General features: G+C 40.1%; 1 protein-coding gene across 2 annotated transcripts; it reads left to right on the plus strand.

Annotated features, from left to right (window-relative positions):
- The first annotated feature begins 2,604 nt into the window (after window positions 1-2,604).
- On the plus strand, window positions 2,605-56,462 carry RALB (RAS like proto-oncogene B). 2 transcript variants are annotated; one of them, XM_074594684.1, is made up of 6 exons: window positions 2,605-2,738; window positions 7,242-7,394; window positions 48,037-48,193; window positions 49,343-49,551; window positions 52,358-52,535; window positions 54,547-56,462. In XM_074594684.1, the coding sequence occupies exons 3-6, from the start codon at window positions 48,080-48,082 to the stop codon at window positions 54,664-54,666; spliced, it is 621 nt and encodes a 206-aa protein (XP_074450785.1). In that variant the 5' UTR covers window positions 2,605-2,738; window positions 7,242-7,394; window positions 48,037-48,079; the 3' UTR covers window positions 54,667-56,462. The 2 variants fall into 2 exon arrangements, with proteins under 2 accessions (XP_074450785.1, XP_074450784.1); XM_074594683.1 differs by lacking the exons at window positions 2,605-2,738; window positions 7,242-7,394 and adding an exon at window positions 30,453-30,658.
- The last annotated feature ends 11,112 nt before the right edge of the window (window positions 56,463-67,574 follow it).

A 67,574-nucleotide genomic window follows, 5' to 3' on the forward strand; every position in this document is an offset into this window, starting at 1 on the left:
AGTGTTTGACTTTGCTTTCACCATCACCAGTGTAACTCAAATGTCTTTATTGGTATCATGTCTGTTTGCCATTGCCCAGCATTCACAGTCTGATATTGAAGTGACTGTTCCCCAGCTAGTCTGTAATTATCTAAACCCACATAGTCGTATGGTCCACTCATACCCCAACTAGATTGCAGTCAAATTATGTGCTTTAAATAAATAAGATCTAGTCTGACTGACAAGAAAGACTGTGCCATTTTTCTTCATGAATAGCAAAAAAAGTCTGTAATAACACATGTATATAGAAAGTGCTGCTGGGAATAGTTGGGAATGGAATGAGCCAGTTTACTCTGTGATGCTTTGATTTGTAGCCTATTTTGCTCTATGTCATCTTCATCTGTTCTCTTCAGCCTCACGTGATTTTTGTATTTGCCATATATACACTTTGTCCAAACACAGTTAGGTTTGCTGTGTGTTTGGAATTACTGTGATTTACAGAATCACACCCAGGGGCATGATTCAAAGGAGCAGCATTTATTACAGAAAAACATTGCATGCTGCGAACACAAAAATGCTTCTACACTGCTTGAGTTCCAACTTAGTCCTGCTTGATTAATCATGGATTTTCTCATACCTGGAGCTTTGTGTAGGAACGAGGGACATCTAGTGGCTCAATAGAATATAGCAGATGAAGATAAAATGGTACATTGTTGTGCAAAGTAGACAATTCAGTGAAAAACAGACTAAATTAAAGAACTTCCCAGTGGTTGAAATGCAATTTGAATATATGAAATTACTTTAGATAAGAGTCAAATAACCTGTGATGAATTTTAGTTTTGTGTTTCTATCTTCTGTGAAAAGGTGAGCTGACTTTGGAACTTACACAGGTTAAGATGTATTTGCTACCTATTTTCAGGAGGACATAATATCCTTTTTTGTTAGGAGAAGCTGGGGTACAGGACAGATGGACAAGAAACAGGGACAAACCACACAACACAACCCTATAAATTTTTTTCTTCCTCCAAATGAACACATTTATTTTATGCATGGTAATTCAGGATGTGATTAATTAGACCAGGTGATACATGATAACTTACAATGACTAAGAATAACTGTGAAGAGCAGTTAAATGGAGAACTTTCCTTTCTCTGCAATGTTTCCTATTTTAATATTTGAATAATGAGTTTCTTTAACAAGCAACCCACTCTGAGTCATATTTTCCTCTCTCTTCTTTGTTCTTATCCTAACCAATAACTACATGGCATCCCAATAGCTTTTATTACAAAAGATGAGATGCACGTTGTAGAAATAATAATATATGCATTGAATTGTACACTTTTTTGTATTGTGAGCCTGTGTTTGTATTAGGTTTGCCATTCAGTGTTTTTCTAGTCCGTACAGAAAGTCCAAATGGACTATGTCAGTCTATTGTGCTGCTCAGAACAGGGACAGTGCTTCACCTCTCCTGGAATAACAAAAATTGAGAGACCAACATCAAGCAGTCAAGGGCTGTCATCGCTGAATGTCTCTCACTCCTATCCTAACTCCACAAAGCAACTAATTCAATTTATGCAGATGGAGCTGAAGTATTTTGGCTGGACCATATGACTAAAGAAGGCAGCCTATATATAAAAAGGGAGGCTTCTCTGCAAATAAGAGCAAATCATTGCCAAATATTAAGACAAATACTCTGAAGAGAGCAACAGGAGGCATTCTGTCTCACCTGAGATGCTGATAAAACCTGGAAGCCACAGGAGTGAGATCAGACTGAGAAAAGACATATCACTTGTTATTTTGCAAAGATGTGTAACTCAGGAGGTTTTGTTAAGGGTATGAAGTGATGATAAAGAAAACCCTTTGCTAAAAAAGTGGATTTTTTTCTTCCCTTTTCTCTCTGAATAGGCTAAACTACAAACTTGTAGGCCTTGGTGAAACTAAGAAAACCATGAATACGCAAGCGAAGGCATCCCCCATTCTGACACACCGGTTGCAGGTCCATATCCAATGCTAAGATTCAGAGAGGGATTCTCAGCCTACGTATGTGCTATGAAATGATACAGGAACATTATTTAAACACTGCTGAGATTGCATTAGGAGCTTGGGACACTGAGATTGGGTCCAGTGGTTCAGGCTGATGTTGGAGGGGGTTGAATTTACCATTTATTGTTTCATCAAGGTACACTGGAAGCAGGGACTTAATATTAACATCCTACGATTAATGAATAGTGAACACACTGAGTATACAATAGCCCCTGGATCATCAAGATTATTGAAAGTATTTCTTCAGAGAGAGATGTTAGCAGCCTTTATTTATGTGATAGAGTTTTCAGGTTTTAAACTCCTGAAGCTTTAGGTGCACTAGCATGCACAAATTTATATTGTTGAGGTCCCGTTTATCTCCAGATTTGTTTCAACAACAGTTCAACGTAGAGAGAAGTTACAATGAAGAAAGCTTTCAATGTATTTTTCTATTTGGACCTCTTGTGAAGGCTGCATTTAGGATGTGAACACAGATACACCAAACCCCTGTTGCTGACAACATTCAAACTGCACTTACCAGTATTAGTGAAAAATGAACTGAATGTGTTTTAGCTAGCAAATAATCAAGTCTCTTTATTTCAGACACTTTTGGGAAAGAATGGTAAAGCCAAGGTACATCTCACCATATGAAGTAGCCTGATGCAAGTGTCGTCAACTACCAGAATGAAGAAAAAGAAGCGGGCTGGCATTTTAACGGATGTTTATTAAATGACAAGGTAATGACTTCTTAAATCCCTACTTACCTTTGCTACTACAAGGTTTTGGTTACCATATTACCACTTTACTGATTAATAGAGCAGTACAAAATGAATCTAAAGTTACATGAGCTTTAGACTGAATAATGTCCCTTGTGAAAAGATCTAGGAAAAATCAGCAGTCCTGTACTGACCCAAGATTAGGTGAAAAGAGCGTGTGTTTTGGGGAAGGGCTGGAGTATGCCTTGCACAGATCGTGAGCAGAAAGGGTAAATGAGAGAGCTGAGACTCAGCACCTGACATCCTTCAAGCGTAAGGTCTGTTAAAATGCTGGAAATCAGCCTAGGACTCCTCTGCTCTTACTTCTGTTGATGTTGGAGTGCCAACAGCAAGAAAGCTATGACTACTCAACTCAGGCTTCCACTCCCGCTGCCCTAGTGCTTTGCCCCTGGCCTTATGCAGGGATGGGTACATATTTACTAACTAGTACAGGCAAACACAAATTTCCATTGACTAATCTTCCTCTGGCAAGGTGAGTCATCATATAGAAAAGGTTGTTTCTGCTTGTTCTCTGTTCAGATTATAATCCACTCAGGGCTCCAAAAAAGGCCAGGCCAGTAGCTTCAACACCTATGACCTTCTCTGTTCTCCCATAGTAACAGAGGGAAACTTGGTAGCTACAAGCTTTCTGCTTGCAGAAAGATCTTCCTTGGAAATTACTTTGAAAGAAGCTGGCAAGGATCCTGGTAAGAATTTAGCCTTTTCTGCCCGTGTTTCTCCATCTGTCAAAACAAGGCATAATGCTTCCCTGCTTCACAACGGTATTGTGAGGATTCATCAGTTAACATGTTTACATCATTAAATGTGATTTCCTATTCAAAATCACCTAGACTTTAGTTCTTAGGAACACAAACTCATATAACCCTTCTTAAAGATCTTTTCCCTTTTTTCACACATCCATATTCCTCTTTTCTCTCTGCTGCTGCAAAACACCGTTGCTGCTAGTGTTATTCTCGGACACCTGAGAGCAATTTTAAGTGTCACACTGAATTTTCCTGACCAATTAAATAATCATCAAAGAAAAATAATTCTTCTCCAATTTCTGTTTTCCCTTTTTATTGGTGTTGGAAAATAATTTATACCTCATAGTGCTCACTACTAAAATTTCTCATCACTGCTTCAACTCCTTGGTACTGTCATGAAGAACAACCTTTGCATGTGTTTATAAAGCATCTTTTAGGCCAGAGAATTAATTGTGATCGAAACTGGAGTTATCTATAAAAACAATTCCAGTATATATATCATGTGTTGCCTGTGCTCGTATGCTGCAGGACATACCTCTTTTAATGAAAAGGCAACTTTCTCTGGAATGGAACAGTAGGAGACCAAAATATCTGCACTGTCTTAAATGTGAAGTGTACTATCCAACTGAAATTGCACAGGGAACCGAAGAAAGCAAAATGATCTGCAAGCTCCTGTAATCACCTTCATGCCAGAACTGGCAAGATATTTTTAGCTATGGCACATTGTTGAAGATTTATTTAGGGATGTGAGAGGTATCCAAATCTAGGTGGTGACCATTTTAGTTATGGTCCTTCTGCCTTCTCATCATCCAAGTCATCCTCCCACAAATAACCTTGCCTGACCTGTGAAACAACCCTTTTTTTTCTCCCTCCCTGCCATGATCCCTTTTACTCCTGCTCATCGCCGTCTCTCCTACTGCCTTCTATAAAACTATAAACTTGGATTTTCCTCCTTTCCCCATATTGTAGTTCCCTCCCACCTTTTTCACAGCTCCAAACTACTTTCCCATCCAGGTTTACTACCAGATTCTGTATGTTAACGTGGGGAAACACCCCAACCTTATATATGCACAGAGGAACGTGAGTTACACTTCATATGGACTTCACAGTCAGGGTGGTCAAACCCTTAAACAGGATGCCCATTGAATGTCCACCCTTGGAGATGCTCGCACCTGGACCAGGCAAGGCGCTAAGCAGCCTGACATAAGTTTGAAGATAGCCCTGTTTTTGAGTGGGTAAAGGGCCAGATGATCTCCAGTGATTCCTTCTAATAAAAATTATTTCATGATTCTGTAAGTCTGAAGGAAAATAGGAAAAGGAAGCAACACACAAGAATCTAAGAGAAAGATGATCTTCTGGCAGGAAGAAAAAAGGAATACAACAAACCAAACTGGAGCTGTGCACAATTATTCTGCATTTCATCTTGCTTGCACTGAAGTAATTCAGGATGAAGTCAAATGCATGTTAAAATCAGTAGAGAACCAAAAAGAGAATCAACACGAATGCGCCTGTGGTTAGTCTAGGCTTGCTTCATCTGTCTGGACTCAAGGCCTGGTTACCTAATGTGTGTGTTGTCTTCAGAATATCCCCAACTGGAATATTCCAAGGTACCATCTGTTGTATTTCCTGCAGATTCAGATTAGGAGCACAATGCCGGCAGTACCCCATCTCCTCAGAGCTTGGGCTGAGCAATGACCCAGGTACTGCAGCCAGATGCGTGCTGTAGAGTAACCTAGTCAGAGGGCTGGAGAGGAGTAGGAACAGACCAGAGGTACCCCCGCTCCCTGCAGCAGTTCCAGTTCCCTCATCCTCTAAACACTTAAAAGTATGATTTGCGTTCCAGTGTGTGAATACATGAAACATCCAAATAAAATGTTCTGGAGCTGTGACAAGTCTACTCGGTTGTGGGACATCTTCTCTAATCCAGGTGATCACCTATATAGGTTTTATAGCATTATTAAAAATCAAGGTGAAAGCAGAGAAACAGAAATGTAACTACAAACTGTATCCCAGTTTTTGAGAAGGGACTTCACAAATTCTACAAAAGTGAATGTGTTAGTGATCTTAATTCACACTCCTCAACCTCACAAACAACTTACATTTGCCCAATTTGAGATGTCACTATCCTTTACTAGACAGAACAACTAAAGATCCTTGATTCAGAAGTACAAGTAGTTAAAAAAATCCCTTTATGAAGAAAATGGTTTTGTGTTCCAGTTTATTTTGCTACTACTGCTGGTTTATTTGGGAGACACATCATCACTGGATAAACAAGCATTGATAATACCAGTATCCGTACAATAAATATTATATTATAAAGTATTGTTCTTCCACTATCCTCTTATATAGAATAAGTTCCTGAAATCAAAAGTCCAGTAACAAAGGACACAAATAGAACAAGAAATCTGGCAGAACAATATTCCTTTTTAAACAATAGAGCTGCAAGAGCAACACCCTGTTGTACAACTCAGTAGAAGGATACTGACAAATACTGAAACATAAAATGCCCAATCACCAAACTTCTTTAATATGATAAAGTTGCTCCAAACCCAAGTCATTAAACCAAAAGCCAGTACAGGATCTTGAAAACGATGGTAAACTATAATACAGCACTCATGGGTGGCCTTAATACTGAATCTGGGATGAATTACATGAAAAAAAATCACAGCAAATTTTTAACACAAGAAAGAAATCTGAAAGGCAGGGACAATGACTGCCATAACAGAGAATTTAGCAATTCCAAACACAACATAAAAATGTTGTGTGCTTGAAGGCTGTGCTAATTCTTCCTCAGAGAGTGTTTTATGGGATTATAACAGAAATAAAAATATCCCGACAACTTGAGAGAAAAATGAGTGACTTATTAGACCAATTGGTAAAGCTGGAAAGAACAGACAAGCTTCCAGGCATGCAGGTGCTTCTTTGGATCCGAAATAGAAACAGCAAACTTCAAAGCTAAATCCAGGTTAAGAATAATTGTGCTGAGTTAGGACATCTGCTTTGCTTCAAATGTTCTTTAATTTCTTTTTTAAAGGCTGTAAATGATTACCTGGGAAATAAATTTATAACAATATAGCCTTGTAAATGGATTATTATTTCTAAAGTAGGCTTGCAATTAGAAAGGGATCTAAGGAGTAAAACTTACCTCAGCAAATCTGCACAAAATCACATTGACTTTCCATGAGATTTACAAATCTGTTTGCTTAAATTTCTTTACAAAATATTAATGGGATTCCTAAGTCACTTAAGTGCTTCAGAAGATTTTACTATTGCTGAAAAAGGCAATAAACAAGTCAGGGTACTCACAAGGAATCCCTGTTGCTTACACAAACCCAACTGTGGCTGCAGAGCCAGCTATGCCGAGGACTGGTGTATTTGCCTGAACAGACCCAGTAACAAGCTCAAAGCTTAAGACCTGACATAAGCACAGACAACAGACAGTGCCAGGAAACACTAAGTAATGTTCTGAGGTGGCTTGGCTGTTATATGTCTCTTAGGTTATTCCTAATAATGATGTAAATATTGTTTTCTAAGTTTGTCATTTGTATTTATCAAAACTTTTCCCTGGGGAGGGTAGGGAAGGTGAAGCAGAAAAGTAATTTTCTCTTATTGGCCATTCAGTGATTTTTAAGCTGTTAGTTTTTCAATCATCTACAACAGTTTCCTTGTTTTTAGAATGAGCGCATGATATCATATCCTGAGCCCTTCCCTTTTCTTGCAGCCCTCTGAGGCACTAGGAGGAGTCCAGCTACAGTCATCGGGTGAATTGGTCTGTAAAACTGTAGTGGAGTTGCTTCTGCCATCGTCCGCCTGCCTGCCTTATTCATACTCCTTAAGAAATCGCTGCTCTAGGACGAACAACCCTTTAAGCACAGTGAGTATCAGCTAAGAAAGCAAATAATCTACCTAGCTTGTAAAATTGCAAGAGAGAAAGATTGCTTCTCTATGTATGTACGTGTGTGTGCAGTTAGGGACACAAATAAAAGTGAAAGGAGAACTCGCTGACATTTTCCATCACTGAAATGAGAAGAGAAAAGAGATTCCTGGCCCAGTTGGGGTGAGAAAAGGGACAGGAGCAATGCAGGAGGCTCTCAGGGTGTAGAGACTGGATTAAAGGTGTGGGCTAGATGTAGGAAAGGGCCAAAGCACATGTACTGTGCAAGGCAACACATCCATTCGCTGTGGACAGACAGGAAAAAAAGGCTGCTAAAATGTATACACAAGCAGCTGTGTGTGATCACATGGCATTGTATTAATGCTGTATGACAAGCACCTCTTGTTTATTCTTAATCTTGCTTGACTTAATGAATGCAGTAGTACTAGCTAGTAATAAGCAAAATAAAAGGAGAATAAAAGAACTAATTTTCTGCACTAATCTCCACTCATCCCTAAAGCATACAGGCCAAGTAAACATGAACACTGAGTCATTGATCCTTTATAGTATAGCTACATAACCCGAGGTGCTGGCGTTGTTACTTCTGCACTTCTCCATCTTGGTCTTTAGCTCTGAAATGCAGAGTTAAAGGCTCTGCCACTCATGGTGGAGGGCCTAAGGTTTTGTCTAGACGTCTCTGCAAGGCTAATTTAGTAGAAACTTGTAAAATATATCAATAATATATTTATAGTGTAGGAATAGCTTAGTATGATCCAGAATTTGCAGCGTAAAAAATGTTACAATGAAAGTAAATAATCAGCTTGCATTTATAGCTACCGAATGATACTTCAGAATTTATTTATTAACCTAGAAAGTTGCTTTTAGAAGGACAGAAAATCTGAATTTTCCTGTACATATTGCCCTGGTAGAGTACCAAACACCAGCTTCATTCCAAAGTTGTAAAATGTTTATGACCATGCTTTACCTAAAGGCCTCGCTCAGTTTTGAATGGAACCAACAGAAATTGTGAATGTTTAAGATAACAGTAACTTGCTTCAGAAAAGTGCAATTAAGTTGTGTCCTTTCCCCAAACTTGTGAGGCAAGCAACTGTACAGAAACACATAACCTTTGAATATGTCATCAATCACACTAGTTTTTCAATTTTTTTTTTGTTCACTGTGGTTTTGATCAGCTCACTCACAGGCTTACAGCACAATGTTAGTAAAAATCATTGCTTTTTGTTATCTGCTAAACTGCATTGTGAGGTAAAATTTTCTCTTCAGTTAAAAGCTGCTGGACTTAATTTTATGACAGAACAAACCTGCCGTTTTCTACAACATATTTATGATAAGAGTAGAAGGATGCTAAAGTTGTGCTCCTGTGCTGCTCGGTCTAGCCTCAGGAGCATCGAGATTGCTGTACTGGAGGCAACTATTGCTCCACCTACTCCAGGGTTCTGCCTCCAACAGTGACCTGGATTAGGTGCTTCTGATACAGTTGTCAGTAAGTCCAGAGTGATCTGCCGTCGAACAGGCTTCTTAGGAGATTTTTTTAAATGGCTATCAGCTATTAGTTGACTTGTACTGTGCAACATATGGGGGTTTTAACTCTTTCAGTTCATAAAATGTCACAGTGGATATTCATATTTCCATATAAATGTTTGTTTCTTGAATTCACTGAGATCTTGGTTCCAACAATGTCATGTGGCAATAAGTTCACTAAAAATTGTGGGTTTTCAAACAAACATTATTATTTCCTTTCTCCGAATTTACGTCTGCTGCCTTTTGCTTCCATTAGATGTAAATTTGTTTATACATCATAGGAGAAAAAAATTCACCATACTCTTTTAATTGTGCACTTTACTGAAGAATAACAATGTATTTTTATTCTTAGTTATAGTTTGGTCTGTCTAGTTTGTGGCTATGCTTTTTTTCAATTTATAAAGTCTTTTCAAGGGCTTCACCCATAGTTTTTCCTGTAGTTAATTATTTTGTTGTCATGCTTAAAAAAATCAAAGATGAAAGAGATGTGAGTTTCCTTTATAGAAACCACCCAGCTCTGTTCATGTATCCTGTTTATACATGTGTTTAATAATAAATTTTCCACCACCTTACATCCAAGAAATGTTAGGTGTGCAGCAAATGTTTAATTAATTACTCTTACAAAGAACTTGTGAGGTAGGTTCTCTCATTTTACAGGTGAGACAAAGAGTGAGGCAGTTAAATTAAGTGACTTGCTTAATATCACACAGTGAGTCAGTGCTAACACTGAAAATAGAGTTTATGTCTTCTGGTTCCTTGCCCTGTATTTTAATCATCAAACCAGACTTAACTCTAAAGTTGAATGAACTCCTTAAATGATTACAATAATTGTTCTCAATTTTGCATTGGAGTATTATGTTTTAGTCAGCTAAGCAGTTGAAATACTTGTGAAAGTTTTCCTTGCTTAGGACTTTTTCAGTCTTTGTTGTTCAGATATTGCTGAATATGTTTTCTTTATAGTAATCCTGAACTCTAAAAATACACTCAAGCAGATCTCTGCAAAAAAAATAAGGAACACACTTAAAACCTTCAGCGATCTCTTTGCTGTCAATGTAGCAATGCTCTTTTTCATACTCTCACCAGCAGTTCCTCTTAATAATACCCATAGCTTTAATTAATGGAGCATAGTTATTGCCCTACAGAAAGGAAGAGATAGACTGCTGGTTACACTGTCATGACTAGATGAAAATGTAGCCTGAAGCACAAAAGAGCAATTGTGTCTTAAGCAATATCTGCTTAGAAGTGCAGTTCTGAAATACATGCTGTGTCATCTCTGAATAGACCGGTACATAAAGAGCTGTGATCCTTGAAAACATGTTTAAATTAATAGTACCCGTGTTCAGGCTAATGGTATGCTCCAGCAGGTTTATAGCTTTACTGATATAGTCCACATATTTGTTTATACTGATAGGACATATATAAATTTTTCCAATCTTCACTATTTTACCTGTTTGATAGTGCTCTTCAATATAGGAAAGAATAAATGGTCCAGAAAATATGTATGTAGGCATAAGATAGAAAGAGGCTCAGGAGAGGGAATGAAGAAATAATATTGCCGTGGCTTGCTCCCTATTAAACCTGGGTATAGACACAGTTGTCTCTTACACAGCCTTATACAATGCTTTGTATCATACAATATTTTTGGTGTGTGTGTGTGACAAGCAGCACAAGGCTGTGGTCAGTCCCAAGATTTGTATAAAGACTTCTGCCATATGTAATGAATAGGGCATTGATGTGCAAGCAGCCTTCCAACATAATTGCAATTTAACAATAAAATACCTTAAAAATTCAAACTGCTTCATTGCTGGATGCAAATAAAGCTCCTAGGTGGTAAAATCAGTCAGTAAACATTGGCATGCTGTATTTATGGAAATAACTAAAGTAATTTAACATGTTGTTCTTGTAAAGAAGGGAGTCACATCTTGCCTACTGAACTGGGGGCTAGACAGAAGGTTCCAGGTAACAAGCCAAGGAGAGATGTTCCAAGAAGGCCATTCTGTTTCCTCTCCTGGGTCAATACTTCTAATTTACCATGTTGTTTTCCTTTTGGGTTTATCTTCTCTTTAAAATGTTAACTATCGGCGTATTTTACACTTTGCCACTAGGGCTCTGTCATCAGTGATCAGCTGTCCAATGTTGGCCAGTGTACTGCTCCAACTTTGCTTCCAACAGTTTCTGTTAGAGACTAAGGTGTTTTTCTCAGAGACTTCAGAAAATGGCCCAATGCCAAGTGATGAGCAGTTTGCAAGACAGCACTGTGTCTGCGCCCATCTACCAGGGCTAGAGATGCTGCCTTTCAAAGGGGTTTTTGAAAACCAGGCAGGAGTTGTCCAGTACAAAGTGGACAGAGAACACGCTTCTGTGACTTTCACAGACTTTGAAACCAAACCCAAGAAAGCAATGCAAATAACTGAAATATTTCTGTGGCACTTCACTCATGTCTCCTTTTATCCATAGTTGCTATTATTAACTTATAAAATGTAATGGCAATAATGTTTGAGAAGCTCAACATTTTTACCAAGCATAAGATAATATTTGTGAAAAACAGGTTTTGAAATTTTAATGTGCCTAGGTGTTCTCTTCTAGGCGGGAAATAGGAAGAAGACTTTGTGATCTGTGTGTCTGATCAAAACTAACCAAACCAGTAGAAATGCACATACAGTTCATGGGCAGAGAATCCTTTTCAGCAACAATTCAGCTAATAGGTACAAAGAATGAGTCAGCTTGAGAAAATGAGAAATTTTTTGGGATAATCTGAATGAGAATGGAGGATGCATAATACAGTATTGTATTTGAGAAGAGCTCTGACAAAATATGGGCCTTGAATTTTGGATGTAGACAGTTATACTTGCTCCATCTATTACTAAAGAGAACGGAAAATAAGCCAGCCTTTATGATTAAGTAGACATCACACTATTTTACATAATTAACTTTATTTAGGATCCTACCTTCAGTGAAAGCCTTGATGTGTCCTGCCTACCTTAGTAATCTCATTGCTAGTCACCGCATTTTAATAGGTCTATCGCAGCCTTGTTGTGTTGATTCCGCACAGAAAGAAAACATTTTAGGAATTTCAGTTCTTCAAGCAGTGGGGATTATAGGCATGGTAACAGTACATGTTTGTGAAAGGTATATGCTGTCTGCCTTCATTCCCCATACAACAGTGAGAGGGAAACTGAGGTACAACCATAGCGCTAGTCGGAAGAGGTAATAAATTAATATATTATTACGTAGATTTGATTCACAGAATTGAGAAAGCATTTGTGGTAATATGGTGCTTATACATTACAGCCAGAAAATGAAACAGAAAAGAAAGTGAAGAAAGATGTATAATGAGGGAGTAGGCTAGTTTAGTGCCATTATGCAAACACAGTGAAAGGTACAAAGGTAAGAAATGCCACAAGTAACAAAAACCATCCAGTATCAGTTACCTGCAATTATATTAATTATAAAAGGTGGAGTTAGCAATGCAGGCAAGGTACATTTTTTCCAACATTCCTTATTATGTGTTAATTATGGCACTGTAAAGATCCAAAAATCTTGGATCGTACAACTTGCAAAAAACCACTAGAATGTTTCTTGCTGGAACTAGGTACAGTGAGGCAAGAACAAGCTGAAACTGTAAATATGGGGAAGGACTTCTGAAGGACTTCTCTGTTCAATAAAAGAAGCAGTTTCTGCTGAAACTAGTTTTGCTTGAGGAACTAATTTGTGGTTCCAAGTGTCTTTCAGTGCTGACAGCTGAAGAAGGTAGCTCTGGGCCAGATTGTAATGTTCAGTCCTTGCTCTAATGGGCGGATGTGTTTAATTAACCTTTGTTTCTACAGAAGCAGACATTCTGGCAAGCTGTAGGAATGCTAAAGGAGGGAAATCTAAACAGCAGTGAACCTAGGCACGTTCTATATATCTTGTACTAGGTAAAGAATGTTAATATAGACAAATACTGTTTCCTAGGAGATAGGTTTGTATAAGCAACTTCTGTAAAAGAAACTTAACATGGTTTCCCCTGTAGAACTCCTCCCCGTTAATTTCACAAGACCCAGCTATGGTCCCAAACTCTTGGGACTCTTGTCTCATGTCTGGTTAAAGACTGGGCACAGTTCTTCAACTGGGGGTCACAAAAGCATGTATTCAAGGTGGAAATATTCTTCTCAGTATCTGTTCCTGAGAGCTAAACCTGACAGCCTTGTTGCCTGTTCCGTGTCCAGCAGTGACTTCTCCAGATACCATACCTTAGACAGACCCTCCCCAGACCTTCCTGTAAAGTGCAGATCTTCAGGTTTATAGCTAATTCTTCAGAAGGCGTATGGCAAGTCTAATGCAAAGCAGATATCCCTTGCATAAAGTTGCTGAAGGCACTGTTTTTTCAATTGAAAAACTAAAGCACTGTAGATGACAATTCAAACAAATACAGCAAACTCCCTGGCCACAATGTCCCTTGACCCTAATCTTTCATTAAAAAATCACCAACTTTGCATGAGTGTTTTGAAAGCATGCAAATTAAAGCTTATCTTCTCTGACCTTCATCAGCTCCACTGCCACAATAGCATCATTGTTTCCTATCTCTTCCCCTTAGTAAGCAGCACCCTCCATTCCTCTCACTTCCTTTCCGGCCCAAACCTTCCCATCTGAGAGACTTTTTAAAGTTCTGCTTTGTCATTTAGTTTTGCTGCTACTGTGATCTAAATGCCAACCTCCTTCAGCCCTGGTTGCCGCAGTCTCAGTGGGCCAAGACCCTGGTTTTATTCAAAGGGTGCCTTTTAAACTCGAGTGATGGACATTCCTTCGACTCTTGTAGCCTTACAAACAAGGTGTATTCCCAACTGACAGAAACATTTAGGTTACAGCATTTTTCTTAGTAAAACTACTCTGTAGCAACACAGTATCAACCACAATCATAAACAGCACTTTTCCCACCTCAGCACTGTAAGGCTGAATGATTCCCTTCATAATACTGTGCAACCATCTCCACATTGCCACAGTATGTAGGAACTAGTGTTAAGCTGCAGTTAAGGTACTAAATTCTTAATCCCATGCTTTGTCCACTGGGTTTCTGTTCCACAATGGAGAGTCATGACAACAAATGAGGTAACCAAGGAAAAATAAAACTGGCTACAGTTGTCAGGATTATGAGATCAATGTAATTCTTCAGCTTGTTCATACTGGTCTCTGTTTGTTTCTAGTAAAGACTCATGACTCCAAAAGCCATAAGATATGTGTTAAGTTCTTAGGAGATGACAGTTTCCTTTATAATGTTGCCCAGTGTTTGAGGTTATAGAGATAGGATTGCGTAGGCCTGCTATGAGCAGAGTGTCCTACTGCAAAGAGAAGGTTTGCACAAAGACTGAGGATAGAGTAAGAGTCTGTGTCCAGATGTAGATGGTAATTTCCAAAAGCTCTTAGCATTGGACAAACTCACAGTACCGTCAGTGGATGTAGTCAGGCTGACACAGATTACTTTTGAAAATTCTTCACCAGCATGGTTCAATGTGCAGCCCACTGGCCAAATCTAATCTGTCTGGCCTGAACCACTTTTTCTATGGAAATTCCAAGGAGCAAGCTGCTGCCTCATCCCAAAGAGAAGGAGCAGAGGGAGGATGCTTCTTGCCCATGCTTCTCAGAAGTGGGCAAGAACAGCACCTTGATACTGATGAGTTGTTACTGTGCTTTTGTCTGAATGAGCTGCTATTGATTGTCATCTCAGTGGCCTGTCCTTAAACTGGGATCTGACTCATGCAGTTTCTGGGGCTTGACTATCATATTAATACACTTGATGTTGCTGTAAGTATCACTCACTGAGAAGGAATGTATGTCAATACATTTCTTTATATTTGTATTCTTTGTATTGTATTTGTGTCTCTCTCTGGACATCTGCACATGATGCATGACGCAATCTCCCTGCACAACTGCAGGAATTATGATTTTCTTGTAATTACGGAAATAATTTCAGTAAGTGTGAATTCTGTATGCATACAAGGATACAGTATCTATGGGTTAATCTTGCAGGCTTTATTCAAGTGAATACATTCAGCAGGTTCTGGGTCCTATCTTCCTTCAGTACAGGAAGCATAGCGCTGATGGGGACTGACAAAGTAGTTGTCCTTGGAGTCAATAGCAAAGTTCATTCGCTAGTGGGAAGAGGCACCATTCTGAGCTAATACGAAGATTAAAAGCCAATGGAAAGAATTACAATATCAGATTAATTTTAACATAATCTAAGTATGAATTATCAAAACTGAGAGCTCTCACTTAAATGCAAGTTGAAACAATTACTTTATCTTCAGGGAGACTCTCTAAGTAATTGAGATTGATGTATATCTCAGCTGAAACTTCTGCTTGAGGAAAAGTGTTACTGGATGTGTCCATGGCTTGGTTTCAGCATGTGCAGCCAGTCAGAGAACACAGGAAAGCTACATTAACTTTCAATGAAGCTAAAGGGGTACCTCTTCTGATTTTGATAGATGGCAGTTAATTACATTTTTCCTCTTTGGAAGAAGTATACATTTCTTTCTTTGTTAGCATGTTTGATAATGGCAGGGGATTTTTCTGAGGGTAGTCTTGGAACAAAACTGCAGCTCCAGGCACTCTGTAAGAAGCCAAATACAAGGGAAGGGTGGAGTGAAGTTGCTATTTGATAATAGGAATAGTCTACAAGAAAGTTTCCTTATCTCTCTTCAATACTTGTTTTTCAGAAAGGAACTGTGATGAAAAGGCAGGAGCTATTCTTCTCTGCTGTAAATTCTTTTCTGATAAGTCTTTTGGAAGAAATCACAATGCTATCTTCATTCAAATCCTTCCTAAAATGCATTTCTTCCATAAAGTGTTTCTATGCTAATCCACTAGGCGTTGCTATTTACATCTTTAAAAGAAAGAGAGTACTTAACCTGGACTGATTGTAGATTAAGAATTACTAAGTGCATGCACGTCCCATAGGAAAGCACAGTCCATGGGAAGAACCTATTGCCTCCTGGCAATAGTTCTTTGTATTGTATTTTTATTTCTTATTGTTGATTGTAATCTCTACAGTGAAGGGGCGTTTGTCTTTATGCCCCTTTAAGGCATCATATATATCTGTAACTCTATGCAAATTAGCAAAGATCAAGAAAGAAACAAGAAGTAATTTTACAATACAAATTAGCTTTGCCTTGAATAGCAGTCAAATTCTACTCTGTCATCCCAATGTAAATCCAAATTTGGTGCTGAAGTCACTGGAATGGAATAAGGTCATAGCTCTTGATACAAAGAAGACTAAAGGGGAGAAGAGGCCAGTAATGCTGCATCTAATAGATTCATTCCCATTATCTGAGATTATGCAAACATTAAATAGCCCTAGTCTGCTCTTCAGGACATGCTGACTCTATGCTGCCTTGTGCTATAGGCTGCTACTATAACTCAGAAATACACATCTGCTATTTAACAGTGTATAAAACAGTGGTTCCCAAACCAGGCACTATACTAGTGAGGTCACAATTCGATTCGATTCGATCACATTCGATTTGATCATATATTTATGCTAGTATTTGGGGTTGCATTAAATTCTTGCTCTATAAGAGCAATTGTTTGCAGTGAAAAATTTGGGGAACTGCTATGTTTTACTCTGTGAAAAACTGGGTGGAGACACTATTTCCTCTGAGTCATCGGTGGGAAAAGGGGCTGAAACACGTGAACATGACAGCTAGAACTGAAAAAATCCCTACAACTGTGAACATATTCAAATCTGTTGATACAGAATATTTCAAACCCAAAAGTGGCAACACCATTGCTTTCCAAAATTGTAATTAATCTATATGTCCAAAATATTATGTTGCTGTAATAATTATCATAACAAAGTTAATTATAGATCAGTCCTTCCGAACCAAAATACACTCACCACTAGATAAGACATGGCAGTTATTTAAGCATGATATACAAAGATGAGAAGAAAGAAAAGATTATTACATCCATCAGAAATGGCTGGACTCCTTTTTTTTTTAGCAGTGTGTGCATATCTGTGCTGGAATCTGTCGAGGAAGCCCTGCCAGTAAAGGCAGGGGATGTTGTAGAGGCAGCAAGATAGGAGCTGGGAAGGAAGGCAATACTTCCTGATAATCATTAGCAAGCTCAGAGGAAGGACACCATCCTTCCTAGTCATGCTAAATCAGCTAGAGAGTCCCTATTAACACACCAAATCCCTTACCCATCCCTTTAAGCAGAAAGATATTCAGATTAGGTTACGAAAGAAAAGCCTTGATTTTGTACATGGGTGTGCAAAGCGCCAATTGAACTCACTCTCCTATACTGTGACTTCCTAATTTGCTCAAGGGAGCTGTAAAATTAAGAACCTGAGGACATACCTGTCTTTGTTTTGTCTCCCTTTATCAAGCAGACTTGGTCAGTTTTCACTTCTTTATTCTATGCCTCAACTTAAATATTTATGCCATGTCCCATTAAAATCCTCAGCTGAAAACTCTCATCCTCTCAGCTGCACAACTACTGCATACCATTTGTTATTTTGTGAATTTCAAATATATTCAGTGTGATTAAATAACAAAGTTTGAAAAACAATGCCCCCTCTTTATACACAGAACTGACATATCCCCTAAGCCAAGACAATTTGATTCTGACCTGGAAAGGAATATCAGAGTTCAGGCTCTCATGCCCTAGTAGTCCCTCGCTTCTTGTCTAGAAGTTGCTAGTTCCACAGGCAGTTTTTGTACTATTAATATTTTCAAGAACCAACCACTGTTAACCACATACAGCATTTAGACAAATTGACATAAATGGCAGCTTAAATGGCAGATTTAAAGCTGTCATCCTCATGGGGTGACTCCACACACAAGTTATTACCAGCAACATTAAACTGTAAAAACACTTGTAAAACCTTTGTTAAATAATACGAATTGCAATTGGTACATGCTCAACCAATGTAAATAACAAGTCATACAGACAAGAATACATTAAAAAACCCCAAAACAAACAAACAAACAAAAACCAACAAAAAACCTTAGAAAGGAAAAACATACAAAGAAGAATGCTGATGTTAGGCTAAATTCTCAGTCTGTTTCATTACTATTACTGTTACCATTTATCAAGGACTTTCAAGCCAGTTCTGATATTTCTTCCCTTCGTGTTTATAACTCTCGACTGTTACATTCTTAACTGTCATGTTCTTAGCTAAACTTTCCCTCTTAAAAATTTCTTAGTCCACATTATTTGTGGTCAGATTTGAATCAGCAAAGCAGAACATTTCCTGTCCTTGGGGGGATGAACCTGTACTGGATATGAGGAGCCTGTGTCAGCACTAACAGGATGCAGACCAGGAAGCTATGCATTTTATTAACAGGAACTAGAACAAAACTGGCAAAGTTTTGGCAGAATTAGAATGAAATGTTTGTACATGGAACAGAATAAGAGCTGGAACTAAAACATTTTTAATATATCTAAAATAAGGCTGCCAGCAAATTAGTTTCATAGATTTGGAAGTCATCAGGAGCTTATAAGAAAAAGCTTAAGCTCAAAAACTAGGATTTGAATGAAAGCTCTGGCTGCCTGACTAACTGGAACCGTGTCTCTGGCATGCTGAAAATGGCTGCTTGGGTGAATTAAGAGTACAAATGAGGTACATCCTGCAGCAACAAGCCATTGAGACTCTACTGACGAATAGTCAAAAATTTGGAATCTAAGAAAAATGTGGTTAGCATTAATATTGGTCAATACGAATAAAAACTGACTCAAATTCTCATGCTAGAACAAAAGCACGCTTCTCAGGGAGCTAACAGGGCACATGGACCAAAATACAATTAGGAAGTAGCTCTGTGGTGTGGATCTAAAATATGACCAGGAGTAGCCACAAGTATGGTGCCATCTAAGGTATCATAGCTCTGTCCACTGGTCAGTGCTTCCTAATCTGGACTAGCATGTTTTCATACCTCTTCTAGCAACAACTCAAGAGTCTCCCCACTATCCAAACCTGTGACAGAGCAAGCTTGGTTGTTGGAAATTTGCTAGATGAAGTAGGAATGTGCATCAAAAAAAGCTGACAGATATTTTATTGGTCAGTTTTCCAGGCTGGTCTTCCTGTTAATTATGGCTTTCTACTGAGTGAAGTCTCTAACAGGGATAGGTGAGCATGGTCCTCCATTAGCTGGCTGGAAAAGCATAAAAAGCCTTATTTCTTATTTCTAAAAAACATATATTTAGCTTGAGGAATATGGAAAACATCTTTTTTGAGAAATAAATTCCACAGCCTTTTTCTTTGCTGATTTGTGATCTTGAGATCTGTAAAATCATACAGTATCCTCCTCTATGACAGCTGCAGATTTATTAAACTAACACGGTAAGTGGAGCAGCCCTTTTTACTATAAGCTTTTAAAAGGGAGGAGATGAAAGTTGCTGGTGAAATTGATGCTGTAGGTGCAGCAACCGAGGACAAAGCATGGCAATCACACCTAGTTGTTTTTACACTTGCGGCTTTTGGGAACTGACAGGAAAGATTACTTTTGATTTACGCCTATTTCTGAGAAGCAAGTTCTGATAATTATCAGGTAGTTCACCTGTGTCATGCAACAGCTATGTCAAAAGCCAACATTAAACTACAAGGCAGAATGAACTTGTGTGTGGAGTAACCCCATGAGGACAGCTTTAAACCAAGCTGGAAAATTCTGTGAATGAGGCAGTCTGTTTTCTACAGCCATTGAATAAATCCCATTTTATTTTAAAAAGAATAAGCTCATTTATCTGAGGTCTCTTAAGGCCTTCTGGAATGATATTACAATTATTCCTATCTTTTAATGCAGATCATCAGTTCTAACACAGGTAAGAGTCCTAGGTGAACCTTTTACTTCTATTTGCAAAATAGTGCCCCATCAGAGGTTTTGAATTTCTTTCATGCTGCAGTCTGTACATGCTTCTACTTTTTAACTGCGTTGTTTGCATGACAAGAACTAAGAAACAAAACTTCCATGAAGATACATAGAAACTTAATGACAGAAAAGCTAGTTTAGTGTACTGAAAATTTTTGTAAGAATCACAGCTCACTCTGGGCAAGGAATTCTAGAGAGAATTGTAAAATGAGCTCATTTTTAGCTGATTATTAAAGATGAGCCCCACAGTTTAAGGAAATTTGAACTCTACAGGCAGAGCAGCGCTGCAGCTCTTTCTGCCATGATTCAAACTGTATTTAGAAATGGCAGCTTAGACCTATCTCAGTTAGTATCATACAACAAAGTAAGAAATCAGCTAAGTGGAAAAGGAACTGAGTTTTAACATCTTTTCCTGAATTGAAAGCTTCCCAAATTATCCCCAGAAAACCCTTGGAGAGGTTTAAGAAAAGCCACAAGGAAACTGTTGCTGAGCCTTCAGTGCTGAGAAGTCAAAGGAACCCAGCTGATCCAAACAGAAGATTCTTTACATACTAATCAAAAGAGAGATTCAGCAGGTGGCCACATTGCTTAGGCTCTGTGAAAAGAAACTGAAAAGGCAGAACTACATCAAGCTGAATCTAGCATGGACGTGACATGACTATTGCATTTTGCATTTGACATAATGGATATCTTCAGCCACAATGGCCAAATCCGTAGCATTCTTGTTCTCCAAAGAGCATGAAGGACTGCCCTTTTTTGGAAGGGCCACAAGACTATAATAATATCTCAGGCTTGCTCTATACAAAGATCTTTTCTAAATTTATAAGGAAATAACTTGTTGGGTTAAAACATTTGTCAAGAAAAGATAAGCTGTTAAACATTTTGGATCTTCCGTTTACTTTTCCTGTTCCCAGCTAGGTACCTGTCTCTTAGCGGTCCTAAGTGTCTTGCATCCTAAATTAATTATAACTGTTAAATGGAAGAGTTATGGTCACAAACACTATCATCTACCACTTTCTTAAGAACTTTGGCAAAAGGACCGGCCAGACTTTGGGGAAAGTAGCATCTTAAGCCCTTACAGTAACACTCTCAGATCCCTTCTCTGAATGTCATCTATGCAAGCCAACAAGTTCAGTGGGAAGCTGATAGGAAATGACTTAGGAAGAGGGTATCTTGTAAATCCTCCCCTTCTCCATAAATTGCATGAGGGAAGGAAGGAGAGAGTAGCAGCCTTTTCTTTCAAATCACAGGAAGAAGATGCATCATTCATATGCAGGGTCTCAGGGGATACAGCATCTCTCTAGCATGTAGTAAAACGGACTTCAACTTCCTCATCTTCTGGGGTGATTTGAGCCCATATCTAGTACGAAAATACCCACAAATAGCAAGCCAAAGACTCTCTTATGCTAGGCAAGGGGTATAGTCCTTGTTGAAGCTGATCCATTTTGTATGGAATACGATTCTCTAAACCAGAGACAGTACAAGCAAGAGTGATCTATCTAATCTAACGGTTAGAGCACACACTGAGCAGCCGCAGCTCTCATAAAGATGTGACAATTTGTATTGACTACACTGGTGGTATCTGTGCCTTCACAGTTCTAGCTTGCATGGGCAGACTTACATTATCTACTTGGCATCATCCATCTATTTCTGTGAACCAGGCATGTTTATGGGACAGTATAAATGACCAATGCTAGTTTTTAACCTTATCAATTAACTTACAGTGGCCCACATAAGAGTTTAAGCTTGAGGTTTGCAGACTGCAGTCTTCTATTGATCTGCCTAAGGGAAAAAAAACATTTTTTCCCTTATAACGTGTATATGCAGATACCACTCATCTGCAGAAGCCAGTTCTTGAAGGGAGTTTACTTCCTTTTTCTGTTCAACTGAAATAATGATGATCCCAATGCTTCAGTACAAAGTTGATTTTTACACTATACAAAGTGTCCTGAGACCAACAATTAATTTGGTATGCACCACCAAACCTCACTTATGGCAACTCAGATTGCTCAAGTTTCTAGAATAGTCTCCGTAACTAATCATTTTTCATCACTTCTCTCATTCCAATAATAAAATTATTACTGTCCAAAGCTAAGAGCAAAGAGCAAAAATAATCAAGTGACACTGAAAACAGCATGAAAAAAATCATCATAAAATCCAATGCTCAGAGACAGCAATGTCTCAGATGGTGCTGCTTAGAATCGGACAGGTATGTTTTGCGCTACTTCTACATTTTCTGTTTTGAAAGATTCCCCATTACTTTTGAGGCATTGTGCACTGCTTCTGCAGAAGTGGGCTATGGGCCACTTTCTCCATTATCGGACCATTTCTGTAGTAATTTAAATCTGTAATGATTGCCATTTAGCATTTTGCAGATGTTTTCACAGATAGGAATCAGTATGGAAGAAAAAAGGTAGGGGAAAAGCAGGCCTTGTATGTCTTATGACCTGGTTGTAATTCTATTAAATAATGTTAGGGAACTATGCCACAGGAAAAGAAAAAGCTTAAAAAACGACAAGGGTTATAAGGGGAATACATATAGTTACATGAGCCAGATCAAACCAATTCATTTTCTGCTACTGAAAGTATGACCAGAAAAAATGAAGCTAAAGGTCTGTTGTTGCCCTTCAAGAAATCCAGCTTGACGATGAAATTCATGCCTGAACGCAGATAGTAATTTTGAAAAGTCAAAGTTTGATTTATTGTGCTCTGAAAGGTTGTGCAAAGCTTCTTACTAAAGATCTCAAAGTTACACAAAGGTGGTTTGTATAACTGAGGGCAGTCATAGTTCTCAAAGACTCTTAGAAGATATAGACACAGCTTGGACTTACTTCCTATGCTCTGTAAATTTCATTCTCACTAGATGGAACTTCTTAACTTACTACTGCAGTAGTACAAGAGCAGATTTGCAGTATATGATATATACAGATTCTGATCTCATCTATGATAATGTCAAATAAAGTAAACAAGATTTGAGAAAGTCAACATATAGCACTGTTCAATAAACTGCAGTTGGTAAAAAAATGTAAAAAAAAGCTATTTTTTGGCCATTCTGCTCTAGGGCAGAAAATCTGCAACACAGCTTGCAACATGCCCCTGTAATGAAAGGGAAAAGACAAGACCAAATAAAAGCAAATATTCACTGCTGTCCAGCAAACAATTTATTTTAGGCTGCAAATATCAGATTAATTTAGGATTTCAGACATTTATTTTGAGGAAATTAGTTTAGGTAGAAGGATGGGTGGATTTGCTTTTGAGTACGTAATGCAGTTGCCTGTGCTGTAAATCAGTGTAGCTCCAATTAAATTTGGGAAAAAGCAGCATTTCTGACCCTTAAACATGATTTTAGTTGTGTCTAATCACAAAGGCTTCAACTTTTAAATTAAAACTATATACATACATACACACAAAGGTTCTTTTCTCCTTATATTGCTTCTTTGCTTGCTCACATTATCCACAGTATCAGAAGCCTGAACTCAGAACTTTCTGGCTCTTGGCAATTATTTCAGTTTTTATTTTAATGCAGTGCTTCTGTTTTATAGTTTTCCAGAAATAAATCATAATGAAATCACAAAACTTGGGTATTGAAGAGAAGCTTGGGCTGTGGGCTTGCAATGTCTGATGGAGTCCCATACCTAACATTTTGGCCAAGGTACATTACTTTTGCAGATTGAGGACCCCACAAACAAGTACAGGTCCTCCCAAGCTTCTTCAAAGGAATATGAGGCTTAATGTAAATTGCATCAGAAGATAAAATATATTTATTTTTTATTTACAATTTATTTATTAATGAGTTAAGAGGCTGAATATGAATTAACCTATTAATATGTTGAACAGTAAATTGCTACTACTCATATAATTATCTTCTAGAAAATAGTCTTTTCTAAGAAGTTAATCTCATTCTTTTGACAGATCCTAAGTATGTGTTACTGTTCACTGAAAAAAGACAATACAGAAGCCAGAATGTTATGGGATACAATGCATGCTTATTTTGAAATTACTTCCCTTAATCCTCTAATGTAAAGCATATTGTACTCTTATTGATTTAACCTGAAAAAAAAGGAGAGGCTGTCTGTAGACTGCATTAGGTTATCAACTGCAAGTAACATGTATTTTCTGGAGAAGAATGCTGTGTAAACTAACACATGAACATTCCGCTCAATAGTGAAAATTTTCTCAAATGCACCAATATTATCATGACTGTACTGTGTTCTTAGCAAGCTCTATAATTGAGAATAAAGTAATGTCATAACAAGATGATATGTTAGCATATTCATAGACATAGAACCTTCCTCATATACTTCACTGGTGGAACAAGTTCCTACAGACTTCCTACAATACCCACTTTAGCCACTTTTTAAAGCTTTCGTCTCTGGATTGAAATACAGCAGCTAATGAACAACGATGTGTTATATTGCCTAAATTTAGGGAGTAAAGAACCTCTAGCAAAGTGCAGCTGAAAAGGAATTTTGGTAGACAAAATTTGTAGACATTTGTTTCACCAACCAAAACACTTCATACAGAACCTGGATTTCCAGAAGAGACTTTCCGTTCAAGTTCACATTCAGACATTCTTTAATTTGACATTTCCCAGCATGATAGTGTAAACTTATGATGTAGGTGCAAGAAAAGTCTGATTTTTTAGCCACTGAGTCATATCAGAGTTAATTCTAGAAGGTGTGCCATTGAGGAATAGGTAAAGTACTGTCATAACAACAACTAACTTTATTACAAAATTCAGGTCCCAGGATACCTCTTACAAATTACAAGATGCTTGGGAAAAAAAATCTATTACCACTTAAACAGTAAAGGAGCATCAAAGCTCCGTAATGTTTGCAATAGATGTTGCAATTAAACATTAAAAAGAGAAAACTTCATTGATAAAAATTAAGATAGCAGACTAAATATGAAGTGCTTTTATGGCGTAAGAATATGTTTGCATGAAAAATGCTCTGTATTAATTTGCAGAAGGAAATTTTAACCTCATTCTGAGTTATCTCAACTTGATTAGAGACTGCAGACAAAAGTAGGTACTTAAAAATCATGTAATTTTAATTGACAGGTCTTCTTTCTAAAGTATTGATCCCACCGTGATAGAATGCTGGTTGCTATCAAAGCCAGTATTTTTCAGTATTAATGTACTATATTTGTCTATAATTTTGTCTGGAAAGTTTGATTAAAAAATAAGGGACAGAAGATTTGTTAGCATGAAGTTTTTTCAAGCATGCTGAAATCTCAACAGCAGCTATTCAACAAGGTATTACTGTTCAACTCACTGAGCTAAATTCTCAATAATGATAGCTGCCGTATTATTCTGGAAAAATCCCCTGCCTTATCTATTTCCGGAATAATTCAAATTTTTATGCAACTGGCTTCAGTGTGATAATGATAATCACATTCAACTTCATCTGTAAGACACTAAAGTACGCTTTCTACCTTACACACGACTGGTAAAGCTTTAACTAATGTATCTGCTTCAGCAGTGCGCTTTAGGAAATGTAAGCCAGCTGGAAAGAGTCCAAAGAAGAAAAAGAGTGACTGGCAATTAGGAAACATAACCTATAAAAAACAACTGAAAAAACAGGTGTTAGTTGAAGGAAGAAAATCATTCTGAGGGTAAAAAAAAAATTTTTTTAATATTTAGCAGGTTGATGTAAAATGAAAGAAAAAGTCTGATTGCTATGTCCAGTATGCAACTAATTAATATGCTTAAACTGCAGTAAGTGACACTTGTGGATTTTTTTTTTCTTATGATAAATTAATCCAATATTTAAATAAATTGCTATGAAGATGCTGCAGTCTTCACTGCATTAAAAAAAATGCATGCCAAAAAATATATCCATGTAACTGATCTTGCCTTTGGGCCATGGAATAAGACTACCTGATCTCTTATGACTCTCTGTAGACCTTTTATTTTCTTTTGATTCTAGGCTACCAAGATATTTACAATAAACTTAGCTCCTTCTGTAAAGACTCCAAGATCAGGCCCTAAATCTGTCATGCCGTTGATAATCATGATGATCAGAAGTGTAACACTTGTAAAACTGGAATGTGAAATCCCTTACCTCACAAAATGTCAGTGAGAATCTCCTTAAAAATGACCTTGTGATATGATCCTGACAAATCCCAGCGGTATCTGAAATGGAAAGGTGATTTGATTGTAAACTTTATTTTAGTGTCGTGGCTTCCTGCTGTCTGTAACAAAAATAAAGTGCATGATAAAGTCAAAATGCCATAAACTCCTACAAGGCTAAAACCACAGTCATATTTCATTTACTGTCATTTCCTTCTCATGTATTTTAGTTTACTGCTTTATAGTTTTTGAGAGCTGAAATTAATAAATCATGGCAAGGTCACCTTCATTCTCTCAAGCATACAAATAATCTGTATAATGTAGTTCTTGTTAGACTATCCACGCCCAAAGAGAAAACCATATTTGACTAAATTATTTTTATTTTAGAACAAACTCTGTTTGAATGCACACTATGTACATGTACCTCTTCTGACAAGTTATCTGAGGCTAGATTAACTCTGGCAGCTGAATTCTGCATATACAAAAAATGTTGTATTTTGAGAACAAAAAGGATGTCACAGCATTCTAGAAGATCCAATAGTGGGTTTTTTTTTCTGTTTTCCCCAATTAGCTTTCTTCTTTTTCTCCCCAGTTTTACACTAGTATTCATTTTGATTGAAAAACGGATTAATAAGTAGGATTAAAAAAAATGCAGTGACTTTGGATGGAATAAATTAATAAAAACGTACAGGTCTGATTACCTTCACTGAACCATTGCTTTGTGCTCCATAGGTGCTATAAGGGACTGGCTGCGTGTAACTAAGAATTCCTTCAGAGAGAGTCAAAACTTCCCTGCTGCTTCAACCTGTTCTTATGTTACCGGCTCAGCCTCAGTGCTGGAGATGTGACAGGACCACTTCTTTCTCCACAGACCCTTGACTTCTTTGAGGTTATTACTGGCAATGGTTCCTGTCTCAGTCTCCTGTAAACTGAGGCTGGGGTAAAAGTTGTGAATCAGGTACCTGTCCTGCAGCCATCCCTTTTCAGCATTCAGATGTCTGCAGAGAACAGAATCTGCCTCTTATTTCTGTTACTGCCAGAGATTGCAAATGACATCACTAAATCTGCAAAGACTGACTTCCTAAGTAGCACTGATTCCCTTGCAATTCAAGATCCTCCCTCCAAGTTCCTCATCAGTTTATACACCTTTCCTTTTACCACTGAGACTGCTATTACACACTCCCTCCAGGAACAGGGAATTCCTTCTGTCCATCATTTGCAGCCCGCCAGGCCTTATAGTTCCTCAAATACATTTTTCCTGAACTGACTCCTTACCTTGTTCCTCCTGTAGTGACTTGTGCAAAAAAAATAGGCCAGAGATGCTATAAAACACTGTCAAAGGAGAACTGGGTATGCAGATGATGGTTTTACACAAACATATTACAGGCATAAACAACCAACATGGAGGCCAAGGCAACTGCCAGTCCCATGTAGCACTAATTTATCACAAGGGAGAGGGAGACAGCAATGTTAGCCTCTCTCCCCTCAGCAGTGGCAGATACGGTAATCCAAGGGATACGATCAATAGATCCCATAAAGTTTACGTGGCTCTCCTCTTCCCTGCAGCACTCAGGCTAGGTCTGTGGTTTACTACCATCTTTTCCATTTCATTCCTTATACAAGTCTCCTTGATTTTCTTTGTCAATTACTTCTACAATTAAAAAAAAATAATTTCAAAATCAGAGCTACATATCTGGGTTTTACATCTTTCCCATCTCTAGTTTCTAGAACTAATTTCAGCTAATTCTTGTTTCAGCTAACCATCTTTCTAAAATATATTTCTACTTATAAAATAGAACTGCTCAGAAGGGAAGTTTGAGTCCTAATCTTTGCAAAGGAAAAATATTTGCTGCTCAGTCATCCACCACACCTACTGTTGTTCATGACTCTAGCAGTGACACAGAGTGCCCTGTTACATTCTTAGTGGGCTAGAAGCTAAATGCATGCATCAAAAATACTGTCCCTGTCTCTAAGAATTTGCAGTTTACAGCATATTATGGCATGATAAAGCAACAGCTGGAGATAAATTTTTCCATCTCTACTGAAATCTTACTTGTTCAGAAAGCGAATGTTTATTGTCTGCAAAGCACTTAGAATAAAATAAATGCCATATAAATGACAATGAAAAGGAATTTTCTCCCCTAAATTGTTCTATAGAATTTTTCTTCCTAAAGTACTGAAGCAAAAATATATCTGTAACACCTATGGTTACCATGGAGATTATACCAGGCAACATGCATAATGATTCAAACTGTGGCATCAGACAAATGTTCTTTGTCATGACTGGATTACTACAAAGAAGCAGGTTTCCCCTAAACAATTTGCACAAGCAGGATAGATGTGGTTAATTTCTCAACCCTCTTTTTTGCAAGGGGGAAAGGGAAGTGTCAGGAGTGTGGTACGAGCAGCAGACTAATACTGTGTTCAGTTTGAAAAGACCCAGGTTCCCAGGTTCTTGGTAGTTTCAACTCATAGATATGATTTGCTGAAAATATTTATCTTACATGGACATTAGAGCAACCGGTCCCAACACATTGCCTGCGCAACATGAAAGATGGCCAACAGTTATAATTAATTTAATTTTTTTTTTTTTAGGACTACATACAAACGCACAAAATCTATCTCAAAACCAATTCATGCATAATCCTAGAAATACCAGGATTTGGGTAATTTAACTGTTAGCTATAAAACAACATTCTTTCACACTTGGCAATATTTCTTTCTCTGCTTATTCCTTGTCTGCATGGATGGCATCAAAAAGTAAATAGGTCTCAGTCTGCCAGCTTCTAATGCAGGATGAATATTGATGCGGTTCTTAATCTGATACAATCTATAATCCAGAGGGGAAGAATTACTGGAATCGGGACCTTTCCCAATAAACAAACCCAAAAAACGAAAGTAACTTTTCCACTTAAGGGGTTAACTAAAATCTAGTGTTTTGCAGTTGTTGAATTAGGAGGAGAAACTGATGATGATGCAAGGATGACATCAATCCTGTTTACTTACAAACAACGTAGAAAACTTGTTTTCCTTCAAGACGTGAGAAATTCAGAAGATGCTTCCTTTGCATCCAGTCCTGAAGTACTCAGCTGTTTCTCAAAGCCCCACACCTGCTTTTTTTCTGCTTCTGTAACATCTTTTTTACAATTCCTGCCATTTTTGCCAACCCTGAAATTACAGGTTATAGGGAATCTCTTTCCAATTCCTCCTCCTCCATTTTATTTTGGTTTGGCAATAGTCCATTGTTTCACCTATCACTTTTTTACAGTTGGATTGCTTTTTTTTTTTCATTTATTTTAAGTGACAGGCCTTTTTTATGCTGTCCAGTTTCAAAATACAATTTCACCCAGCCATCAATGGATAGAGGTAGAAGGTAACTCTTTCCCTTTCTCTTCTGTACAAGGCTACAAAGAGGCCTGATGTGGAAGCAGTAGTTAACACTACTTAACCTATTACTCCTGTCCCCGAGGATCCGAACCACCAGAGATCAGTGGTAATAATGACTTCCATCATTTCCCAAAATCATAGAATCATAGAATTGTCCAGGTTGGAAGGGACCTTTCAGATCATTGAGTCCAACCATCAACCTAACACTGACAAAAACCATCACTAAACCACGTCCCTCAGCACCACGTCTACCCATCTTTTAAATACCTCCAGGGATGGCGATTCCACCACTTCCCTGGGCAGCCTGTTCCAATGCTTGATAACTCTTTCGGTGTAGAAATTTTCCCTGATATCCAATCTAAACCTCCCCTGGCGCAGCTTGAGTGTTATCATGCATAGTCCTCTTTTTCTAGGAGGTAGAATTTTATCAAACATACTCTAACTTCAGTGTGTAGAATCGGTCAACACTTAAAGCTAGAAAAATTAAGCAAATTAATTAAAGCAGAGAGAAAAGGTGTGTTTTCCTTTGTAACTGTCAAGACATCTATGTCTGTGTGATTGGCAAGAATTGGACAGAATTGGCAAGAGAGAATTTGGATTTGGGGACCAATAAAAGATTTGAAGAAAGAATTGTAGTAATTATAGCAATAGGCATTGTTTTTTTCCTGAGCAGTTAAAACTGCTCTGCACTGCACACATACATGACAGTATCACAATATAATGATTTAATAAAATGCTCAGCATCCTTGACGCTTATGAGGAAAAGCAGGGACATTTCCACCCCTTTGCCTTCTGATCTCAGAATTATTAACTTCTGCAGCTGTCAGTACAATTTGGACTACAATACAGGTATTAAGACAGAGCCCTTCCCAACTTCTTTTGGGGCCAAAACAGGGGTTTATGGGCTCAGCCTCCCAGCCGGGGTCTCTGCCGGGCTCTGGCGGGGAACCACCGTTACAGCAGCTCCCCACAGGCCCCTCTTCCTCGCAGGCAGAAGCAGCGCTAGGGTGGGCAGCGTTCCTGCTGCCCCTTTAGCAGGACCGCACTACCCCCCAGCAGCTCGAACCCACCTCCGCCGACTCCCGCCGCGCTCACAGACGCAACACCCACGGCGGGACAGAGCCCCCTCAGCGCCCCTTCCCGCCCCTCAGCGCCAACCGCCACCCCGGCCCCGCCTCCCGAGCCCATTGGCCGGCGGGGCGCCACGTGACGCGCGGGCGGAGGAGGCCGGCGGTGCCGGGGGCGGGCGGGCGCGCTCCCGCGGCGAGCAGGGCCCAGCGCCGAGGAGGGCGGAAGTGCGCGGCGGGGGCGCGCGGGCGGCGGCACCCCAATGAGAGCGCGGGGGGCGGCGGAGGCGGCGGTTAAAGCGGAGCCGGGCGCCGGGCGGGAGCCGCAGCGTAGAGACGGGTCTTAGCCTTCAGGTGAGAGCGAAGGGGTGGTGTGTATGTGGGGGGTGCGCGCCTCGGAGCGACCCCTTTCAGGGTTGTGGGGAGCTCGGGTGTCCTGGCCCGGCAGCTCCGTGAGGGGAGGTGGAAGGCGCCGCGGCCTGAGGGGCCTGGGCCCGCCGGACGGGGGATATGGCCGAGCCCCCTCATTCCCCCCCTTTCTGTGGAGATGGAGGGGAGGTGTGACCCGGGGGTGCGGGGCGAGGAGAGCCCAGCGGCTTCTCCTCTTACCCCGGGCCGCGGCTCCTCGGCCGGCTTTGGGGGGGAAGCGGTGCCTCGCCAGTGTCCCTGGGCCCGCGTGGGAGACGGAACGGGAGGTGAGGCTCCGCCGTGCCGCAGCCCCTCGCCCCTGGGTCTGGGTACTTGGTGCTGGGGCTGAGGTGGAGTCACAGGCGTTGGGCGGTTGCTGTGACTTGTATCTACAAGTGGGGCTTGGGGGAGGGGAAGGGCGAGGAGAAGCTGGCCTTGAATGTTAGTTTCACTGGCAAATTCCTTCTGTGCAGGCTTCTCTCTCTGCCTTCCCTTAGCTGCACTGGGATAAGTGATAACATTTCATCCTTGTGAGATAAATGAAGGGTTTGAGATGCTATCGGTCTCAGCTGTTTCTGAGGGATCTTGTTTTATCTAGCGAGGTTCTTGCTGTGCTTCTGTTTATTCTCCCTGCAGTCCTACCAGTGCAGATCTTGGAGGAAGAGAAAGGTGGTGCCTGAATGTGACCTTACCTGGAGAAGGGCAGGGAGAGCGGGTGTGAGATAAAGCAGCCCAGTCATGCTTCCTGAACAGCTGGTGGAGGCCTAACTCATTTTGCTGGAGTCTGTTGAATCAGTTCTGATCCTAGAACAGGAGACTTAGTCTTGACTACCCCTGGATGTTTTTGTGGGGAAAGGGAGAAGGGAGACTGTACCTACACTAGGGCCAGCCTTGCCTTTTTCAAAGCTTAAGTCTGCAGTCTGGGTATCTTTCTGCTTGTTGAATTGTCCAAATGTTACTTCTCTAGTTATGAGATCCTTGTTTCTCTTGTGAGGGGGAGGGAAGTGTCTGTCTGTTCAAGGGCATCCTCAGAGCCATGTTTTTCAGGAAAAGCTGTCTGTCTTTAGAGGCCTTAAACTCTACACATGCACCCCACACCCCCCCAACTGAAGTTATCAAAGTTGAGAGAAGGAACTAACAACTGGAACCAGACTTGTGGTTCTTGCAAGTGATTTGCTTAAAGGCTGAAAATTTAATAGCAACAGCTCAATCTTATTTGGCAGTAGCATGTTTACAGCTTATTCACTTATAGCAGACTGGCTAAAAGTTTTACCTACTGCTTTAAGAATTTCTGGCCCCTGTATACTGAACTTGAACTTTTGCTTATGATCAGATGATATCAATTTACCATGGTAAAAGTTCTTGCATTGACTTCCTGTATTAAATATTTTATTTAAGGAATAGAGAAGCTTTCTGACTACTCCAGTAAATAATTTTCCTATATTAGATTTCTCATAGTAAATTGTTCATTGCACACCTCTTTTGGAGTGGGCCAACTTGATTCTATTTTGCGTGCCTGGAGAAAAGTGAAGCTGACCTATTTTCACTGGTGTTATGTATATGCTGCAGAAGAATGTCTAGCTTAAAGATGTAGCTGGAATGCTTTACAAAAACTCTTAACTGAAAGCTTAATTTGACCAGACAATACCCTTTCTCGGTCACCCTTTAAAACTCTCAAATTTGTCTCTAATTGTCAGTGCAGTGGTACTGGATATCTGGATAGAAGAGCAGTTGAGACACTTTTATCAAATCAAGGCAGTAATGACGGGACACTGCCTAGACAACTCGGATGTGTACACTGGAATTCTGAATGGTATATAGATTCTGCAATCTTGTGCCTCTTTTTCAGGCTTTAATTCAAGCAACTTAACTCGTTAAGCACCATTATTTGTCCAAATGCTGGATAAAATGGCTTGCTTCTCTAGGAAGCGTTGGAATCCAGGCTTTACAAGCAACAGAACTGTCCTGGGAACAGAGCGGAAGTGGCCAAGTGATGTAGCAGAATAAGCCCTAACACAGTGATTTGGGAATCTGGTTCATAGTTTGTTCTTGTCCTGTTGCTGTGTAAACTCTGTTCACTTTCCATGCAGTGGATACTTGCTCTTTAAATTCAACTTCAGAATTTCTTTTAACTAGATTTGAACTCCATGTGACTGCCTACTGATTGAGTGAATTGCATTCTATTACACAATTAATTCATCTGAATTAACAGCCTCTCTTAGCGGAGGTACTGAAGGAGCCTGTTTCTGATGACAGCTGTGGAGGCAGTAAGCACTCAAGGGAATGCAAGTACATAGTGGTATCAAGGCAGTGCCTAAGGTCAGTAGGTGTCTTGTGCTTGGAGTAAACAATTCAGGATGGGAGTAGTGGTCTCCAGGGTCTTGACTAAAGGGCAGTAGCTGGGGAGGCCACAAAAGCAGATTAATGTGGGTCTCGTGCTTGCTGCTTTTCACACCCTGTGTGCCTGACTTCAAGTAACTTTTGTGTGATTGACTCATGAAAGGTGCTGGTCCTATTTATCAGCCAGGTTAGGTAGCAACTGTATTCTCAAACTCTTTCTGTCTTGACTTGGAAGTAGCCTCCTGCTGACAAAAATCTTCAGTTCTTTAGGTTTTCTCTCTTCATCCACCCACCACCCCCATGTCTCTGGAAATTATTCTGCACCACCACCAAGCAGTGGTGATAAGGTTTCATTGCTTGTTACCTGCTACTGTGTGAATGGGCAAAGTCAGTAAACAGTCTTGGCTGTTTTGCTCTCCTAGTGGTAATAACAAATTTTGTGGGCTTTTGTTCTATGATACAGTTGATACCTGTCTCTTGATAAGAGGCTATGGAGCAGATATTTAAAAAGTACTTATTAATAGCTGCCAAAGAGCAGTCATTTTTTTGATAGCTCCTTTTAGCCCATTAAACAGGACTAAGCAACTTTTATCCATCTCTGCCCCAGAAATATCAAGTTGTCTTGTCATTTAAGCAAGATAAGTCTACATAACTCATGCTTTGTCTCTTCATGTTCTTCCAAATACTGCTTTAATAATAATATTAGAGGATCTGTTTTGTCTCATGTGCTTGAGATGTGCAAATGTGTTTTTCAAGACCTGTCAAAATGAGAGTCACATATGAGAATGTTATTTAGGCTGCTGCGTAACTAGCTACTCAAATCTTTATGGTGACAAAGTACCTGCTTAGAGCCATTGCTTTCAATTGTTTTATATGGGACCTTGAGCCCATAGCCTTCTTAATGCTTGCCAAGGTGGTTGAGAGAGGAGCAAATAATAGTTGATTACAGGAATATGAGACTTAATGGAAATGCAGTCCTGACTAGGAATCTTTGCAGGATCACAAGTCAGAGACTGAAAAATCAGTGCTGGGATTATAAGCATTTGTTAAAGCCTTAATCCTGTCAACTGTTACTTTGTGAATTAGTGTTGCTGACAGTTGATGTGATTAGTATTAAATATTTCAGGCCACTAAAAGTGCAATGAAACTGGAGTTTTTAATATGCTGCTCTTAAATTTGGAATGTGGCAGAACTAATCTGAAGTCAAAGCGTGTAACCAGAAAGCTGAGAACATGCGGAGATGTGCAGATGCTGTGATTTCTTTAGTTTCTGGCTCTTTCTGTATGTATCTTTACCTGTAGTGAAAAAGATCATTCTTCAGAAGAGTGCTGGAGACCTAGACTTTGCCCGAACTTTGGGCATGTTTTTGTTGATGTAGATGGCCATGTTAAAGAATGTTTCCAATTTAGATTTAATATTGATGACAGTTTTTTTGCAAGCTAGTGGTTTAAATCACAGGTTTAAAAAAAAAAACAAACCCTATTTTACAGATTATTAAAGTACTGCATTACAGGTTTGTACCGAAAACATGACAAAGCACTTTACAAGTTTAATTGTAGGAGCTACCCAAATTCTGGGCTCCATATTGCAGAATGCTAACTAAAGTGTGTTTTTTTTTTTTTTGAAGGAGTTGGTTTATAAGGTTAGTGCTACCCTGCTCAGCAGGGCACTGTCTTGGGCACCACTCTAAAGCAGACATTTAACAAGTGCAGTGTTTTCTTTAGATCAAGCTGCATGCCAATTGCCTTAGCTTTCTAGAAAAGAGCTGGTTTTGCTAATCGGGGAAGCTGTTCCATGAAAGAATGAACTAACGCTGAAGTATGTAGTGATCTCTGATACAGCCTTTCCACTAAACCACTGCTGCAGAAAGAAACTCCTCCCCATGATGGTACTCTTATGCTATTTAGTGTTCTTGGCTTACTGTGAGATCCCATTTTGGGTAGGTAAGGAATTCTCATTAGTGTAGTCACCAAGAAGTCTCATGGAGTGACTTTCATGGCAGCCTTCTGCGTTTATCTACCATATCATAAAATAGACTATCCAAGCAATTTAAGGAAATGGTCTTGCAAAAGACAAGAATGTGTGCTTGAAACTGGTGCTATGTCTCATTCTACTTTCTCACTTTCAAAACACGTTTTAGGAAGCAATCTAATTTTTTAAACAATTCTGCAATCTCATTGAGAACTTATTTTTAAGTTTGTCTTAAGGCAAACTAAAATCAAAATAGGCTTTATGGGTTGAATCCATTCTGAAGGAAACAAATTCAAAAGAATCTTAGACATAAGTAGGCTGGTGGTGATACTGTATGTACAGTAAAGTAAAGATGTATGTACCTCTTTATCTTAATTTCATTTGTAAAACAGGGATCAAGCAATGATCTTGTCCGATTCCCTTCCTTAAGTATTTACAACTGTCTTCTAATAGTAGCTATCATCTGATGAGCATGCCTCCTGTTATACTTTTGTAAATAAATATTAGTTAAGGTTTCTAAGTAAGTGTTAGTCATGAAGGACTTGCTGTAAGTTTTCTAGCTCAGTTGTACTACTTGTGCAAGCTGTAAAATATGCCTTCCACTTCTAAAGACTCCCCACAAATAAGACTTGTAGCAATTGTATTGCTGGGGCACAGTCTAGAATTGTAGAGTTGCCGAGGCTGGAATACATTTCTGGAGACTGTCATGTCCAGCCCATCTGCTGACTGCACTAATCCTGACCCATAAACTGGCTCATAATCCATTCCTAGATAGTTTCATGCATTCCTGCTTTTCTTATGGTAAGGGCAACTCGCCTGCCTTGCCTTCCTGGCCTGTCTGTCCTAAAGAGCCTGCAGCCATCCACTGTAGCCCTCTAAACATGAGAGCTATCCCAGCTCACCTCACTGATCCCAGTGAGATTATGGTCCCTGCAGCTACATGCAGACCCCCAATGTCTCCTGTTTGTTCCCTGTGCTGCACACATTAGTGTACAGAAGGACCCTGTTGTGCTGACTTCCCAGGAAAGTCATGAGAGCTATGAGACGAGCTGGCTGTGTATCAGAATAGTAGTGTTTTTATTCTGGTAATGTGCTCTGTGGAGAGAGGAAAAGTCTCAAAAGAGCACACAAGGATAAATACGTAGTTTATATTCTGCATTGGTTCTGTATTTTCATGTGACCTGTCACTTGTTAGGTCATAAAGGGAAGTGTCCCAAACTAAATGTGTCCTCATCTCTCTGAAGTCAAGTGATTCAGAGTTAGCAGTCTGCCACCCCAACAAGCATGTTGTATTGTGCCGCTCTTCCTTCTACAGCACTCTGGAGGCTCTATGGCTGGAGAACACATGTGTGGCTGTAAATGCTTTTATAGTGGTAGGCAGACCATTCTCTGTGAGGGAGACCAAGGATAATGTTTCTCCCATAAGGGAAACTCTACAGCTTTTTAGTTTTATTAACTTTACCCTTATTGTAGGAATACTGAAATTGCATGTGACCCTTGTACTGATATAATAATCCGGTTTCCATTTAAGAATAGAAATACTGCTTTTGGCATTGAGGTGAAGTATGTGAATACAGTAGACTGGAAAACTACATGCCTCTGTTATTTAAAACATTTGTTCTTAGTTCAGTAGAAAGGTAGCTTTTTGTAAATGCTGAATACCTTGGTAAGGTATTCACTCTTTCTGGTTGGGGAAATGAGTGAAGAAATCTGTTTAAAGGCAACTTAACACAGCAGCTGAGTTACGGATAACTAGTAATTATCTGAAGTAATAAATGTCACTATTGTTGCTTTGTGTCATGCAAATGCATTGATCGAAAGATGGGGAAAAAGTTCACTGCTTGGCACTTGTGTGGTGTGCCTGATTGAGGGAGCTTAGTGACTCACAAAATATATCTGTGAACCCTTCAGTTAAGTACTTAAAATAGTGGAAGTACTTTTAGAGGCTGCAGGGAGATGATACTCCGGTGCTGCATGGGAGGTGGAACTCCATGGTTAAGAGTAAGCTCAGAGCAGGGGTTTATTACTCGCCTACCTCCATCAAGTGCGAGCCCAACAGTGGCTTACACTTTCCCAAATGGAGGTAGGAACATAAGACACTAACTTTACTTTAGGAGCAAGGAGTGTAATTGTGTGGACAGATACAGTTGCTTCTGCTGGTAGTACCCAAGCCAAACCAAATAGTGTTTGGGCTTCTAATTTATTCCAGGCATCCAGTTCACTGGTGAAATGGATGGCAGCATGATCTAGTGAGATCCATCTTCTGGGGGAGCGATGAAGAAGTAAATCCTGCAACTCTGTAGCATGCTTATGGCTGAACTGGTATTTGTTGGCATTTGCTAGATCAATGCTAGTGGCAGCTTCCTTGTGGATCAGTCATACAGCTGCAGGTTATCCACAGAAGTACGAACTGAAACAGTGTTGTAACCTTGTACTGATGTAGGATTTGAGTCTTAAGTTATTTTAAACTCTAGTGTGCCACTTAAAACATTGCATAAGCTGAGATATTTGACTTGGCTGTTGTATTTATTATACTCTCAAAGCTGATTAAAAATTGCATATAGATTAACCATCTGAAGCATGTCATTATCTCTTAGCAGTGTTTTGGTGGACTTGGTGTATACTATGTATCAAAGATGAGCATGTTCCTGCATGGATAAGATTTCAAAGGAAATATGGGTGAAATATGCTTTGCAAGTCAATGGGATTGAGGCTATTGTACAACTGTTGCATGAGTGTCACTTTTTTCTGGTGTGAGCCTAATTGACTAGCGTGAGAAATGATGTCATAATTCACTCAAAGTAATTAGGCAACTAGACAGTTGCCACCACAGTGTCAAACTCTTAGCATAGTAATACTGATTGATGGTATTAACTCAGTCTTTTTGCTTGTTAACAGACTTCTATCAGGTTTCCTAGCAAGCTCTTGCCAGGGTAAGAGCAGTGTGCTGGATCTTCTATAGTCTGTTTGCAGTGTGTCTTCTGGGGCTTAATACTAGACCGAGAGGCTTCCTGAAAGTACTTGGAGAAGTCTGGCTGGGTATCTCCCTACAGAAGAAGCATTTTTAGCTGTAATGGCATTAGTGTCTTATGACTTCTGCTTCAGGTAACACTATCTTGTTCAAATAAAGAGTATATTCTGCTTGGTACCATGTACAATCTGCTAGTTGCTCGGCACTGAGTAATATGGAAAATGGGATGGTAGTTTCTTTTTAAAACTGTCTAGCTATGATGCTTCTGTGTACCATCCGTCAAACAGTGAGGCAGTTTTAATAACTGCATTGCCATTGACCTGTAACTAGCTTTATCTAAATGCTAAACCTTTTGTGCAGGAGTTCAGGGGGACTGTGATGGACTGGGACCTTCCCTGAGAGACTTTACCTCTTGTGAGCCTGATGCACCAACTGTCTTTTCTGGTGTAGAGAAGTGAAGCCTCTAGTTAGGGAAGGGAAGCAGCATGTTTTGTGCTTATCTAGTTCATCACTGTTGACATGAGACAGGTACCTGTGTGACAGGATGCTACAATAACATGGCAAAGCTGGTGGGTTGCACCCAATGAAGCAAGCAGGATGCAAGGCTACTATTAGAATCTAAAATGACAGGTGTAAGATTAAAACTGCAATTCTGCCATGCTGTTAATATCAAAGGTGCATACCAGCTGTAGAAAACAATGTCAAAAGCCTTCAAAGACTAGAACAGGTAAGACTCCTACGAAACTTGGCCCCGTTGCTGCACACCTTCTGTGGACTTAAAAGGACACACTCACTTGGTTCATAGTGCAAAAAGTGAATGGAGTAACCCAGCTCTAAAAGGCAGAGTATTCTATAAACAGTGTTTTAAGTTGTTTTATAAAGTTTCTCAAGGGTGGTAACCTCTTAATCCTCAAAGATGCCTGTTGCGCGAGTTCCTTACTGCTCTAAAAGGGAGAGTGTTCTCATTGTCAATGTTGTGGGGACCAAACTGCTTTGGTGCTTACCAGGAGGATTGATTCTAGAGTTCTCTGCCTTGTTTCTGTTCTCTCTTCCTTGTGTGTTTGCCAGCGTCACTGGAGCTGATGCTGCATCCAGGACAGAAATTCAAGCTTCCAAATAGCGATGAAGGCACAGAGGCACAGTATCATGTTAGGTATCTGACTTGGTGGAGTCATGAGTTGCATTTTCTGACATTATAGCAGCATTAATACAAACTGGGCGATGTCACAGCTGACTTGTTAACACAGACTTTTATGGTACTCTCCCTGGAAAGTTGATGCATGCTGGAGTATTGGCAGTTTTCCCACCATTACATTGTCTCTGTTTTTTCTGATCCACATTAGGATCTATAAGGAATTCTGAAGGGGAAACTGCCAGTTTATCTCCTTCCTCCATGAGGAAGGCTGGGTAGAGATGACTCACCTAATGACTGTAGGGGTACAGCAATCTGTAGACTATTTTCATGCATCATATCCTAGGGGAGTTCACCTTGTGAATAATATGGTTCAGTAGATAAAGAGGAACAGCACTGGAGTCAACCATTAGCTTCTGTTCTTGCAAGTATTTACAATGTTTTGTATGCATTCAGTATATGTGAATTAAGTATAAACATACTTGGACTAGTGTCATCTGTCCACTTACAACCACATGCATAGGTGACTAGCTGACTGCAGTTGTACAAAAGCACTACTGAACAACCAAGTAGTTGCATTTCTACTTACGGGGCTCAATTTTGAGATAAGGTGTGTGTTTTCTTGAAACAGGAATCGGCTTGGTATCATAGCATAGTCTTACTTGGTAGTAAATTGGAAAGGCTTTTGTGTAACTGTCCTCTTATTCTGATAGTCTCTTTAATGCTGCTTTCCGTGATTCCTCCCTTTGTTGGTTGAATAGTATTTGTATTTATAAAGACTAAGGGGCAAAACAGGCACTGCTTTATTGGTCTGGGAACTGGAGATGCCTCTGTGCCTGTGACAAAAATAGAATAATTGTAATAAAATGAGCATTTTATACAGATCTGTGTAAAGTTGCCTCAAGACCAAAATGAAGCAGCAGAAATAAGGCTTGCATTCTACTGGTCTGTATTCAAGCTCTAATTAAGATGATTTGCAAGGCTTTATGGACTGCATGTGGCTGCAGTATTGCAGAACAGTACTGTGTTGGGATGCCTGCATGCAGTGATAACATCTTGATACAGTTGTTACCTGGCTGTTATTAACCTGTTATCACGACCGTTGCAACCATTATTTAGTCAAACAGATATATGTAATTTTTCTTGTTGTTGAGTGCTGCAGTGCCTTAAAAGTACTATTTAGGGGGAGTCCTTTTTCTTCTTCACTTAGCTACTGATCAGAAACAAGTTACTCAGCTATTTTTTGTCCACTCTAAGGGAATTCTAAAAAAAACCGCCCAGATACTTAAGTCCTTAGGAGCTGGGATATGTATGCATTTGCCTGTGTTTCAGTTTAGCATAAGATCTGACTTTAGTTTAAAGGGTTGCTTTAAACTGATACTCTTCTGGTGCTCAGACTGACCAGACTGAGTCCTTTGACTAAATCTTTGAAGGTTGCATTCAAATATGCAGCCTTGGATACGATCTAGTTCCAGTTTTCCTTGGATATCATGATTATTCTGAGCAAGGTTATTCACCTTGAAATTGCAGCTAACACGTACTATATTGTCTGTTATTTATAATGAATAATCTAGAGTGCTCTTCTACTGAATGATGTGAGAGGGCATATATTTAAGAACTCTGTCGAGCGAGTAAATGCCTTCTGCTGTTGGATTTGCTTTCTAAGCTATAATGATGTGTGTCTCTGAAAACTCATAAGCAAAGTTGGGCTGTGCTTGGCAAGGATGGTAGAAGGCAATGTGCTGAGTATATACAGGTATTTCATAGCTAAATAGGTCACTATTCTAGTGACCCAAATCATGAAGATGGCCTTAAAAGGTGGGGTTCTCCAAGTCTAGCTATAGTCTGTTGCAAAGAACAGTGTGCTGGACTTTGTAAGTTGCTAGGGTAATGATCAGATAAAGTAGCGATACATCTGGGATTCTCCCGTTCTTCATGATTTTATGCTGTATAACTGTGTGTGTCAGACAGACACTGTAAGTCTTTGTATAGTAAGTCCACTCTCCGAGAGATCACTTGATCTTATTAAACAATTTTAATCTAAGAGGAGAGCTGAAGATGATTCAGCATGCAAATGTGTGGAAAAGTAAGATATGGTATGAAGACTTAGGATCACTAGTAGGAATTCTTAATCTTAACTGGCTGTTATAATTCCTGAACGAAAACTGTTCCTTAACCTGTGCTTATACTTTCCCCAGCCTTGTAGGAGATGGGGAATAGTCATAGTCTGGCTTTAGGTTCTGATTTAATCTTAAATTGCTGCAACATCATGAATTTACTTGTCTCGGGCTTACTTCTTGTGTCTGTTAAGTAGCAGTGTATGTATAGCTGCTGTTAGAGTGGCCTTGTCAGCAAATGTCGTTGAATGTAGATAAACTTCTATTTGGGTGGGATTAGTAATTCTCATTGATTGAAACTAGGGTAATATAAGATTATAATTTCCAGTGTATCAAGTAAATAATGTATTCATTCTGCAGTTTTTCCTGTAACACTTAGAGGTCTGGCTGTTACCACTTCCAACAAGGATCCGGTCTATAAAGAGCATACCCTTCAGGCCTACAGTGTTGGGTAGTTCCTTGCCCTACTAATTCTCCCTACTTCCTGATGTTATACAGTATTAAGTTTTCCAAATGCATTTCTAGTTTCCTGTCCAGTGGCCTTAACTGTGCAACTAATAGATAGTCTACTAATAGATCAGAGAGAAAATGCCTGATTACCAAAAGCAAACTTCGGACTTGGGTTTCACTCTAGTGCTCGGCCTGGACACTGCAGAAACGTGTCTGCTGCACCAGTACATGTGTCTAAGGAGCATAGTGTGAAGAGGGTCAGGAAACTTTACTGTTTCTGCAGCAATATAAGTAACCTTTTGGCTGATACAGTTCTACCTTCTTTGGCCTTAGTCCTAGAGGCTCTTTTTCTTCTCTTGCATCAGCACTGGCATTGAGGCATGTGACCCTGCTAAAGTGACTGGCAGACCCAGTCAGCTCCACTGAATGGTTCTCCTACAGGAGGAGGTGGGCTTGAACAGCTGGGGCAAGGGAGAGAGGATGATGATGGCAGCATTGCATGGTAGAAATGGGGGCTGTGAAACTGTTGTCCCAACCTGCTCTGCAAGACAACTCAAGCTGAATGAATTCCCTGATCTGATTAAGCGTGGCCCAGAAAAACTTACAGCCACAACTGAGAAGGTAGAAACGCCCAGCTGTATATGGGGAAGGATACAAGCATATCCCAAGTGGGAATTTCTGCCAAACACATCATAATATCTGTTTAGCTTGAAAACCAATAACTGGAGACAAGCCAAGAGGTAAGACATTAGCATGGCAAAAGAAGATAGAGTAGCATTTTTATTTTTAGCCTGCATATCCTATAATTTTCAGTAGCATTAAATATGCCACTTAATCTCAAATGAACTTTTTTATAGTTGAATTACCAGTTGGAGCATTTACAGTCCATTGAAAGCTAATGGAATTTCAGTACTTAAATATTTTCTGGATAACCTCAGAACAGCTGAGGAGCTCTTACAGTTCATAGCTCAGTGAGATTGTTAATTAGTTTTGTGATCCAGGGAATTTCTGTGAGCGCATTCTTGCAGGCATATCACAGAACCAAACACCTCAAAGCCTCCAATTAATATTCTGATAAATGAAGATCACTAAAATATTCTTGCAAAACCTTGTCCTTTCTGTGCTTGCTTTTGATGACATCATATTTAGGCCTTTAATAGGCTGAATACACAGATTTTCCTTTAAAAGTAGGTATCTGAAGGGTTTAACAAAGCTCCTCTGTCAAGCTATTGGACTAAGGGTTTCTAGAATCCCATTTTAAAATCCAAAGAATGGCTGCTTTCAGTGGCAGGATAGCAATGAAAAGAAATGTCCAAAGATATCAGCTGCACAGTGAGAGAACAAGGGCTCATCTCAGCAATTTTGAACTTAGAGCTTTATTTCAGTTTTAAATCTCAAAGTGAACTGGAAGAACTAGAAGCATTTCCAATTTAAGCCTTTGGAGGGGTCTAGACTTTTTTATTGCAGTAATGGAATTTTTACTGGAAAACAGGTAGACTTAGTGAAGTTTCTCATGTTTCTTTTTTCTTCTACGTGTTTGTGTGGCTGTAGCAAAATGGGTTCCTTTCTTCTGAAGTGACAAGTGCTTTTTCCTTTAAGTGACTCAACAACTGTGGAGTCTTAATGCAGGTGAAGTAAAACGGGATGTAAAAGTCCAATCTGGTTTGAAATACATGTAGTTATTCAGTAATAGTCTCTGAATCTTGGCATTATGTAAGCCAGTCCTGTTTGTTAACAGTCTTCTGAACTGTTTTAACTTTAGGCTGAGGGTGGAGAAATAGCAACCTGATGCTTAAGTTTGGAGTTTCTGAAGCTGTTTATAAACAAATGCCTTGAAGTGCTCAGTTTTTGGGGGGCTAGCCTAGAATGACACAACATTGTGCAAGTTTCCCTACAGCAGGAGGCCTTAGTTAACCCTGAGAAGTTATAATCTAAACAGGTGAGGCAAAGGAAGGCTGAAGTAGTTGGTAAGTTTAGGGCGAGATTTCTTATATTGAGGGTGGCATGGTTTGATTTGTCCCATGGCCAAGTAAACATCTTCAGAAGTCTAAATCAAAACAGCTTTTTAGTAACCACTATGGTTTGATTTGTAGATCTCGCTGTGCTTCATGTGGCCAGCCTGTCTGTTGATGTAACCTTCATTTCTTGGTCTGAAGAGCATCTTTCATTAGCACCACAAAGCTCCTATTGTGCATGTGTCTTTGTGTAACCTATTATAAAAAAAATCCAGAGTTATCAAGTCAATCCTTATCTTTTAAAACAGATGAAGGAGGTAATTACTTCTAATTTTTTTAAAGATGAAAGACTGTCTGAAAAATGCATTGACCTGGGCTCTGTTTTAGCAATTTATTTCAAAGAAGGATGAACTATAACCAGAAGAACCCCCCCAAAAAAATCTTTCAGAATTTTTTTTTACAGCTTATGACGCCACACAAAGTGTGATGTGGTGTCATTAAATCTGAGGGTAAAATGACAGATTGAAATTAAATATATTAACTGACTGTCATTGACTATATTGCTTCTTTTCCTGTCAGAGGAAGGTTAGTCTTGTTTGGGCACAGTTTACTTCCCAGCAGAGCAATGTGTGAGAGGAGAGAATACTTATCACAGAATTAGGTGGCTTGTCTGGTCACTCATTCAGTACAGGCTCTTCAGCAGATGTATTAAGACTCTCGGCCTTAAATTTACATTCTCTTAAACTGAAGGGAATTGAATAGTGTTCTAAAAACAACTGCAGTTATTACAGGTTCTTCTAGGCACAGTTACTTTTTTGAGAGGTGGCTGGATTTCCCAAGCCTACGTTTTCTGTAAGGTACAGATGAGTTAATGTCAGTGCCTTGATTGCCTCAAGGATGCTTAATCTACAGAATGGGAGGAAAATTCATCCTTGTCTACTCTGATGACTGAGGAGTGAGTTTCCACTTGTGTTAATTAATTTTTTTTTAACCTCCAGGAACTGTTAGATGTGAGCTTTGAACCATGGTGTGTAAACTGTTTCTTGGGCTGCAGAGGTGGACATGCAAGTAAACAAACAGTTGGCTCCAATGATGTCTCTTGTTGTTTTTATTAGAGTATTCCTATTAAAATCTTGCTGTGCCCCTTTCTGAACCAGTGATGTGCTATCAGCCTATTGTCTTGTAAAACACTGGCACTTCTGCACTGATAGTGCCTGTATCAATCCTGTGCCACACTGTTTCAGCCTTGCCTTGTTCTGTGCTGCCTGGCTGTTCTGGGGTGGGAGGGGGCCATGCTCCCTCTGTTGCCACTGAAGAAGAGACGCCTTGTGTGAAGCTTCTGGGACTTCACTGAGGGCGTACAACGTAGGGGTTGTGTTGTCAGCAGACTCCTGCATTCAGAGGGTTCATGTAGTGTTGATACTCTAAAAGATTCAAGTGGCACTTGTAACAGCTCTGCAGGGAAAGTCAAGTACCTTGGCCATTAAGAGCTGGGCTAGCTTTAGATGCAATAAAACTGTACATTTGTATGTTATTGGATGGGATTTGTTTAATATTATACTCTGATTACAAGTCAGGTAGTACTGTGTATGAAGGCTGACCTTGTAGTTTCTACTGGCCAGTGTTGAGGTGGGATGGAGAAGGAAGAATTTAAATATTCTCTCCACTTACCTGTATGATGAACTTGTACTGAACCAAATTGGTCAGTGTTTTACCTATAAGGCAGCTATTCCTTTAATATGACCAGGTAAAGGTGTGGTATCCCTATTGGCAGGAGGGAGAATGTTGCTGTTTTCTCTTGGCTGTTAGTAAATAATCGTTTTATTGTAGCCGCATAGCACAGTGGACTTGCAGCAGCACTAAGTTTGTGTTGCCTGAAAAATGTTTAACTTGAAAGCTTTATGTTAGGTAATACAGCAGCTACAAAAACCTTAGGATGCATGTTAATGGAATAATCAAAGATTAAATCCAGCCTGAAAAGAACAAAAGCACTGAAAAGCTGCTAAGGGTCTCTTGGCTTCTTTAGAAAGCAGCTTGTCTACTAGTTTAAAAAGCCAGACTACTCTTTATCTAGGACAAAAATAAATTTCTCTACAACTTATTAAGAGCAAGCTATGTTATTACTGGAACATGTAAAGTCCCCAAACCATGTAATCACGTAGTCAGTCCGTAGCTCTTACACCTTGGGTGTCTATGTCCAAGCAAACTGAATTCTAGTTTATCGTCTGTAGAGCATGTGGACCATAAGCAAAGAAAGCCTTTCAGCAACAGCTTCTGGAGTTCAGATGCTACCTGTTGTGTCTTCTCCCAGTTTTTCCACACTCCCCTGGCAGGGAGCTCTATTCTCTTCCCCTCTTGCCTATCTGGTGACTAAGAACTAAAAATCAGGCTTGCAATCATTTTCTGGTTTGGAATATCTGGGGAGATGGATGAATTAACTGTTTCCCAACACAAATGTGTGTTTGTGCTCTACAGGGAGAATCTGAGAAGTACAAGTTGTCACATCCCATTTCTGTACTAATGAGTGTCCTGGATGAGGGAGCTGATGTATAACGTAATATAGAAGATTACCAGTGTTTATCCCAGAATGAACACTTAAAGATGATTAATTTGCATTACTGTACCAAATGTGTGTAGCAAACAGGTGTGAGTAAAATACTCTGCATAGCAAAATACTACTGCTCATATGTTTGAAAACACTGTCCTGAGGGCACTTCTTGATTGTTGGCATGTTTGTTCTTGTATTCAGTAGTCAATGAGAACTTGGTTTGATTTGTTGCTTTTCGGAACATCAGGTCATGACAAGGGGGGAAAAGATCTTCACAATCACTTACCCCAGGGCAGGTTGCCCAGACTGGTCATGGAATTGTCAACTTGAAAATGCAGGGCACATAAAGCAGTTTGCTCCAAGCAGTCCAGTTTTTGGGAGAGGTTTGGACTACACAACATCCAAAGGTCCTTTCCAGGCCAAATACTCCTGTAAACAAATAGTGTGTTTGTAGGTTGACAATGCCTTAGTCCCTAGTTAATTTTGTTTAGGGCAGCAACTTAGCCTGAAGGCTCTTCCAATATAGTACTCTGCAAGGCCTATGGGAGAAGTTATGTTTCCATACAGTAGAACTTGGTGTGATGTGGCAGTTCCAGTGCCTTTCTGAATTAATCATGTCCAGGCAAATTTGAGACTCATGGCTGGCTTGTTGCTTCTGGAATAATGGGTGCTGCTATAAATCAAGGCTGGTATAGCCACTTCCCATAGCAGTGTTCCCTGAATAGTGCTTTCCCCTTACAGCACTCTGCTGGGATATGAACACCTGGGGCCCTTCATTGTCCTTCTGTGAGGACACATGTGTTGCTATCCTAGCATCCCCTATTAGCCATCATGTGTCTGGAGTACTCATCTCTGTGTTTTCTCACTGTGACTGGTGACACATCTTTTTGTACTGGTTACTTCTGCATTTGTCCCCAGTGTGATGTTCTTAGAGCTGCTGCTCTGTGCTGATCAGGTTGTGGCAGCTGGTGCTTATGTTTCTGTCACAACTACTGTATCCAGCTACTCTTAAAAAACCCACTAGTATTATTTTTAAGAGGTCTCCAGCACTTAATTACTCAGTTTGCATAACACACAAACAAAAGCTTGCTAACTAGTACTTGTTAGTTGAAGCTTACTCTTTTATGGCCCTGTTACATCAGGAGAAGAATAGGAACTGAGAATTTCTTGCAGTAAAGCAAGATTTTTTTTTTCCAAAAGCACATTAGACTTGCAGCATCAAAAGGCAGGAAGAATATAAAATAAATGCTAATGTCATGTCGTAAGACTTCTGCTGGAAGCTTTTGCAAGTTGTTCCTGCCAGAATTTACTGTGTAATTCTGCTTTTTTCTTAGCCTACATAGGGAGGAGATCAAAAGTCATCTTTCTACCTATAAGTGAATCTGAGGTATAACTCGGCTTCCAGGTTGTAAGCTGCATCAACGTTAAAGAAATATTTTAGGACGGTGTAAAGCTTTATAACAAGAACAATAAAAAACCACTTAATTTCATGTTTGAGAAAATGAGATTTTTTTTTTCTTTGGAGGCTGCTCTAGATAGCAGTCATGTAGGATGGGTTTACAAATAAGAACAGTTTGTTCAGCTAGTAGCTGCTTTGAGAAACCTTTGGCACTTATTATTAACGGTACTTTTGTCACAAATGCCTTCTACTTGTTCTAATACCTTGTTCTGACTCATGCTTTAGACATCAGTGATATGGTTTGCTTGCCAGTGCATGGAAATGGTCCATTTTTCAGGCTTGCTGGACAGGTTTTAATCTGGTCTTCCAGTACTAGTGAGATGCTTTACCTGGACACTGCCATGGTGTCATGGATGGTGACTGTGTTTCTTCTGTCTGCAGATCTAATTGGTTGCCTGGCACTTCGTCGGTGGCAAGCAGGACAATGGCTGCCAGCAAGAGCAAGAACCAGAGTTCCTTGGCCCTTCATAAAGTAATTATGGTTGGCAGTGGAGGTGTGGGCAAATCTGCACTCACTCTTCAATTTATGTATGATGAGGTAAGTTGGTTCAGCTTCTCTAAAGCACCAACAGATATAGCTTACTAAACTTCTTGTTTTAGTGGTATGGGGGAACTAAATGTAAATAGCAAAAGACCTGATGACCTGACTGGTGGTAGAAGAATATAGGAATCTGTGAAGGGTGCCCTCGGGGAATATTTAGGTGGACAAAATTGATGCTTATTAGTGAAAGAATGGTCTTCAAAAGACATGGAGAATGTGAACGTGCTTGTTTGAGTGTACAGAGGCTGTTATCTGTTGGCAATGAACTTCAATTTTGTTGCTGTTTCTTTTGGGTCAGTTAAGGTTGAAGTCAGAAGTAAGCATTCTAGCTCATTCTGAGCCAAATAGTGCAGAGACATATGAAGTAGGCATGGTCATAGCATGAATTCTTCTGTACTGGTATACAGGAAGCTAGATCAGACAATCCAGACTAGTATGTGAAGGAATACATGATCCTGTAATTCAGAAGTTAGTATTTATCTGTAGGCTGTTCTCACATACTGTAGTGATGTGAATATCTGAGGAGGTGGCATAGTCATTAGTGAAGGCCAGTGAGCTTAATCAGGCTCATGGCACAGCCTTTTGTTGTGCTTTGAGGCTGAGAGAAAGGGTGTGGAAATGTAAGGAGTCTTACGTTGGACATGTGTGGTCAGCACAGAACTACAAGTTGAATTGGCAGTGTCTTTGTGGGTCTGATCAATAAAGTATGTGCCTATGTAATTATGGAGCAGGTTTTCATGTTCAACAGCTGGATGCTGTCATCTATAGCTGTTGAAGCTTCAGATAGCTGTACTTGAAGTACACTGAAATTCTTTGTCTTGAAGTAGGAGATCTAGATAATGCCACCAGGTTGCTAGTAGCTTATACTGTATCTTTGTCCTTTACATTGTGCTGAAATTGCTGAACAGTGTTTCATGTAGCAAGACAGTTTCTCTTGACTAGGCAGGCTGGCTCTTTGATGTATTAAGTGCTTAAATAATTTGTTTTTTATAGTAGAATTAAAAAAAAGTGATGGAACTTAGTAGTTGACTGAATTATGAGAAGGTTTTTGGGAATTTAAGTGTTACTGAAGTGGAAGAGTGGATATGGACAAATACTGATACCATTTGACAGTAATTCTAAACACTAATCCCTTATCTTCTTCAGTTTGTAGAAGACTATGAACCTACCAAGGCTGACAGCTACAGAAAGAAAGTAGTTCTAGATGGTGAAGAAGTTCAGATAGACATTCTGGACACAGCAGGACAGGAGGATTATGCAGCTATCAGAGACAACTATTTCCGCAGTGGAGAAGGGTTTCTTCTAGTCTTCTCAATAACAGAGCATGAATCCTTTACAGCAACAGCAGAGTTCCGGTAAGTAGTTTCTCTCACAGGCAGGGGGAAATATCTAGTTCCTATGTTGCTCTGACAGCTCTTCTTAAAAGCTACACTCTTTATCCTTTGTCATTACCATTTGGTCAATAAGAGTGGCAACACAGCCATTTTGCTTTCAGTAACCAGTAACTTAAACCACAGTATCCAGCCTCTGGCTGTAGTTGTCTTCATGCCCTCAACTTATGAGTACATTATGCCAGCAGCAACTTCAGGCATGTAACAGATTCTTGGACTCTTAAAACATGTATGTTCAAGCCAATTTCCAGTCTTTGTGGATGTGAAGTTTAATTATCTTAAAGCAGTACTTCTGGAATTAAGTCTGCCTTTTGGCCAGGTTTCAGACACTGTATTGCTTACTGCTAGAAGCAGGTGCTCTAAGGAAAGGAAGGATTAGCCTTCACTCTCAGGTATGGTTTGGTGCCAAACAAGGGTTGGCAGACAAGCAGTACTATTGTAGGCAGACGTATTCCTAGAAAGACATGCAGTAGTAGTAAATGCTTCCATTTTTGTTCTTGGGATTAGCAGTTCTAATGTAAAAATCAGCACCAGACTAAGCACAGAAACTGCTTGTGTAGTGTAAAAGGAGAAAAAAAAAAAAAAGGGGGGGGGCCTAAACCATTGTTCTCGTCTCAGAACTCATGTAGCTGGGTTCTTCAGAGCAAGTGTTCTAACTCCTGTTAGGTAATAGTTGCTGCCTCAGTGTAGAAGGTAATCCAGAGATTCCCTAGGACAGCTGTACAACTTGAAGTAAAACTTGCCAAAACACAGGGAAAGTGTTAGGAGTTCCTTACGTTTGCCAGAATAAAAGCTGTCTATCAGTCTGGCTTATGTTTGCTTTGCTTCAGTGGTACAAGGTTGAGAGAGACTAACTGGTAATGCAAATGCTGGTGCTAAGGTAGACACCTGTTTCTAGGGTTTTCTTAAAGCTATGGCAAACTCCCCTCGCACTCTAAGACATTGGTCCAGGTTCTGACTGTATTATACTGTTCCAACAGTAGTAGGTTACTGCATAATCTTTTAAGAGGTATAAAAATATTGTTCCTTTATCACATAATACTTCTGTGACTTTGCTAGACTTCAGAAGGCTGACAGTTGTGGGGTGCGCAAGCAGAGCTTTTCTGCTCAGTTTGCTCTAACTGGAGCACTTAAAGGAGCTAAACAGTTGAAGTTTTGTAGGACTGCAAAACTGAGTACTTGGACTGTTCCTAGTATAAAATGGAGGAAAAAGTCATATATTATTCAAAAAAAACAGGGAAAAAATGAGACACTTGAAAGTACCCAGCCTGGATTTTTGGCTTGTGTGCTTAAGTGAAATACAAGGTTAAACTTAAGGCTTTGGATGAAAAGGACTAGGGGTTTTTATCTTGGCAGTTTGTGTTTTTTTTTGTCAGACTTCTGTAACTAGGTTCCCTGTGTGTTGATTCAAGACTCCAGCACAACAAAACAATGAAAAAGCAACGCTAGCTCTAGAAGGACCTGAAAGCTTTGAGATGGAAAATCTTCTACTTTTTGATGGTTACAAGTTAACAAACAGTGAAATTAGTTAAATGGAATACTTAGTTTGGCTGCCATGCAAGAATCAGCTCCTTGGAAAACTGTTCCTCGGGAAGGAGTTGGGGAATGGGCGTTATGAGTCACCAGCATCACAGGCTAATCTGCAGATTGGTGTTATTGGTCCTCTAACTTCCAGAAGTCTCAAACTCAGAGGCAGTTGAATACTGAATGAACTATGAGCTTGTCTTTAAACCCTAGCTCTCCTGCTGATGCTATGCATTCAGTGTTTGCTTTTGGTGCTGCTGTAATCTGAAAATGTGTGAAGGTACAGGTTGAATGCAACAGCAGATTGTCTGCTTCAGTGTTAACAGTATTTTAGATTCTCACATATTCTACATACATTCAGTTATTTTGTGGATGGAAAGTGCAGGCATCTCAAGTAGTGTGGTAACTCAACGGCATGAGGGGGTGCAGCACCATGCCTATGCCTGGTTTGGTTCTTGTTTATAACAAAATGAAGCAGTCTAAAAATAACTGTAGGCGGGTACAGTTCTTTCAGAATCCTAGACGGACAGCAACATGTGTCAGTCTGGTTTCAACCTGTGTTTTACTCTAATAATAGCACAGACTTTCGGGCTGACATGCAACATGTCTCTGTTCCTGGATGCTGATAGGTCCTTAGAATGCCAGAGGATAGCTAGGTTAATGCTGATGGTTCAGATATTTTCTTGAAGTCTTTGAAGGAGGAAGGCTGCTAGCTTTTTAATTCAGCACTGTTTAGTAGCTTTCTCCTTTGTGTAAAGTTTAGGTGCCATTAAGAATGATGTCTGCCAGCTACTTACGCTATTTCCAACCTCCTGTGTTGTCAAAGCCTTGGTGTTGCCCTGGCCTATATTGAGGTGGGACGTAGGCTGGAAATCGATGACTGAATGCCAAAGTGAAACTTGGCAAATGTGTTGCTTGTACACTTTTCCTCATTTAGGTGTGAACTCCTGTTGTGAGTTGGTCTTCTGCCATAGAGCTCTATATTAGGGTGTGGTTAGTAAACTTACTAATTAAATGGTAAAACTGCCTTCTTGAAAATGGGAAGCTTTTATTAGTCTAAACCCCATAGCATTAGCGTGTTAAATTTGAAATGATTTTAAAGTGTGTGTTCAACTGTTGGGAAACGTACTGTAAAGTACTGTTGTAAACAGTTATGTGCAGACCACTTGATCCCCTTCTGATAAGGGTGGGGGTTTTGTTGCTACTCCTAACACAGATATTTTATTTTGAATACCTGATGCATTAGGGAACAGATTCTGCGTGTGAAGGCTGAAGAGGATAAAATACCTTTACTGGTAGTGGGAAACAAATCTGACTTGGAAGAGCGCAGACAAGTGCCTGTAGAAGAGGCAAGAAGTAAGGCAGAAGAGTGGGGTGTGCAGTATGTAGAAACCTCTGCCAAAACTAGAGCGAATGTAGATAAGGTAAGACAAATGACATCTGGTCAGTTAGATTGTTACTACTTGTTTAATAGCCAAGTGACTAATTCTTGGATTTGCTTTTGTCCTAGCAAGAGTCACAATTGTTCTTCTGAAAGCCTAGATTGTCAGAATTAATGAGCCTGCAGAATGTGTACTCTTAAGCAAATACCTAGTTTAGAGGAGCCAGAGACCCTGTACAAGTTAATGCTGTTGTCTTGTTTTAACTGTAGGTACCTGAACCAATAGCTTTCCAATAGCACTTTGGGTAAATGCATTCAAGGATTCCCTGAAATACATTGTTTTATTTATAGGCGGTGTCCTATTATTGTAACAGCAATAAATAGCAAACTTAGACACTTATAAATTGTTCCACCTTCCCTACAAAGCTACATATAGTGTGGCTAATGCTAAAGATTTCATTCTTGTTTTCTGCTAAGACTATTTTGAATTGTGATAAGAACAACAGTGTTGGTGGTAGGTTATTCCAGAAGAGAAATGAGTTAAGACTATGGAGTGTTTGCCCATTAAGGAAACATCAATTCAAGCCTCCCCTTCATTTTGTGTGTAGTGGGAGTTTCTTGAAGAAGAGGGTGCCTTTTTTATTTCACAAATCCACAGAAGATGGTCTGAAATTACTGTTGGGCCCCCTAAGGGACTACAAAGGTGTGGTTTGGTAATCTGCATTTGTTTAAAGATCGCAAATGGTAATCACTTTTTCTCTTTTTGGACAGAACATTTGCGGCTAGCTGTACTCTGAGTTCTTGGAGACAGCTTCCTATTCTTCTAGCTTATATTAATTTACTAATGGAAATGCTGTTGGTGCATAAGTTGCCTAGTATGAACTCTATTTCTCTCATTCTTGGTTAAAACAGTATATGAAACTCTTGACTTTGGTTATCAAGGATGTGGCATAATTTAAATTTGGTTAAAGAAGCATTCTGACTTGTGGAATGTTACTAGAAAGTCAGGCTCAAATGTGTAAACTGGGTGATGTAGTAAAACATGAATACCTAGATTTGCTTTTGCCTGTGAGCTGTCTCATGACTAGAAAATGCTTAGCCTGTTTTATACTTAGACTAGCTTTCTGATCAGTTGGGATTAACAGCAATATAGCTGTGAGTCTGGAGTGTACTAGCATGGTGTTCTATCTAGACTTGCTCTCAGGTCTTCTCTAGCTAGCTTGTGTGATATACTTGTTATCCTCTATATAAGTACTGTTTTGTGTATGTTAAGACAAGTTATCAGCCATTGTGATGATTGTGCTTTGATGCTGTAGCAGAATAAAAAAAAACCTTAAGAGGATTTTGAATGATAAACTATTTGTGATCAATAGTGTGGTCTTTTTTCCAAGTATCAAAGACCTGTGTAGTTCCCCATTTAAAAAAAGCCTAACTCTATTGAGCGCCACTAAGTCTTGTAATCCTAAAAATAATTTTTCCCAATAACCCTCTGCAGTAAAACAGCTGTTGAATCTTAAGTGGCATGTACCTAGACATTGTGTATACAGAGTTGAAATCAGCTAGAATTTTGAAGACAACATCAGAGTAATGACTCTCTGAATCTTTCTTATAACATAGTCTGGGAATTTTCTGTGCCTGATGCTGTCACTTGTACGCTGCAGCTTTTTAATTATAAAACAGGCAGAATACTACTCAGCAGAGTGTGCTTGTATCTACATGAAAAGGACTGGACTAAATGCTTTGCATAGTTAACAAGAGTGATTTGCCTGGAAATGTTTGCTAGGCACAGACAAATGTTCTCATGAGCTCTGAATGCTGCTTTTGTGCAAGACTGATATTCAATAAAAAGCTCTTAAAATGGGGCTGTTGAACAATTTGGTAGCCAGGTAAGACTGTTCTACTTCTTGCCACTGCTTGACATGCTACATAATTATGATATTGAGTTTGTCACTGGGATCTATGTCTAGACTCACTATTTGCTGCTGAATACTGTGGTGTTCATCTGCTTTCTGGTGGCAGACCCTATTTAATCGTTCTTTATTTTTCCCTCCTAGGTATTCTTTGATTTAATGAGAGAAATCAGAGCAAAGAAAATGTCAGAAAACAAAGACAAGAATGGCAAGAAAAGTGGCAAGAACAAGAAAAGCTTTAAAGAAAGATGTTGCTTACTGTGATGCTTGGGAACTGTAAATATCTATCTACCGGTGGCATGGATAAGATACCACTAAGGATATAGGGCTGGATTCATGAAAGGTAGTCTGTATTGACTCCTTTATCTTTTGCTTTGCATATCACACCTTCAAAATGTGAAAACAGAACTTTGAAACCATTTCTGGTATCCAACAAAACCTATGCCTACTTAAACTGAAATGTGCTCCGTCTTCCCAGTGTCTTTCAGAACTAGAAACAGTTTCAGAACTACAATCCTTCTGCTTGGTTATACAAAGTACTTTCATATTAACTTCCTAGTTTACTCTGTTTCTCTTGAACCTCTTCTGGCCTTAAAAAGCACAGCTGTTCAGGTTCAAACACTTTTTCCCCACTGTTGCTGCCCTCCTTGATGTTGCAAACTGCAGAAAAGTTAGATGACATCTGGTAAAGGGTTTGAGCGTCCATCTTCTGTTAGTTGTCACTGATATTTCTTACACTGAAATCTGCTAGCTTCCTCCCCACACTCCATGTAAGAAATAACAACTGACATTTGAGAGTCGACTCAAAACATTTTTCCATGTTCTGTTAAGTCAATACAGCATTCATGAATCAAGCCTATGGACTCAATTCAGATTTACTTAGGCAATGCAAAAATTGATACTTAATATGGCTAGATGCATTCCCCACTGGTCTGTCTTCTCATCCTTAAATTAGTGATATGGGGTGAGAGAATGACTGTAATCCCTTTTTCAAAAGGAATAATATTATCACCATCTCCTTGAAATGCTGTCCTGGGTTTCTTCCATGTATTGTGGCTAGACTCAGTTACACTTGCTCTACATCCATCATCCTTCCCCTCCCTGGTACTGGAATAGTGAAAATGAAAGTGTTGATTTCATCGGTTTTGTTTCTACTGGAACACTTGTGATCATGTTGGAGAAGTGGGACATCTGCATCTGTCTCTTGTCTTGCTGAAGATGAAAACTTTGAGTAAGGATGGGTCACATCACACAATCATGACTTGGAATAGGTGAGGCATACATGCTACCTCTCAATGATTAGCTGGCTAGTGAGTTGTATGGTGTCAAAAAGCAAATGAAGTAAGCAGTTGCCGTGTCTGTTACTCACTGTTAATTTTATATGTACTGTTTCTTATGCACAGCAACCTAGCACATGGAGACTCATGTTGAGTTTTGCTGTCAGTTAAGCAATGGTGGTCACGTACTGATCAACAAAAACCAGCCTAGAAATGGAAGAAGTCAGTATTTAGCAGACCTTCTTATCAGTTGACTGAACCGAGCTTTCTGATGCTGTTTAAGTGCAGTTGCCAAAAAATACATCTGTCACTGTTGTGGGAAGTAACTGTCTCTTCTGATTGTGGAGTCTCTTAATGAATTATGGCAGTCTTCTGTTTTGAAGGAGTAGAGAGACTTAAAGTAGTGACTGTATCTTGCCTGTTAACCAGATGCTTAAACACAGTTACTTGGTGAAAGGAATAAGCAATGTGGCTGTTCAATGAAGCACACTGCAGCACTACATTAACAAATACTGTTTCTTTTTGAGGTGAAGGAGTAGTGAATACTGTTCAGTACTTAGTATTGTAATTTGAGGTTGAAAAACATTTTTAACGTGTACTAGATTGCTCTTGTGCATTCCATTTCTGAACTTTGAAAAAAGTAAGTAGATACCAGAACCTCTGTTGGTCTGAGGTTTCACAGGGACTTATCGCAAACTCATTGTCTTCCATAACTAGTTCAACTTGTCAGGCAACTCATTGGATTGGGGAAACTGTACTAAATAAAAGGTGCTGTAATCTTCATTCTTGTCAAGTTAAATTCCTTCTTTGTTAATGTTATCTTGTATGCGCAGAAAGAATGGTTAACCAATTCTGGAAATATTTATCTTTGAACAGTGTAATTAATTGGTATTACAAAGCCAGCTTGACAATACAGTTTTGAAGCACAGCCTGGGAGCCTGCTGGCTTGCAGAACTTGTCATTTGAGCTGTATTGCCTGTGTCTAAAGCCTAAGTACCTAATGGGACTCTTGGAGCTGTAGCACTTCACCAAGAAGGTTTCCTCTTGAGCTTACATGGATAAAGTCCATTTTTGAGTGCACATTGTGTATATGGAAAATGAATGTCTGCTTCTGGAGGAAGACCACTCATTTAGGTTTGGTGTTAGTTGAGACCTAAAGGTTAAGTCCTTAATTAACCTAAAGGATAAACAACAGTTGAGTTCACAGTGCAAGCTTATCTAGGTCAAGCCCCTCTGAGGCGGATTGTAAAAATGTGTCTAGCAAAACTGAATAAGCTTTCCTTCCTATATGAATAATGAACTCGGCAAAGCTCACAATGAGCATCTCAGCTGTATTGGCTCGAGACTTGCGTGCTTTGACCTTTGATCTCTTTAGTCTTGAAGTACCTGACAGTATTTGATAGGACAGATGAATTTCTACTCGGAACAGTGAGTCTGCCACTGGTGTGCTTACAGTCCATGTGCTGTTCTCACTCAGGTTATCTTTTATTTTTTTATCAACTGATAAAGCTCCACCACTGAGGTGGACTTGGAAGAAGGTGCTTGCTGTTCCATGGCTTGATACTGCATCTCTTCAGTGTCCTGTGCTTGTCACCTTTTCCAGAAAGATTAGGCCTGGAGGCTAAATACAACAGCTTTTCAGTATTCCTCGTCTGTACTTCTGGCAAACTTCAGTTTAACTTTCCAGTTACAGCTGAAAACATGATAGCCGAGGTAGCTGCCTTGTTTACTTCATAACAGTTGGCAACAAGCATTCTGACTTGTACCAGTAAGGCAATAAAACTGCTCCCCAGACTGGAATCCTGTTGCCTCCACCTCATGGTGGAAGTGCCTGAATGCACGCCCCTCTACGTAGGGGCATGACTTCCAGGTGTGCTTCACTGGACATCAGTGGACATAAGCATCAGGTGGGTTGATTAGAGTGAATGAAAAAATGGCAGACAAATGCTTGCTTTGGACTTGAGGGTTTCTTGTGAGTGGAGCAAAGGGAGCTTTGGTTTCTAATCTAAATGACTCCTTGTGGATCAGGTACATGAAACAAGGAGGACTGGCAAGAGGGGGGGGGTGTGGCTGCCTGCTAGCCATGCTGTGTAGCTGAGGCAGCTGAAGGCTATATTGAAGCTGATATATTCTAGTAGCCTTTTTGTGTTAGCTAATTAAGGAGCAAGACTTGTCTTCATCAGTATAATGTGCTCTTAAATCTTTCTGGAGCATGGCTGTGGGCAAGTAACTGGATATTTGAAGCTGGAAGTCATGCAAGACTTGGCTATGCACTTGCACTTAAGCATTCAAATATTATTCTTGCGTAATAGCTTAACATAAAGTCAGGGAGCCAGTTACTGCTATATGCAATATTCTATATGTGGCTTAACTGTGAGTATTCAAGTGCTCCAGTCTTCTGAGCAAACATCTGAAACAAGCCTCTGTTATCATGGGGGCCTAAGTCATTATATGAAAAGCAGGTTAAACTCCAGGAGTGCAAAGGCAGACTTGACTTTCTTTTTTCTGTAGAGGTGCATCTCTTCAGATGAGTAGAGGCGCAACATGAAGTGCGTCTTCAATGACTTGTGCCATATATGTTCTCTACAGACTAATACGCCTCTACAGCAATTTCTGGGTGAATAATTGATGAAGAGAAAGATGTATGCATATATTTATTGGGCATTACATTTCAGTAAGGTGTTAATAGCCATCTGAGGTTTCAGTTAAATCCTACCTGGCTAACATAATGCTTAAGAATGCTTCAGGTCTGAGGCACAAAGCTACAGTCTGAAACGTAGTAAGAGGTAGGGGGGGAAATACATCTAACTAAATGCTCACCAAGAGCTTTTTTATAAGCTTTCCAAAGTGTTAACCCAGTACTTAGGGCTGACAGGTCTATCAATTCTTGCTCAAAAAGAGGATGCTCTTTATTAATTCAACTCAGAGCTTATGTAGACAGAAGCTTTCTTTAATTGCTGTAAGCATATGTTGCAATGTTCACCTCTTGTTGACTTTAGTTGGGAGAAGGAGGGAAGAGGAACAAAAACGCTATGATTTTTCACTGTAATCTCCACACTTCATGGGAATGGCAGGTGTTCCTCTGGGGAGGGGAAGGTGTTATCTCTAACACCAAGAAAGAGGTTTAGCATAGAGGAAGTGATTAGGATTGCAAGATTTTAATAAAACTGCCTCTAAACTATGAATGCTATACTATACAATGTAAATTCTTATTTTCCTTACATAGCTTCAGAGCTTTGTCTCTAACGTGCACAAACATTTTTAATGTCTATAAAACTGGTCACTTCTCATTATCATGCTAATACAACTGATTTGTATTACTATTGATAATAAAAAGAAAAACAGATATAATTGTTTGTTATTGATTTCTACAGCATTCTAAAAGCATGTTTAATCCCCAAATTCTTGAACCAGGCAACCGCTGACTTCCAGTGTGTGGAACTAACCTTTGTATCAACTCTAACATGATTGTATTGCAGACTGTGGGAAGGGAGGGGAGGAGGAGGAGGCTGAGGACCTCATCATTGGTTTTCCAGGAATGGTTCTGGCCTGAACTGGTACAATAGTTTGATTCATTCATAGATAATTTTCCACAACCTAATTGGATCAGACAGCTTGTATCAGCTGTGTAGATGATAAGAGTTGCTTTCCTCCTTCAGTCTTGTGGCTCAAATAACAGAATAAGAAACATTGTGTGGAAATATCAATCCTTAGTCTTCGGAGCGTGCCAGACTCCATTCCCTGTGTTGGTTTGCAATGAACAAGCAGATGAACAAACAAGCAGAGAAGCTGTGATGCCTCTGAGGCAGGATGGTTCAGGACAGACTCACTGCGTTGTTGTTCTGCTTAATTTGGAGTGGCATAGAAATGGGATTCACAGTAAACTTTGGGTGCCGTTTCTCCTGCTACAGCTGTACAAGTTGGAAGCAGAACATTCCCTTTCTGATGACTTCTGGCCAAGGATTACAGCAGTTTGTATAATCTTGTTTACACGGTGCTTGCCTGGTGTTTGCCTTGTATTTCAAATTGCCACAATAGTTTACGTAGCTCTCCAGTGAAGTAATTTTTTAAAATATTCTGCAGCAGAGAAAGGGTAGCATGAAAAGTGGCGTGTAGGCGGCAGGAGAGGGTTCTGAGTACAGCTGTATTAAAGCTGCACACAGAATGGCACCTCTTTCTTTAGATACTTTGTGGATGCTTGTGAGGAACAGGCCTTCCATAAGTTGCAGCAGGATGAAACTGAAGAATGATCGCACATACATAGCGTGGCTTCCGCCTCCGTGCTTGCCCGGGTTCTGCCCCAACCAGAACACTTAACTAGTGTGGGTCTGTGTGCTGAATGCTCTGAGGATACCTTGGATGGTTACAGGCAACTCTTCCTGAGAACTGTTGGCTCCATCTTGTGGCTTTAAGAGTTAGAAGCTCTACCATGGAGAGGGGCCGTTCAGCATGCTCAGACGAGCATATGAGTAGCTGCTATTAATCTGCTACCTGAATTACACGTAGAAATCCACACTAACTAGATTCTTCTGTTCTCCTTGCTCTGCCGTATGCTTCTCTCATGCAGTAGGAGACCTTGTTCTAAATTAAAATTTTCCTTTTGCATGCAAATGCTGATGTTAATTCTTCCCTAAACATTCTAGTGTGTAGCAGAACACCCAATTTCTCATGAGGATGGTGGCTTTACGATTTCTATGGCATTAAACCAGTTTGCATTGCAAGTGTAAGTTTGTTCTGCTCACTGAGCACTGATTTGCATGCCAGAAAGAATACTTATTGTTCCATGGGTCTGTGCAGTACTTCACAAAACATTTTGTTTCTAAGGGTGACTAAAGATGCTGGGTTTTCTTTGAAATATAAAGCCTTAATTGGGGGAGGGGGGGGAATATCCCATTTAAAAGTCTCTTTTTCTTTTTTCCCCTGCCCCTCAGTCTCTCCTCCCCCTAAACTGCTTAGTGTCTGTTGTGGGAATAGGATCTACTAGGGAAATACCAGCAAATGGCCCCTTAAGCCTTGTAACTCCGAAGGGGGTTGGAGGTAAAATGCTGAGGTGAGACTGGGACCATATGCTTTGCACTTGCCTTCCTGATAAAGTTGATTAATCTCCAGAGTTTACGGTAAGTTCCCTTCAACGAGCTTTGTTAGTTGGCTTTGAGGCAGAATCATGTTTTTGATATAATCAGAGTTTATAGAGTTTGTTTTTAAAGTCTAGTGTTCAGGGTATCAGAGGCTTTATGCATGTTGGCTTCATAGGCCAAATACCAGAATTCAAGGACAAACTTGTGCATACATGTAGCATTGAGAGACAAGGAAAGTTACTCCCTACTGTTTAATAGTGCTCTGTTTTTGTTTTAAAAGGAAAACACATACAACAAACTGAACTTGCTGTTTGGATGAGTGTTTTTCAACCTGTGGTCTGTAAGAGCGTTCTGTAAAGTGATTACCCTTCCCACAAAATGACGGCGTTACACTTCTATATGTGTAAACAAGGAAAACAACTGTGGAAAGGAGTAATTATCTAGAAAATAGCCACATTCTTTCGTGTTTCTAAATGAAAACCATCATGGCAACATTGCCTGAGATAGCCTGCAGTTTTGCCCCTAAAAGTTTGTGTGGCTCTTCAGTTTTAGAGAGGCTGATGAGAACCTGAGAAAGATGGTCCTGGTCAGACACAGATCTCCCTGATAGATGTATCCTTGCCCAGAATTACAGGATTCAGAAATCAAAGTTAAAACTTTGTTTCCTGCATGCAAGGTGTAGTTATAAAAACCAAAATCTTCCAGGTTGTTGAACAAATGCCTGCAGGGTGGACTAGGTGTTTGGTTTTGGTGTTTAGACTGTTCTTCTAGTTAGTGCCCTGGTCATGGGTGTGGAAGAACCTCTCTTACTCTGGGGTCTCAGTTTTCTTTTCTTCATAGGCCTACTTGGTTCTTTGTCCTTGGATGTCCATCTTTACCCCTAGGGTTTCAAATATTCCTAGTTCTACTTGGGTTCAGACAGCTTAATTAACTATGAGCCCTTCTTTCCTTTCACTCCTGGTGACTGTACTCCACTTACGTGCTGAGTAGTGCCACTGGATGACAGGCATTTGCATCCCCAACTACGGTCAGCTACCCTGTTCCAGCTCTGAAGACTGCAAGTCAACAGAGAGTGAATCACACTACGGAAAGAACAAGTACCCACAGAAGGATTATGAGCACTAGGAGAGCTGGACACTTCAGACTTTGCTAATGAGAGCTGCTTCCTACCTGAGGAACAGCAGTGGAGTATGTGATTCACCTATTCCGGCAGCCAGGTTAGACCTTTCTTATGTGGTACCTTGAGTAAATCCATTTAGGCAGCGATGCTAGTGCAGCGAACAGTTGTGGAGCAGAGGGTAACACTGTGCCTGTTCTGAGTTGTTTTGATTTGTGGCCCCCCCTCCAAAAAAAAAAAAAAAGAATATGGAAGGAGGAGGGCAGGCAGAGCTTCTCCTGCGTGGGAATAAAGGCCACATTTGCAGCTTTGCCTCAGGAGCTTGAAAACCATAAGTCAGGCCTCCAAAACTACATTTGGTTTAGAAATAATGAGATGCTTTAGAAAATGAACTTGGAGTTCTCTTTCACAGTCTTTTTGTTTCCAAGCCTTTTGAGTGCACTTGCTTCGTGTTTGCAAGCTTTCTTTCTTCAACAATGATGGTAGAAGTATTTTTTTTTTCAATGAAAACAAAGATGTTCTTGTGCTTGCTGATTCCAGCACCTGGGGCATAAATTTTCAAATATTGTGGCATTTGGAGAGGAGTGGAGGCAGGACACGCAAAACACTCAACTTTAAGCCCTGTTTCCGCTGGATCACCATCCTCCGCAGTAGGAATCTGAAGGATTGCAAAAGCTGAAGCATAAGGACCCCCTGTTGGTGGTCCCAGTGTCTGCCTTGGCAGCTTGCCAGGAGCCCAAGGGATGCACTTAATTTTCTTTATTCATTAGCATATTTTTAATCAAACCCATCAAACCACAATGTTTCCACATGTCTCTCCCATGGCAAATGAACAAAAATAGGTCAGCGCTTAAATGTACCTTTAACACACTGCAGTTCTGCAGTTCACTCCTCTTATATAGTGGCAGTTGGAGGACAGCAAATGACCTATCCTCGGCACCTGGTGAAAACTTGTGATGGAGAAGACTTCACTTCTCTCCTGAAAGAGGGAAGCATGTGGAGTTTGTCCATGAAACAGACAGCTTTGCATCCGCTGCCCAGTCAGAAGGCAGGGAAAGCTGCATCTGAATCCTCTCCAACTTAGCTTCAAGTTTACAGCATTTGTTTAATGTTAATTTCCAGTGAATAATCAAGCAGGTGCAATGTCCAGGGCTGAATTCCCTGGCCCTAATGAAGTTTCAAGACTGCTTACACCTAGTTTAATAATAGGCATTTTACATTCTTGTCACCTGTAACCTACCTTCATATACCTCATGCTGCCAACCCATCGCTAGCCAGGCAAGGAAAATGTTGCAGCGTTGAGATCATGTTCACACTTGCAGCTGAGACGTGTCTTGCCTTGTTTCTTATCTCTGAATTGTTCATAACAAGAGCTAAGTAAAAATTACTCTTCATGTTTTTTACATGAGCTTTCAAAGTTGGTTACAGTGTTCTGGGTGGGGTGAATATTGCATCAACACCAAGTTAAAACTTATCTTTTGTTCTTCTTTTTTGGAAAGAAATGGGGATATAGGTTCCAGGAAAACAGTCTTCCCCATGAGTCAAAAATCGGGTAAAGTCCAATGTATTAAATAGGTTTGGAGCATTTGAAATGCAAGTCTATGACAAAGGGATGCATGCTTTACTTTCTATTGTTTTTCTTTCTTCCTAAAAAAAACCCCAGGACTTTGAACTAAACAAGCTGATAGAGACCTATCCTGAACATAGAAGTTGGAATGGGCTCGCAGCCTGTTCCTAGCTGCAGAAAAGCTAAGGAAGCGAAAGGTGAAAAGCTCTGCAGCATCCAGGCCGTTTCCAAGCAGCTCCACCTCTCCTGGTAACCCTTTCCTGCTGACAACACTGTCACCCAGACAGGCTGCGGCAAGTGACGCACGCATGGAGTGACTCCTGCTTCCCTCCGTGCTGGCAGATTCTCCCCTTTGGCTGTCACAGGCTTCTTTGAGATTCCTCTCATTTTGGGAGCTAACCCAAGGAGTAGGAAAGGTGTCTTAACAAGACTGTTAGTTTTGGCTTCCCGATTAAAGGTGCTAGGCATGTATTTTTGTGTCAGAAGACCAAAACCAGAATATTGCCTCTAAAGCTTGAAAGTCTGTAGTAAGAAGATGAAGTCTTCTCTGCTAAATAACAAAGCATCCCAGCCACGGGGATGGGAACCTGTTTGCTCCTTCCTTGTTGCATGCCTGTAGTAGTTCACAGCAGCAATCCTCTTGTGGGCAAATACTCTGCTTCTATTTGCTTTTCTATTCAATTCTACTCTTCCACTTCTGCTATAAGAACAGTCTCCATCAACTGCTATCAATCACTTGTTTACTTCCCAATCTTAATACATACAGTTAAGTATTTGCCTTGTCTAAATCCACCCTTACTTACACCTGTGTTTTTCTAGTGTTCTTTAACACTACTCTTAAACAAATTCAGCCCTGTTACCTGGGCAGAAGATAAGTTACAGAGGAACCAATCTTGCTACAGGCTCAATCCTGCAAGTTTGTTTGTGCCTTGTCGCTTAGAGAGGGGGAGGAGTCACTTGGCAACTTTAACTCGTGATCTCTCTGCTCTTCTGTAATGCCCACTATTTGGCCAGACCTGGATCTGTATGGCATTTATCGTGCAGTGATTTGAACTCTGGGGGGACTCCATCAGCTATTGCTTTGTGGATGGCCAGCATGGCAACAGCAGTGATGTTTTGGTTTGACGGACTTACAAAAGGTCTTGGGCATCACTGTGGAGTGTTGCAATGTCTGTTCTTGACAGCCACCACAAACTCCATATCTTTGCCTTTCATAGCGAAGCTTCCTGTGCCATGCACCACCTCAAAATGGCAGCCACCAAACCGAAGAGGCTGCTTTGCTGCCTGAGCAAGTGATGGGGAACACAGCTTCTTCAATCTACCTTGCCTGGGGGCTGAGGATCCCTTGGGCTTCACAATTTAGGCTCTCTCTTGGCTTCCTTCCAGGAACAGAGCGTGGGTCTGTTCTTGCAAGGGCAAGGCAGGGTGGTTGGCAGCGTGGCGATGTTTTGTATATACTACGCTCAGCGCTCAAAAGGCTAGTGCCGAACACGGGGAATTTCACATGGCTCAATTCCCTTGTACCGCGGGGAGTGTGTATGTCTCCTCTCCCAGCAGAGTGCACTTACCAGGGTATGCTCCATGCCAGGGAAGGGACTGCCTCTGTCCTCTTAAAGCTAGTCTCATGTGGATTAGGTAGTTCCAGATGTTTTGGCTAGCAGGGTGGGAAGCAGGGAGGCCTGGCCTTCTGCCTCTCTGAACTGCCTACGTAGAGAGCTATACGGAATCATGTTCCCTTAGGTCACGCACCAAATCAGCTGGAGGCTTGGAGAGTGCTCCTGTCCCAGCATCACCCCATAGCCTGCTCCTTCTGAGGAGACCTGACCCGCCTTATGCTCCCTGGGACTCTTGTCAGGCAGGGAAGGGCACTGAGCCCAGCTCTTCTCTAATGAACCATTGGACTACTGACTAAATTAAGGTACGAATAAAAAAAGCCTATGCCCATCCCCTCCACCCACCTTGAGCTCTTTTAGAAAAAGGGAAGAAAAAAAATTATATTTATTGCTGTGTTTTTGGACACCTGATCTGGAAGGTGGGCAGACTGAAAACACCTGCTGCACTGAGTCTTTAGGGAAGAAAGAGATGTTCATCTAGTCATTGTAAAGGATTGAAGTCAGAGATGGATGCTGCAGGCTTTATAAGGCTTTTGGTTTGCCACTAAAGCTAGCGATAGGCACCTGGACATCTTGAATAGATCATCGTGGGAGTCACTACCACATCAGATGCCCAAAGTTTCTCTGCGTTTTTCTATGACATAAGTGATTTTAACATATAAAGTCAATTAATGTGAGGAGGAATTCAGCAGCAGTTAAAATCACGGATTTGAAGTTGCACTAGAAGAAGTTGAATAAGGCAAAGCCATGTCTTCTGTCTCCTTGGGCTTTTTCTTGACCTGTATGCACAACATGGTTTGTACTGGGAGTGACAGGGAGTGGACATAAACATTTCCCCAAAGTGGAAACTCATTTCTTGTGATATTTGTCCAAGTAGTTCATCATGCTGTGGTCAATTTACTTCGTTGCCATCCAGGAAATACAGGTAAATAACAATCATCCTGGTGATATTAAACAAAATATTCCTTTCTATTGTGACTACACACCATTGGCATCTCTAGTGTCCATTTTGTGGTAGGGGAAATGCTCTGACCCAAGGGACACCTAAGAAAATGAAGCAAGAGCCCTCAGAAATGCAGTGTGAGCCATCGTACCTAATGCTTGCTATTTATGTCACGAGCGGAGTATCTTCCCCGCACACACATATAGGGGTACTGTTATGCCTAAATAATTGATTATGTCAAATTTCCCCTAAGCGTGACATCTGGCAAGAGCTGTGGCTGTACAAAATACCATCTATTGCTAATTCTTTATACAGCCGTAGCACCTCTCACCCTGAAGGACCAGACCCCTTGAACTCTGGACCATGACTACCTTCCCATTCCCCCCAAAAGGCCACAGTAAATGAGGTCGTCTTAGAGGAGTCCAGCTGTGTGATAGCAGCTGCTGCCTTATGCTCCCCTAAAGGGAAAGTGGGGCCTGTTTTGGGGTGTGAGGGGACCAACTGGCTGCAAGCCTTGCATTTTCTCTGTTTCAGTGCCCTTCGCTGCTCTTGGAGAGGTGGCCCTGCAGAAGAGGGTCCCAAAGGATGTGCAGCAGCCAAATACGGCCTCTGCTGGAGGGAAAATTCATGCGTGATTCAGGGCAAGTACCACTTTACAATAACCTCTAGTAAAGACAAGCTGTGGAGAATAAAACAACTAATTGGGTCTGCGTCGGGATGCTTTAGTACCCATGCTGAAATTTGGCCAAGGGAATGAAGCTCACACCTTTCACTGTTGCACACAAATAAACCAATATTTCCAAGGGATCTTTCATAACCGGCCATGGTAAGGATTTATCACGCATAACATCCAAACCTGAACGCACCTGGCTCTGGTATGGGATCATTGGTGCTTGTTTTTTGGTTTTGGGTTTGTTTTTTTTAATATTCCATTTTCAGCTGGAAATTACTGATGTGACCAAAGTCCGATTCCCTTCAGCAGTTTCTCCCTTCCTCCCCCCACCTTTTCGCACTCCCTGAGGTCTGACCATCTGGAAATCCTCCTCCACCTCTTCATCATGTGTGAATTTCCACCTAGGGCTGAAAGTGTCACTGTACTAAAGTGTGATGCATTAACACATTGAGGCAGAAAGCAGAGGGGAGTTGGGGATTATAACACTTCATGACCCACTCCGCAGTCGCTCTATGATTTAATCATCTTTATCAGCTTGTATCCTTTTCTTTGTATCCTTGCATTTTCCCTGTATCCTTTATTAAAATATTCCCATAATTAAAGAAAAAAAACCACCAAAAACAACTCTACACAAACAAGTAAAGTGCAGTACCTTGTCATCAGAGTAGGATCAACTGAAACAGGCAAATGTCTCAAGGAGAGCATGCGTAACTCAAGCAAGCCGGGGGACCTAGAGTGTTCTTTCACAATGAAGCTCACTAATTATCCATACCTGCTACAGCATATTGCAAACTTGGGGTTCTTTCCTGCCAACCTTCATGCGCGTGATCTGAGCAACTGTAATTTTTATACGTGTATATATAAAGTATAAGCAGTAATAATGCTATCTTGTACAGAAATTAAA

Source organism: Larus michahellis, chromosome 7 (genome assembly GCF_964199755.1).
Source record: "Larus michahellis chromosome 7, bLarMic1.1, whole genome shotgun sequence".
In the NCBI taxonomy this organism is placed as follows: domain Eukaryota; kingdom Metazoa; phylum Chordata; class Aves; order Charadriiformes; family Laridae; genus Larus; species Larus michahellis.

What these genes read in the sequence shown, in the direction of transcription:
- RALB (XM_074594684.1), top strand. Translation starts at nt 48,080, where the DNA reads ATGGCTGCCAGCAAGAGCAAGAACCAGAGTTCCTTGGCCCTTCATAAA. An exon ending in ACAGCAACAGCAGAGTTCCG is followed by an intron (nt 49,552 to 52,357) that starts GTAAGTAGTTTC and finishes CTGATGCATTAG; the next exon opens with GGAACAGATTCTGCGTGTGA. An exon ending in CTAGAGCGAATGTAGATAAG is followed by an intron (nt 52,536 to 54,546) that starts GTAAGACAAATG and finishes TTTCCCTCCTAG; the next exon opens with GTATTCTTTGATTTAATGAG.